General features: G+C 33.2%; 2 long non-coding RNA genes across 3 annotated transcripts; both read right to left on the bottom strand.

Moving 5' to 3' along the window:
• Positions 1–6,679: 6,679 nt before the first annotated feature.
• Positions 6,680–13,035, bottom strand: LOC133545199 (uncharacterized). Its single transcript, XR_009804754.1, has 3 exons — positions 12,891–13,035; positions 6,983–8,158; positions 6,680–6,940 (listed from the first exon to the last, which is right to left on the bottom strand). It is a non-coding gene; the product is annotated as an uncharacterized LOC133545199 (long non-coding RNA).
• An 18,173-nt stretch (positions 13,036–31,208) lies between these two features.
• Positions 31,209–39,541, bottom strand: LOC133545198 (uncharacterized). Of its 2 annotated transcripts, none has more exons than XR_009804753.1 (2): positions 39,382–39,541; positions 31,209–32,064 (listed from the first exon to the last, which is right to left on the bottom strand). It is a non-coding gene; the product is annotated as an uncharacterized LOC133545198 (long non-coding RNA). The 2 variants fall into 2 exon arrangements; XR_009804752.1 differs by having other exon boundaries at positions 31,209–31,894.
• Positions 39,542–66,552: the final 27,011 nt, after the last annotated feature.

The raw sequence follows: 66,552 nt of genomic DNA, 5'->3' as shown, positions 1-66,552 counted from the left end.
TTTAATAACACCACCCTAACATTTGACAACCAATCAATTACACACCCATTTAATAACACCACCGTAACATTTAACAACCAATCAATTAAACACCCATTTAATACCACCATAACATGTGACAACCAAATAATTACACACCCATTTAATAAGACCACCGGGACATTTGACAACCAAACATCTGATACCACCATAACATTTGACAACCAAACATCTAATACCACCATAACATTTGACAACCAAACATCTAAATACCACCATAACATTTGACAACCAAACATCTAAATACCACCATAACATTTGACAACCAAACATCTGATACCACCATAACATTTGACAACCAAACATCTAAATACCACCATAACATTTGACAACCAAACATCTAAATACCACCATAACATTTGACAACCAAACATCTAAATACCACCATAACATTTGACAACCAAACATCTGATACCACCATAACATTTGACAACCAAACATCTAATACCACCATAACATTTGACAACCAAACATCTAATACCACCATAACATTTGACAACCAAACATCTAATACCACCATAACATTTGACAACCAAACATCTGATACCACCATAACATTTGACAACCAAACATCTAATACCACCATAACATTTGACAACCAAACATTTGATACCACCATAACATTTGACAACCAAACATCTAATACCACCATAACATTTGACAACCAAACATCTAATACCACCATAACATTTGACAACCAAACATCTAATACCACCATAACATTTGACAACCAAACATCTAATACCACCATAACATTTGACAACCAAACATCTGATACCACCGTAACATTTGACAACCAAACATCTGATACCACCATAACATTTGACAACCAAACATCTGATACCACCATAACATTTGACAACCAAACATCTAATACCACCATAACATTTGACAACCAAACATCTAATACCACCATAACATTTGACAACCAAACATCTAATACCACCATAACATTTGACAACCAAACATCTAATACCACCATAACATTTGACAACCAAACATCTAATACCACCATAACATTTGACAACCAAACAACTGATACCACCATAACATTTGACAACCAAACATCTGATACCACCATAACATTTGACAACCAAACATCTGATACCACTATAACATTTGACAACCAAACATCTAATACCACCATAACATTTGACAACCAAACATCTGATACCACCATAACATTTGACAACCAAACATCTGATACCACTATAACATTTGACAACCAAACATCTAATACCACCATAACATTTGACAACCAAACATCTAATACCACCATAACATTTGACAACCAAACATCTAATACCACCATAACATTTGACAACCAAACATCTGATACCACCATAACATTTGACAACCAAACATCTAATACCACCATAACATTTGACAACCAAACATCTGATACCACCATAACATTTGACAACCAAACATCTGATACCACCATAACATTTGACAACCAAACATCTAATACCACCATAACATTTGACAACCAAACATCTGATACCACCATAACATTTGACAACCAAACATCTAATACCACCATAACATTTGACAACCAAACATCTGATACCACCATAACATTTGACAACCAAACATCTAATACCACCATAACATTTGACAACCAAACATCTGATACCACCATAACATTTGACAACCAAACATCTAATACCACCATTACATTTGACAACCAAACATCTAATACCACCATAACATTTGACAACCAAACATCTGATACCACCATAACATTTGACAACCAAACATCTGATACCACTATAACATTTGACAACCAAACATCTAATACCACCATAACATTTGACAACCAAACATCTAATACCACCATAACATTTGACAACCAAACATCTAATACCACCATAACATTTGACAACCATACAATTCCACACCCATTTAACACCACTGTAACTTTTGACAAACAATTCCACACCCATTTAATAACACCACCATAACAGATTGACAACCAATTACACAAAGCTACTAGATAAAAGAATCTGGATATTATCTTCAACACAACTCTTTCGTTTCAGTCACATTAGGAGTGCAAAACAGCCTTCTTTCACCTCCGTAATCTCGCTGAAATATGTCCCTATTTTGTCCACTAGAGACGCTGAGATCATTATTCATGCGTTATTTACATCTCTCTACATTACTGTTATCTATTTTTTTCAGGCCTCCTTTTGTCTAGCATTAAAATATTAGTTGGTACAAAATGCAGCTGCTATACTTTTAACAAGAAAGTTTGATCATATTACACCTATACTATAGTGTTGTTGCGGTGCATGGTGTAAGAATGATAACGTGGATGAACAAATGAATGACAAAATAAGTAAGATTGTGTGACAGAACAGCGGGAAAAGAAGACTGCAGAGAGACGATGATGTTAGCTGCCAGCGTGTTTATTGACAACTCAGTATGTGAGTGCAGTGTGTGATTACCTTAAAGAGATGGAGTGTGACTATGTGTAAGTATTATCTGAGCGTGGTCACCAGAGGGTGTTGAGTGTGCGTGTTGAGATAGAGGTGGAAGTCCAAAAGAAGAAAAAGGCTTGGACGTCAGAAGGCAGGAGCGAGGTCTTGGTCCAGGGAGGCAAGAGGGAATCCAAAGTGGGTCCAGGTAGACGAAGAGGAAGCTGGAGGACGACACAACACGAAAGACCGTCAACTCGACAGGAAGGGAACACAGGGAGCAAGAAAGCTGGAGATGTGTTGGCTTACTTTACTGGTAGGAGAAACTACGTTCTGGCACCGGATCTTAAGACGCGCTGGCTTATGAAGCCTGGTTGCTCATCACCGGCAGGTGTGTTGATTGCAGATCTCTTGCAGAGGCACACCCGCAGCGGAGAGGGAACACCTATTGATGTGCTCCGCCATGCACTCAGTCCGCACAGCAGGAGGAGAAGCAGGAACGTGACCCATAACACATTGTGTAAGACTTGTGTACTGTTGTAGCGCTGCAGGGTGTAAGAATGAGAAATGAGTCACATGAATGAATACATGGACAACATTAGGTAAGAGTTTTGCATTGCATAGCGGAATAAACCAATTTTGACCTTATCGATATCAAAAACTGAGGAAACAAACACCATGAGGACACAAATTAAATACATATTGACTTTGTATTGTAGATAACCAGACCCCAAAATTGACCTTGTAGATATCAAAAACCATGACACAAATTAAATACATATTTACCATGTATTGTCAATGACAAGACCCCTAAAATTGACCTTGTAGATATCAAAAACCATGACACAAAATACATATTTCCCATGTATTGTCAATGACAAGACCCCTAAAATTGACCTTGTAGATATCAAAAACCATGGTGACACAAATTAAATACATATTTACCATGTATTGTCAATGACAAGACCCCTAAAATTGACCTTGTAGATATCAAAAACCATGACACAAAATACATATTTCCCATGTATTGTCGATGAACAGACTCCTTAAAATTGACCTTGTAGATATCAAAAACCATGATGACACAAATTAAATACATATTTACCACGTATTGTCAATGACAAGACCCCTAAAATTGACCTTGTAGATATCAAAAACCATGACAAATTAAATACATATTTACCATGTATTGTCGATAAGACCCCTAAAATTGATCTTGTAGATATCAAAAACCATGATGACACAAATACATATTTACCATGTATTTTCGATGACAAGACCCCTAAAATTGACCTTGTAGATAAAAACCATGACACAAATTAAATACATATTTACCATGTATTGTCGATGACAAGACCCCCAAAATTGACCTTGTAGATATCAAAAACCACGAGGACACAAATTAAATACATATTTACCACGTATTGTCAATGACAAGACCCCTAAAATTGACCTTGTAGATAAAAACCATGACACAAATTAAATACATATTTACCATGTATTGTCGATGACAAGACCCCCAAAATTGATCTTGTAGATATCAAAAACCACGAGGACACAAATTAAATACATATTTACCATGTATTGTCAATGACAAGACCCCTAAAATTGACCTTGTAGGTATCAAAAACCACGAGGACACAAATACATATTTACCAGGTATTGTCGATGACGAAACCCTTAAAATTGACCTTGTAGATATCAAAAACCATAAAACAAATTAAATACATATTTACCATGCATTGTTGATGACAAGACCCTTAAAATTGACCTTGTAGATATCAAAAACCATGATGGCACAAATTAAATACATATTTACAATGTATTGTCGATGACGAGACCCATAAAATTGACCTTGTAGATATCAAAAACCATAATGACACAAATTAAATACATATTTACCATGTATTGTCTGACAAGACCCCTAAAATTGACCTTGTAGATATTAAAAACCATGAGGACACAAATTAAATATATATTTACCATGTATTGTCAATGACAAGACCCCTAAAATTGACCTTGTTGGTATCAAAAAACCATGAGGACACAAATACATATTTACCAGGTATTGATGACGAAACCCTTATAATTGACCTTGTAGATATCAAAAACCATGATGGCACAAAATACATATTTACCATGTATTGTTGATGAAGAAACCCTTATAATTGACCTTGTAGATATCAAAAACCATGACACAAATTAAATACATATTTACCATACATTGTTGATGACAAGACCCTTTAAATTGACCTTGTAGATATCAAAAACCATGATGGCACAAAATACATATTTACCATGTATTGTCGATGACGAGACTCCTAAAATTGACCTTGTAGATAACAAAAACCATGACACAAAATACATACTGACCTTGTATTGTAGATAACAAAAACCATTAACCAAAACAATAAAGACACAAATTACATACTAACCTGTATTGTAGATAACCAAACCCCCCAAAATTTCCCCTGTAGTTATTAAAAACCAGGACACAAATATACATATTTACCTTGTATTGTAGAAGACCAGAGTCCTTCAAATTGACCTTGTAGATAACAAAAACCATGACAAAAAGGAAATACATATTGACCTTGTATTGTAGATGATCAAACCCCCAAAATTAAATTGACCTTGAAGATTAAAAACAAATTAAAATACATATTGACCTTGTATTGTAGATGACCAGACCCGCAAAAGTGACCTTTAAGATAAAAAAAGGACACTATCTAAATACAAATCGAACTTTGATTGTAGATGATCAGACCCCCAAAATTGACCTTGTAGTTAAAAGAAACCATGACGACACAAAATACATAGACGTAGATATCAAAAACATGAGGAAACAAAAACAAATTAAATACATACTGACCTTTTATTGTATATGACCAAAACCCCCCAAATTGACCTTGTAGACAAAATCAATGGACACTAAAACAAATTTACCTTGTATTGTAGACGACCTGACTTCTTAAAATTGACCTAATAAATAACAAAAACCATGACAAATAAAATACATATTAACCTTGTATTGTAGATATCAAAAACCATGAGGAAACAAAACAAAAAAAAGGCCCAAAATACATACCGACCTTGTAACAAAAACCATGAGGACAAATAAAATACAAATTTTTACCTTGTATTGTAGATGACCTGACTTTTTAAACTTGATCTAATAGATAAAAACCATGACAAATGAAATACATATTAACCTTGGATTGTAGATATCAAAAACCATGAGGAAACAAAAAAAAGGCCCAAAATACATACCAACTTTGTAGTAACAAAAACCATGAGAACAAAAAATACAAATTTACCTTGTATTGTAGATGATCAGACTCTTTAAAATTGACCTTGTAGATAACAAAAAACATGACAAATTACATATTGACCTTGTATTGCAGATGACCAAACCCCACATAATTGACCTTGAAGTTAAAAACCATGACAAAAAAAAAAAAAATACTTATTGACCTTGTATTATAGATGACCAGACACCCCCCAAAATTGACGTTAATAGAAACCATGACACAAATAAAATATACATTGACCTTGTATTGTAGATATCAAAAACCATGAGGAAACAAAAACAATGACACAATATACAGACTGACCGTGTAGTTAAAATACAAATTTACCTTGTATTGTTGATGAGACTCCTTAAAATTGACCTTGTAGATAACAATAACCTTGACAAATGAAATACATATTGACCTTGTATTGTAGATATCACAAACCATGAGGAAACAAAAACAGTGACACAGGTTAAATACATACCGACCCTGTATTGTAGATGACTAGACCCCACAAATTCACTTTGAAGATAAAAACCATTACAAAAAAAATACATTTACCTTGTATTGTAGATATCAAAAACCATGAGGAAACAAAAACAATGACACAAAACCCCCACAAATTGACCTTGTAGTTAAAAACTTTGGTCATCTACAATACGAGGTAAATATGTATTTTATTCGTCAAAGTTTTTGTTGACAAGGTTAATTTGTGGGGGGTTTTGTGTCATTGTTTTTGATATCTACAATACAAGGTCAATATGTATTTTATTTGTGTCCTCATGGTTTTTGTTAACTACAAGGTCAATTTTGGGGGGGAAGGGGAGTCTGGTCATCTACAATACAAGGTAAATATGTATTTTATTCGTCAGACTCCCCTTCCCCCCCAAAATTGACCTTGTAGTTGACAAAAACCATGGACACAAAATACATATCGACCTTGTATTGTAGATATCAAAAACCATGAGGAAACAAAAACAGTGACACAAGTTAAATACATACTGACCTTGTAGTTAAAAACCATGACAAATAAAATACAAATTTACCTTGTATTGTAGATGAACAGACTCCTTAAAATTGACCTTGTAGATAACAAAAACCATGACAAATGAAATACATATTGACCTTGTATTGTAGATATCACAAACCATGAGGAAACACAGTGACACAGGTTAAATACATACTGACCTTGTAGTTAAAAACCATAACACAGGTTAAATACATACTGACCCTGTATTGTAGATGACTAGACCCCACAAAATTGACTTCTAAGATAAAAACCATTACAAAAAAATACATTTACCTTGTATTGTAGATATCAAAAACCATGAGGAAACAAAAACAGTGACACAAGTTGATTACATACTGACCTTGTAGTTAAAAACCATGACAAAATACAAATTTACCTTGCACTGTAGATGAACAGACTCCTTAAAATTGACCTTGTAGATAACAAAAAACATGACAAATGAAATACATTTTGACGTATTGTAGATGACTAGACCCCCAAAATTTACCTTGAAGATAAAAAAAAAGATAAAAAAAAAAGAAAATATACATAGACTTTGTATTGTAGACCAGACTCCACAAAATTGACCTTGAAGAAACAAAAAAAAGTTTAGTTATTTTCAATTATTGCACCCACACAAGGAACCATTACATCAGCCTGGGGTGCAGCCTGAGTGGAGAAACAAAAAAAAAAACAGGGACACAAAAGGAATTTAGAACAAACATTTAAGACACATGAACACAAATCAAGTCATTTGCGGCAAAGAGGTGAGTTTTAAGCTGTGCTCTAAAAGTGTCCAGAGTGGTGGCGGACTTGACTTTCAGGGGGAGCTTATTCCATAGGCCAGGTACCGTCATTGAAAATGCACAGTCTCTCTTTGTCACTAGGTTTGACTGTGAGACCTTCAAGGTCATCTGGTTGTCAGATCTGAGGCAACGACCAAGCCTGGAGCTGATAGGTTGGTCCAGGAGATGTTTGATGTAAGCTGGGGTAAGACCACGGAGCGCTTTGAAGACATACGTAAGGATCTTAAATTTCACTCTGTGCTTCACCAGGAGCCAGTGAAGGGAGGAGAGGATGGGAGAAATGTGTTCCCTCCTTTTTGTGCCTGTCACCAGCATTTTGTACCAACTGCATGCTATATATGGTCTTGTCAGTGACCCCAGCATAGAGGGCATTCCATTAGTCCAGTCTGCAGAAGATGAGCATGAACACGACCCTCTAAGTCACTGGGGGAGAGGACATACTTGATCTTGGCTATTGTGCACAGTTGGGGGGTTGGAGTTCCCGAACAGAAGAATTTCACTCTGTCATTGAGCTGCAGGAAATTTTGACATCCACTCTTTTATGTCCTGCAAGCAGTCCTTCAAATGGTCCAGTCCAGATGGATCGTCTGTCTTGAGTGGAAGATAGATTTAGTATCATCAGTGTAGAAATGAAAGGAAATTTTTAGGCGATGAATGACTTGGCTGAGGGAGAGCATGTAGATGGAGAACAGGATGGAACCCAGTATTGAGCCCTAGGGACCCCACAGGTGAGGTTGGCACAGCGGGAGGAATGTTTGGCTCTGTTCACAGAGAAGGTTCCGTTGTTGATGGAGGACGTAAACCAGCACAGGGCTATGTTAGTGATGCCAACCTCTTATTTCCCCAGATACCCAATACATCTAACATTGGCCGGCCACACACACACACACAAGCAGCAACTATCACCCCCCCCCCCGGTGAAGGTAATGTAACTATTGTAAACCAGACTTTCAAACCAAGGATGGCACAACATTTATTTAAACCCCAAAATGTCAAAAGATGAACAAGAAGAAAGCCAGCACCAACATCTCTGCAGATGTTTGGTGATGCATGGAGAGCTAAGAACCTTTTGTAAATACATCTTACATAAAGCATTACAAGTGCAAAAATATTCACAGCGTACTTTTCAGCTTGGAGATCACAACTTTGAAATGTCCCAACACCCAGCTTTTGACAACCATAGTAGGGCCAAATCAGTGAGGGCAGGTGTGTTCACCTGTAGCAAACACTCAGCCCCACCTTCATTCATCCATCCATTTCCTACCACTTATTTCCTTTGGGGTCACGGATACCTATCTCAGCTACAATCAGGCCGGAAGGCGGTGTACACCCTGGACAAGTCACCACCTCATCACAGGACCAACTTAACATCACAAAATGAGAATGCTACGCCCACCCTTCTTTCTTTCTCTAACCCTACTTTGGTCATGTGCATTACGTTTTCATAACATGGTCACTACTGCCTACTTTGTCTTGTTATATTCTTATTTTACTGTTATCTATATATATTTTTTCCCCCCCCATTGTTGCTTTTTATTTTCTATTCTTATTTTAATATTTCTCTATTGTGTTTCCATTTAAACCCCCATTATTTACTTTTATTTAAATTGATCTCAACTCTGTACACTGCTGCTGGAATTTTAATTTTCCTGAAGGAATCAATAAAGTACTATCTATCTATGTTGACATTCACAAGATGCCTTCATGAAATGTATCTTTATCTCAGCCTATGTATTGTTAATACTCATTGACATGCTCCACATGTATGTATTGTTAATACTCATTGACAGGCTCCACACGTATGTATTATAAATGCTCATTGACATGCACCACACATATGTATTATAAATGCTCATTGACATGCTCCACACGTATGTATTATAAATGCTCATTGACATGCACCACACATATGTATTATAAATGCTCATTGACAGGCTCCACACGTATGTATTATAAATGCTCATTGACATGCTCCACACGTATGCATGTATGTATTGTTAATGCTCATTGACAGACTCCACATGCATGTATGTGTTGTTAATGCTTATTGACATGCTTGACATGACATACAAACATGTCAAGCCTGTCAATGAGCATCAACAATACATGTCAAGCATGTAAATGAGCATAAACAATACACACATTCATACATGCCGGGGCCTGTAAATGACCATAAACAATACATACATGTCGGGCCTGTAAATGACCATGAATAATACATACATGCCGCGCCTATAAATGACCATGAATAATACATACAGGCCGCGCCTGTATACGAGCATAAACAATACATACATGCCGGGACTGTATACGAGCATAAATACATACATGTCAGGCCTGTAAAAGAGCATAAAACGCAACATACATAAACATTGGCGTCGCACACGACCAACGCCAAACCAATTAGTCCGCCCTGAGATGGGTAGGTTTTGAGTTCAAACCCCGCCTGAGTCATACCAAAGACTATAAAAATGGGAGCCATTACTCCCCTGCTTGGCACTCAGAATCAAGGCTTGTAATTGGGGGTTTAATCACCCAAATTTATTCCCGAGCTCAGCCACCACTGCTGCTCACTGCTCCCCTCACCTCCCAGGAAGTGATCCAGGGTGAGGAGTCAAATGCAGATAATTTTGCCACACCTAGTGTGTGACAATTATTGGTACTTGAACATTGGCCTCAGACTACCAACGCCAAACCAACATTAGCCTTGTCGACGACCGTCAGGAACAAGAGTGAAGCGTCTTGCTCAGGACACAACGTACATGACGAGGTCAATAGAAGGTGGGAATTGAACCAGGAATTAAAACTAGGGGAGACAGGACCTTCTCTGTGGTCGGCCCTAAGCTGTGGAACACTGTGGCCCTCCATACTCAAACTGCTCCCGATGTGGAGTGTTTTAAGTCTCGTCTTAAGACCCATTTTTATTCTTTGGCTTTTAACACTACGTGAGTTGTGTGGTCAAAAAATATAATCCTTTAAGTTTACAATTCAGAAAGTTTTATGAAGCATAATTGTAAGCACACTAGCACAAAACACAAATTGCTAGCCTCCGATGTTATGAACATTTTTTACAGTTGCATTGTATTGAAAATGAGGACATAGCAAAACATTTATTCCTTTAGTGGGAAAATATATACATAGAATAGAATGTACTTTATTGATCCTTGGGGGATATTCAACACCACAGTTCGCTCACAAACTATGATGATAATTATATATATATATATATATATATATATATATATATATATATATATATATTATATATATATATTATATATATATATCATTGTGAGCGAACTGTGGTGTTGAATTTCCCCCAAGGATCAATAAAGTACATTCTATTCTATGTATATATTTATTATTATTCATTTTTATTTAGTCATTGGTGGAGCTTAAGATAGTATTCGAATGTTGTTTGTAATATTGTTGTGCCGCACTTTGGAAACATTTTGTTTAAATGTGCTATATACGGTAAATAAAGTGGATTGGAGGTATCCACAGGTTGCTGGCACGGTCACTCTACCAACCACACAGTCCACAAAATAAACCAAAAGAACATTGACTTTGGGTGTCCCACGATTCAATATCGATTTAGGGTCGCAATTCGATTATAATTCAAATTTTTCTATTCAACGCGATTCTGAATTCACAACAATATTTTTCCAATTGAAAAGGATTGTGTATTCATTCAATACATAGATTTCAGCAGGATCTACCCCAGTCTGCTGACATGCTAGCAGAGTAGTAGATTTAAAAAAAAAGCTTTTATAATTGTAAAGGACAATGTTTTATCAACTGATTGCAATAATGTAAATTTGTTTGAACTGTTAAACGTACCAAAAATATGACTTATTTTATCTTTGTGCAAACATTGGACAACATTGGATTGTGTTGTCCAGCTTATGAGATGCCATGCAAGTGTAAGCCACTGTGACACTATTGTTCTTTTTTATTATTTTTATAAATGTCTAATGATAAAATCAATGAGGGATTTTTAATCACTGCTTTGCTGAAATCATAATATTTATACTGTTAATCATTTTTGTTTCACTACTTTTGTTTTGTTCTGTGTGGTGTTTGTGTCTCCTCTCAATTGTTCTGTTTATTGCAGTTCTGAGTGTTGCTGGCTCAGCTTTGCTTTTGGAATTGGATTGCATTGTTATGGTATTGCTGTGTAGTGGTTTGTTGGGTTGATTCATTTAAAAAATATATTTTTTTCTTCTTTTAGTAGATTTTTCTTAAAATGAGAATTGATTCTGAATTGCACAATATGAAAATCGTGATTCTAATTCGAATTGATTTTTTTTCCACACCCCTACTAATAAATATCGAAATCTATAAAGCCCACACACACACACACACACACACCAAAAAGCAGCAACTATCACACCCCGCCCTGGGTAAAGGTCATGTAAGCATTGTAAACTGGACTTTCAAACCAACGACGGCAAAACATGCAGTTTAACACTTTAACATTTATTTAAACCCCAAAATGTCAAAGGTGAACAACAACAACAAGAAGAAGAAAGCCAGCACCAACATCTCTGCAGATGTTTGGTGATGCATGGAGAGCTGACAACTTTATGTAAATACACCTTAAACAAAGCATCACAAGTGTAAAAGTATTCACAGCGTACTTTTGAGCTTGGAGATCCCAACTTTGAAATGTCCTTCTAAACACCCAGCTTTTGACAACCATAGTTGGACCAAATCAGTGAGGGCAGGTGTGTTCACCTGTAGCAAACACTAATCAGTGAGGGCAGGTGTGTTCACCTGTAGCAAACATTAATCAGTGAGGGCAGGTGTGTTCACCTGTAGCAAACATTAATCAGTGAGGGCAGGTGTGTTCACCTGTAGCAAACACTAATCAGTGAGGGCAGGTGTGTTCACCTGTAGCAAACACTCAGCCACACCTTGACTCTCTTAGCCAGCAGTTGAGAGCCATGGTGACTGACAGCTTGTCAGCAACTAAATGTGTCTTGTTTCTACATGTTGTGTTCCTAACATGTGCATGTTTGTCACTAAATGTGTGTTTCTACATGTTGTGTTCCTAACATGTGCATGTTTGTCACTAAATGTGTGTTTCTACATGTTGTGTTCCTAACACATGTGCATGTTTGTCACTAAACGTGTGTTTCTACATGTTGTGTTCCTAACATGTGCATGTTTGTCACTAAATGTGTGTTTCTACATGTTGTGTTCCTAACACATGTGCACGTGCAGTGCGAATCAAACAATTTTCAAGCAGCAATAAAGCACACAGTAGAAGCATCAAGACAAACAATAGAACGCCAGTGTAAAAGAGCAAAGTTTTACTCACTGCGAATAAAACCCGTCCGATCCACATCCGTCAAAAAAGAATAATGATGAAGCAGTGAAGGAGGGACTCAGGTGGAACTAAATACAACTAATTAAACGAGGAACAGGTGTGCAGACACGGAGCAGAGAGTAAAGGTGCCACAAAAGACAGAGAGCAAACAGGAAACAGTAAGAAAATAAGAGCAGCAGGACAGGAAGTGATTTGAAAGACAGGAAAAGCAAACATGATCAAAGTGTCAGTAGCACTTCTGACACATCTATATATATATTAGACCAGGGTCTCAGACACGTGAGATCTTATTTTGCGGCTCCCACGCTAATATGAAAGTTGAATGTTAGTGAGAGTTTGATATGAATGGTGCTTGACAGCGTTGTGGGCGGAGCTGAAGGAATCCACCAATCACGGTGTGCTATATGGCTCTCCAACAGTGACGTCACTTGTGTGACGCAGGCAGAGACAGGTTTGAAATAAAGTTAAAAACGATGATGCTGTGTTCCAAATTTAAGTTATTTGATTAATCTGAATGAGCCTATGGCTTTGTACTTTGTTTATTATGTATTCATTTCTTTGTATTCTATTTTTGTTATTTTGAATTTACAACGCCCTGGCGCTGTTTGGACTGTTTTTATAATGTTTTGTAATGTTTTACATTGTTGTTGGACTTACTGTTTGTAATTGTGGAAATTTATAAATAAACATAAAAAAAAAAGGTTTGAAATAAAGTTGAAAACGATGACACTGTGTTCCAAATTTAAGTTATTTAATGAATCTGAATGAGCCTATGGCTTAATTAATTTGCACTTGGTTATTATATATATATATATATTTTTGTATTCTAATTTTGTTACTTTGAATTTACAATCTCCTGGCGCTGTTTGGACTGTTTTTGTAATTTTTTTGTAATGTTTTATACTGTTTTTGAACTATTTTGATTATTGTTTCTCATCTGTTTGTTATTGTTGAAATTTGTAAATAAACATTTAAAAAACAAGTTTGAAATAAAGTGGTCCTCGTGTAAAACTAGAGCCCGCGTCTTTGTTATTGTAAGCGAGAGTTTATATATGTCGCCTATACTGTATAAAAGTACAAAATGGGAGGCTGCAGTTTTACACTTTATTTAGGACCACTTTATTTACTTTCTTTCAAAAACCTCCGCTCCACTCAACCTGTCACCACTTCCGCTCCTCGGGCCTTCAAAATAAGACTCCAAGGCATATACTGTAGAAGAGCTTCTAACAGGAACTTAACATCACAAAGAGGCAAGGCCATAAAAATAGGTTACATACCTCCCCTCCTACAAAAAGAAACGTCCTCGTTTCAACACAAATAACAGGATAAGTGCAAAAACAACACAGGCAGTTAAAACAAAAACATATTAACCTGTCCCCCCAAAAATACAGAGCCTCACAACACACAAAACAACAACAAAAAAATGTAACCGATGGTTTATATATGTCGCCTATACTGTATAAAACCACAAAATAATGCAACCTATTTTATGGGCTTGCCCCTTTGTGATGTTAAGTTCCTGTTATAAGCTGTAATACAGTATTTGCCTCGCGCTCTTATTTTGAAGTCACTGAGAGCGGAAGTGGTGAGAGGTTGAGTGGAGCGGAGGTTTTTGAAAGAAAGTAAATAAAGTGGTCCTCGTGTAAAACTGGAGCCTCCCTCGGTGTTTGTTATTTTGTACTTTTATACAGTATAGGCGACATATATAAACATCTCCGCTGCACTCACCGTGTCACCACTTCCGCTCTTAGGGCCTTCAAAGTAAGAGCTCAAGGCATATAATGTATAACAGCTTTGACCAGGAACTTCATTCATCCATCCATTTCCTACCGCTTATTCCCTTTGGGGTCGCGGGGGGCGCTGGTGCCTATCTCAGCTACAATCGGGCGGAAGGCGGGATACACCCTGGACAAGTGGCCATCTCATCACAGGGCCAACTTAACATCAGAAAATGAAAGAGGCTCCGCCCCCTTCCTTCTTTCTTCCTACTTTGGTCATGTTGACATTGATAAGGTGTCTTCATGAAGTTGATCTTCATCTCAGGACAAAAGTAAAGACTTCAAGTACTGCATCATCTCTTCCTTTACTAGTACTTGACAAAGTCACTTGGAAGTAGGAGTACATCAAAGTACAACACAAGTACCTTGCTGAAAATAACACTCATTATTAAATTGCACTACATTCACCTATTTGTTACGTAACTTTAAAGTACAACATGTAAATTAAACATACATTTAGTAATAACATTCTCTTTTTACTGCATAATATCAACATTTATTCACATTCAGATATTTAATGGTCACACATTCTGTTACTTATTACTTTTATTATTTATTCTCTGAAATGAAGCATTCATTCATGTATTATTCTCAACATGCATATATAAGTATTCCTTTGTTTTTATTGTACACAAACATGTATTTAATATTCATACACTGAACATGTTTTTAATATTCATACACTAAACATATATTTAATATTCATACACTGAACATGTATTTAATAATACTATACTAGACATTATTAAATTTAATAATCCTATACCAGACATGGGCTTCACGGTGGGAGAGGGGTTAGTGCGTCTGCCTCACAATACAAAGGTTCTGAGTAGTCCTGGGTTCAATCCCAGGCACGGGATATTTCTGTGTGGAGTTTGCATGTTCTCCCCGTGAATGTGTGGGTTCCCTCCTGGTACTCCGGCTTCCTCCCACCTCCAAAGACATGCACCTGGGGATAGGCCCCTCCCACCTCCAAAGACATGCACCTGGAGATAGGCCCCTCCCACCTCCAAAGACATGCACCTGGGGATAAGCCCCTCCCACCTCCAAAGACATGCACCTGGGGATAGGCCCCTCCCACCTCCAAAGACAAGCACCTGGGGATAGGCCCCTCCCACCTCCAAAGACATGCACCTGGGGATAGGCCCCTCCCACCTCCAAAGACATGCACCTGGGGATAGGTTGATTGGCAACACTAAATGGTCCCTAGTGTGTGAATGTTGTCTGTCTATCTGTGTTGGCCCTGCGATGAGATGGAGACTTGTCCAGGGTGTACCCCACCTTCCGCCCGATTGTAGCTGAGATAGGCGCCAGCGCCCCCCACGACCCCAAAAGGGAATAAGCGGTAGAAAATGGATGGATGTACTAAACATATATTTAATTATATACTAATCTTATATTTAATATTCATACACTAAACATGCATTTAATATTTATACACTAAACATATATTTAGAATTCATACACTGTACATGTATTTAATCATATACTAAAACATATTTAATATTCATATACTAATCATATTTTTTAATATTCATACAGTAAACATGTATTTATTATTTTCTAAATAAGGCGCTCTCGGAAATAATGTTATTGTGTGCAGTTTTGGCAGAAGTCCACTGGAGGGCGCACATTCCCTCTTCATAAATCTGGTCATTCATACACTAAACAGGAATTTGATATTCATCCACCAAACATGTATTAAATAATTATACACTAAACATATATTTAATTTATATGCCAAACATATATTTAATATTTATACACCAAAAACGTATTTAATAAATATTTATACATTAACATGTATTTAATATTTATACACTAAACATGTATTTAATATTTATACACTAAAAATGTATTTAATATTCATACACTAAACATGTATTTCATATTTATACACTAAACATGTATTTCATATTCATACACTAAACATGTATTTCATATTCATACACTAAACATGTATTTCATATTTATACACTAAACATGTATTTCATATTTATACACTAAACATGTATTTCATATTCATACACTAAACATGTATTTCATATTTATACACTAAACATGTATTTAATATTCATACACTAAACGTGTTTAATATTTATACACTAAACATGTGTTTAATATTTATACACTAAACATGTATTAAATATTAATACACTAAACATGTATTTAATATTCATACACTGAACATGTATTTAATAATCATATACTAAACACATTTAATATTCATTTACTAATCACATTTTTTAACATTCATACAGTAAACATGTATTTATTATTCTCTAAATAAGGCACACTTGGAAATAATACATTTGTTTATGTGTTCAATTGCTGCAGAAGTCCACAGGAGGGCGCACATTCCCTCTTCATAAATCTGGTCATTCATACACTAAACATGAATTGGATATTCATAAACCAAAAATGTTACAAATAATTATACATTAAACATACACTTAATTTATATGCCAAACATGTATTTAATATATATGCAGTAAACTGGTATTTAATATTTATGCACTAAACATGTATTTAATATTCATACACTGAACATATATTTAATAATAATATACTAAAAATATATTTAATAATATACTAAACATATATTTAATATTTATACACTAAACATGTATTTAATATTTATAGACTAAACAGGTATTTAATTAGTGCGTCTGCCTCACAATACGAAGGTCCTGCAGTCCTGGGTTCAATCCCAGGCCCGGGATCTTTCTGTGTGGAGTTTGCATGTTCTACCCGTGAATGCGTGGGTTCCCTCCGGGTACTCCGGCTTCCTCCCACTTCCAAAGACATGCACTTGGGGATAGGTTGATTGGCAACACTAAATTGGCCCTAGTGTGTGAATGTGAGTGTGAATGTTGTCTATCTGTGTTGGCCCTGCGATGAGGTGGCGACTTGTCCAGGGTGTACCCCGCCTTCCGCCCGATTGTAGCTGAGATAGGCGCCAGTGTCCCCCGCGACCCCGAAAGGGAATAAGCGGTAGAAAATGGATGGATGGATGGACAGGTATTTAATATTTATAAACTAAGCAAGTATTTATTATTATTATATTAAACAGTTGTTTAATAAATATTTATACACTAAATATGTAAAGGACCAATTGGAAGTCTGGGACACTAAATAATATTTTAATTAGGGACGGCGTGGCGCAGTGGAAGAGTGGCCGTGCGCAACCCGATGTCACTGGTTCAAATCCCACCTAATACCAACCTCGTCACGTCCGTTGTGTCCTGAGCAAGACACTTCACCCTTGCTCCTGATGGGTGCTGGTTGGCGCCTTGCATGGCAGCTCCCTCCATCAGTGTGTGAATGTGGAAGTAGTGTCAAAGCGCTTTGAGTACCTTGAAGGTAGAAAAGTGCTATACAAGTACAACCCATTTATCGTTTATATATTTATTATTCTCTAAATAAGGCACACTTGGAAATAGTGAATTTCTTTATGTGTGCAGTTGCGGCAGAAGTCCACTGTAAACATGTATTTAATATTCATACACTAAACATGTATTTAATATTCATACACTAAACATGTATTTAATATTCATACACCAAGCATGTATTTAATATTTATACACCAAGCATGTATTTAATATTTATACACTAAACATTTATTTAATATTTATACACTAAACATGTATTTAATATTCATACACTAAACATGTATTTAATATTTATACACCAAACATGCATTTAATATTTATACACCAAATATGTAAACAACGTCCTCCCACCCCCCATTTATACATACATATATATATATATATATATATATATACATATATATATATACATATACATATATATATACATATACATATACATTGACATTATCATTAGACATTTATAAAAATAATCAAAAAGAACAATAGTGTCACAGTGGCTTACACTTGCATGGCATCTCATAAGCTGGACAACACACTGTGTCCAATGTTTTCACAAAGATAAAATAAGTCATATTTTTGGTTCTTTTACTAGCTCAAACAAATTTACATTATTGCAAGTTGATAAAACATTGTCCTTTACAATTATAAAAGCTTTAAAAAAAATCTACTACTCTGCCAGCATGTGAGCAGACTGGGGTAGATCCTGCTGAAATCTATGTATTGAATGAATACACAATCCTTTTCAATTAGAAAAATATCGTTTTTGAATCGAGAATCGCATTGAATCGAAAAAAATCGATTTATTATCAAATTGTGACCCCAAGAATCGATATTGAAGACTCGTCAGACCACAGAACACTTTTCCACTTTGCATCAGTCCATCTTAGATGAGCGTGGGCCCAGCCAAGCCGGCGGCGTTTCAGGATATTGTTGATAAATGGGTTTTGCTTTGCATAGTAGAGCTTTAACTTGCACTTACAGATGTAGCGACCAACTGTAGTTACTGACAGTGGTTTTATGAAGTGTTCCTGAGCCCATGTGGTGATATCCTTTACACACTGAAGTCGATTTTTGGTGCATACCGCCTGAGGGAATCGAAAGTCCATAATATCATCACTTACATGCAGTGATTTTTCCAGATTCTCTGAACTTTTTGATGATTTTACGGACCGTAGATGGTAAAATCCCTAAATTCCTTGAAATAGCTCGTTGAGAATTGTTGTTCTAAAACTTTTCGACAATTTGCTTACAAAGTGGTGACCCTCACCCCGTCCTTGTTTGTGAATTGCTTAGCATTCCATGGAAGCTGCCTTTATACCCAATCATGGCACCCACCTGTTCCTAATTAGCCTGCACACCTGTGAGATGTTCCAAATAAGTGTTTGATGAGCACTCCTCAACTTTATCATTATTTATTGCCACCTTTCCCAACTTCTTTGTAACGTGTTGCTGGCATCAAATTCTAAAGTTAATGATTATTTGCAAAAAAAAAAAATGTTTATGAGTTTGAACATGAAATATGTTGTCTTTGTAGCATATTCAACTGAATATGGCTTGAAAAGGATTTGCAAATCATTGTATTCTGTTTATATTTACATCTAACACAATTTCACAACTCATATGGAAATGGGTTTGTATATGTGTATATATATATATATATATATATATATATATATATATATATCATCTTGTGGATATATTCGTGGCATCTCCCTTCTCTCAGTGTCCGGCAAGGTACTTACGAAAATTATGCTTTTTCGCCTTACATTTCCAACAGAAGGCATCCTCCAAGAGACACAGAAGCAGGGGTGTGTACTGGCCCCAGCAATCTTTAATATTTTCCTGGCGGCAGCCACACTCCTGCTCTGCCAGTCCATCACAAAGGAGAGTGGTGTCGCCATCGAGTTTCACCTGGTTTGGAGCCTATTCAACATCCGGCGCCTACAGGCAAAGACGAAGATGGCAGGCACCAACATCCAGAAGCTGCAATATGCAGACAGCTACGCACTCCTCGCCCACACTCCTGATGCCATGCAGCATGCACTAGACACCATGTCATCAGTCTACCGCTCACTAGGTCTGGTGATCAACACCCAGAAAACAGAGGTTCTCATCCAGGAGAGGACCCCATCCCTACACACTGTCTTTACCATCAGCGGCACACTCCTCAAGCTCGTTGAGTAGTTTTGCTACCTCGGCAGTACTCTGACACCAACATACCAGATCGATGATGACATCCAGGCTCATATCAACTCAGCCTCCTCTGCCTTTGGAAGACTGCGCTCTCGGGTGTTTGAAAACAACCACCTTCGAACTCAACGAAAGAGTCAGTCTACAGGGCGGTGTTTGTTTCAACTCTGCTGTATGGGTCAGAAGCCTGGACGATATACCGCAGACACATCCGCTGCCTTGATGCATTTAACATCAGATGTCTCCAACGCATTCTTGGCATCACATGGCAGGACCAAGTTCCTCATACGGACATCTTACAGCACACTGAGTCCATAAGCATAGAGGCTACCCTGGCACAGCGACAACTCCGGTGGGTTGGTCACACCATCCGGATGCCAGGACACCGATTGCCTCGTCAGTTGCTTTATGGTCAGCTCCTTTCAGCCAGCAGAAAGCCCGGAGGACAAAAGCTGCGGTACAAAGACCAACTGAAAGGGATATTGAAGAGCTGCAACATCAAACCCCTGCAACTTCAGACAGCTGCAGCTAATTGATCGCTCTGGCGTTCGCTGTTGCATGACGAGGTCATGTTCCTGGAGGAGTGTCGGAATCAACAACGGAGGGATCAGCGGAGGCGAAGACACCACCCTGCAATTCCAAAATCATCCCAGCCCCCTGATCCAGGCCTGACATGTCCCCATTGTGTCAGGACGTGTGGTTCCAGGATTGGACTTCATAGTCATATGGAGTGGCATCGTCGCCAGCAACGATAGCCACCCACCAGAGCAACAAAATGGAAGCTACGTCATCTTCGATACGATGGACCGCCTAAGAGAAGAGAGGATGTATGTATTTATATATTTATATGTATATATATTAGGGCTGAGAGTCTTTGGGTGTCCCACGATTCGATTCAATATCGATTCTTGGAGTCACGATTCGATAATATATCGATTTTTTTCGATTCAACGCGATTCTGTATTCATTCAATACAAAGGATTTTAGCAGGATGCACCACAGTCTGCTGACATGCAAGCAAAGTAGTAGATTTGAAAAAAAAAGCTTTTATAATTGTAAAGGACAATGTTTTATCAACGTGAATGACTGCTCGCTGACTGCTTTTGTTGCAAAAAAGCTAAGTATCGTTCTGTGTGCTTTTAACTGTTTTGCAGATTTATTTACAACTTCTCAAACATATTTAATAGTTCAATTTAACTTGCAAATCACCCGATCTCTGTCTCACCACTCCGCCCTCAGCTAGCTAGCGACTAAGCTAACGAAGCTAGCGGAGAAATGCAGCACCGGTCTGAAGGAAGCTACTCCCCCGCCACCGTGACCACCACTTCCCGAAGACAGCTGGCACTCCACTCGGCGACAGAAAGTTCTGTGAGTATGGCTTCCTGCACTTCGTGCACTTTACTCATGGATAGGTTGGCTATGCTAGAGAGCCGTGTCCGCCAGTTAGAGCAGTGTAATTTCGTAACTTTAGATGTTGCGGACACATCTGCTAGCGTTAGCTGTAGCGAGCTAACTAGCCCAGCTTGTAGCAGCCCTAAGCGGCCTACATGCTACGGTGTACCGGTTGAGACGCATAATAGATTTAGCCCTTTAGTTAGTCCTACACCCCAGTCTACCGGGCACCACACTTTAGTCATAGGGGACTACATCACCCGAAACATAAAGCTTAGCAAACCAGCCACAATTAAGTGTATTCCCGGGGTCAGAGCACCTGACATTGAAGCTAATCTTAAGGAGCTGAATCGCAACAGGCCTAGTAAACACGTACGACAGGCTAACCGCACCACTAGTTATGCGAACATAGATATACACGTTTGCTCCAATGACGTTAGGATGAGACAATCAGAGATTACAAAGAGAAACATAATCTCGCTAGAAAGATGTCCAGGCATCGAGTAATTGTTTCTGGCCCCCTGCCTGGGAGAGGCAATGATGAGAGATATAGCAGATTAGTCTCTCTTAACAAGTGGCTGGATAGCTTCTGTAGACAACAGGGACTTACGTTTATTGATAATTGGCCCTCTTTCTGGGGCAAACCTGGCTTGCTGAGGAAGGCGCTATCCTCTTGTCTTGGAACATAGATTTCGCATTGAGCCACATTTGACTAACTGCACTAGTGCAAGCCCGGTCACAAGCAATTGCAGAGCCTGCTAGCCTGGGTATGGAGTCAGTTAAATTAGAATTAGCCAGCGCCAGGCTGGATAAACCCTGTGCACATAGCAATTTTCTTAGAATAATAAACAACTCACATAATGGTTTTTCTGCTATGACTACGTCAGAGTTAGAAATGCGTTCTACTGAGGTGGCAAATTATGATGAGTTCAGTTTAACGCGGCACCAAGTAGACAATCTGAAAATTCCCGTCATATCAATTCCTAGATATGGTCGTAGCTATTTTAAGTACACTGCGCATAATAAACGCAACATTAATAATATTGCTACTACGGATAATTTTATCAACAACTCCTTAAAACAGCCCACTACCTATAATATGGGCTTTCTAGACATCAGATCATTGTCTCCCAAAACGTTATTAGTTAATGAGGTCATTAGAGACAACAATCTTAACGTCATCGGTCTTAGCGAAACCTGGCTTAAACCAGACAACGTTTTTGCAATAAATGAGGCATCTCCTCCTAACTATACGAATGCGCATATTGCCCGTCCCCTTAAAAGGAGGGGGGCGCACTAATATACAACGAAAACTTTAATTTTAGTCCTAACTTAAATAATAAATATAAATCGTTTGAGGTGCTTTCTATGAGGTCTGCCACACCACTGCCTCTGTGCCTGGCTGTTATCTACCGCCCCCGAGGGCCCTATTTGGACTTTATCAGTGAGTTCTCAGAGTTTGTTGCTGATCTAGTGACGCACGCCGATAATATAATCATAATGGGGGACTTTAATACCCATATGAATACCCCATCGGACCCAGCGTGCGTGGCGCTCCAGACTATAATCGATAGCTGTGGACTTACACAAATAATAAATGGACCGACGCATCACAGCGGTAATACGATATACCTAGTGCTTGTCAGAGGTATCACCGTTTCCAAAGTTATGATACTCCACTAAAGTAATGTCCGATCATTACCTTATAAAATTCGAGGTTCAGACTCATGTTCGGCAAGCTAATAATAATAATAACTGCTATAGCAGCCGCAACATTAATGCTGCTGCGACAACTCTTGCTGGCCCACTGCCCTCGGTAATGGCACCATTCCCAAAGTATGTGGGCTCTATTGATAACCTCACTAACAACTTTAACCACGCCCTGCGCGAAACCATTGATAGTATAGCACCGCTGAAGTTAAAAAAAGGCTCCAAAAAGGCGTACGCCATGGTTTACAGAAGAAATTAGAGCTCAGAAATTCTTATGTAGAAAGCTGGAACGCAAATGGCGCACGACTAAACTTGAGGTGCACCATCAAGCATGGAGTGATAGTTTAATAACTTATAAATGCATGCTTACCTTAGCTAAAACTAATTACTCCAATCTCATCCGCCTTAATAAAAACGATCCCAAATTTTTGTTTAGTACAGTAGCATCGCTAACCCAACAAGGGACTCCTTCCAGTAGCTCCACCCATTCGGCAGATGACTTTATGAAGTTCTTTAATAAGAAAATTGAACTTATTAGAAAGGAGATTAAAGACAATGCGTCCCAGCTACAACTAGGTTCTATTAACACAGATACGACTATATACGGCGGATACTGCAAATATCCAAAATAGTTTCTCTCGTTTTGATGAAATAACAGAAGAATTGTTACGTGTAAATGGAATAAAATAAACATGTTTATTTGACCCACTTCCTGGGAAACTTTTTAAGGACTTCTTTGTATTATTAGGTCCATCAGTGCTAAATATTATAAACTTATCACTTTCCTCGGGCACTGTTCCCCTAGCATTCAAAAAAGCGGTTATTCATCCTCTCCTTAAAAGACCTAACCTCGATCCTGACCTCATGGTAAACTACCGACCGGTGTCTCACCTTCCCTTTATTTCGAAAATCCTCGAAAAAATTGTTGCCAAGCAGTTAAATGAACACTTAGCGTCTAAAAATCTATGTGAAACCTTTCAATCCAGTTTCAGGGCAAATCACTCTACTAAGACAGCCCTCGCAAAAATGACTAATGATTTATTGCTAACGATAGATTCTGATGCGTCATCTATGTTGCTGCTCCTCGATCTTAGCGCTGCTTTCGATAGTCGATCACAATATTTTATTAGAGCGTATCAAAACACGAATTGGTATGTCAGACTTAGCCCTGTCTTGGTTTAACTCTTATCTTACTGACAGGGTGCAGTGCGTCTCCCACAACAGTGTGACCTCGGACTATGTTAAGGTAACGTGTGGAGTTCCCCAGGGTTCGGTCCTTGGCCCTGCACTCTTCAGCATCTACATGCTGCCGCTAGGTGACGTCATACGTGTTAGCTTTCACTGTTATGATCATGACACCCAACTCTATATGCCCCCAAAGCTGACCAACACGCCGGATTGTAGTCAGCTGGAGGCGTGTCTTAATGAAATTAAACAATGGATGTCCGCTAACGTATTGCAACTCATCGCTAAGGAAACGAAAATGCTGATTATCGGTCCTGCTGAACAAAGACACTCATTTAATAATACCACTTGTGACAACCAAACATTTATCCACGTATTTAATAAACCACCGTAACATTTGAGAACCAATCAATTACACACCCATTTAATAAACCACCGTAACATTTGACAACCAATCAATTACACACCCATTTAATAAACCACCGTAACATGTGACAACCAAACAATTACACACCCATTTAATACAACCATAACATGTGACAACTAGGGGTGTAACGCTACACAAAAATGTTGGTTCGGTACATACCTCGGTTCAGAGGTCAGAGTTCGGTTCATTTTCGGTACAGTAAGAAAACAACAAAATATAAATTTTTTGATTTAACACATTTGATAAATCTTCCACCAAAAATATTTTTCTTTGTGGAATATTTGATGTGAAGTAAATCGGAAACTTGGATAGGTCAATAATTCATAATATTAATTTTTATTCAATATTATGTTTTGAGCAATGACAGTTTGAAAGAAAAAAAAACAGCTTTGTTTTATTAGTCAACATTGCAACTTTTTCTAAATTACATTTAGCCTTTAAGCTTTTTTATTTCACTTTTGTTTATGTTTATTTTAATAGTATTTTTAGAATGTGCCATGGGCCTTTAAAACATTAGCTGTGTTCCGCAAATGGCCTCCGAGGCACACTTTTGACACCCCTGCTATAGATAACAAAAAGTGATAAATGTATGTGTAAAAAGCAGAGCCTGGCGACGCATGCGCGTTTATCATAACTCTCTCACTCTGTCTCTGGCCCGCCCTCACCAATGTTAACGCTGCATGCACCACTTTTTTGTTTTTAGCCCCTTTAACCCTGAACGTACATTGAAAATACACGCAACCATAACTTAAAATGCCGGACATTTGAGGCATTTAAGAAACTCCACCTGGACAGCTCCGCAAAGAGGACTTATCCCGTGAAAAGTGGAGGTGTGGTCAGTCTATCTACCAGTCGTTGCTAGCATGCTGTGTGTTGTTTTTTTGATCGATTGAAACTTTTATTAGTAGATTGCACAATACAGTACATATTCCATTCATCACCCGAATACGTTTCTCAACTTGTTTAAGTCGGGGTCCACGTAAATGAATTCATGGTGCCTCGGTGTGCATTGTTTACACAACGTGCGATGCGCTACTTATATGTCCGTGTCGTTCAGTTCACCTCCGAACCAAACCGAAATCCCGTACCGAAACAGTTCAATACAAATAGACGTACCGTTACACCCCAGTGACAACCAAATAATTCCACACCTATTTGATAAGACCACCGCGACATTTGACAACCAATTATCCATATATTTAATACCACCGTAAAATTTGAGAACCAAACAAGTCCACACCCACTTAACACCACTGTAACTTTTGACAAACAATTCCACACCCATTTAATAACACCACCGTAACATTTTGACAACCAAACAATTACACAAAGCTACTCGATAAAGAATCTGGATATTATCTTCAACCCAACTCTCTCGTTTGAGTCACAAATTAAGAGTGTAACCAACACAACTTTCTTTTCAGTCACATTAGGAGTGTAAAACAGCCTTCTTTCATCTCTGTAATCTCGCTGAAATATGTCCCTATTTTGTCCACTAGAGACGCTGAGATCATTATTCATGCGTTATTTACATCTCTCTACATTACTGTTATCTATTTTTTTCAGGCCTCCTTTTGTCTAGCATTAAAATATTAGTTGGTACAAAATGCAGCTGCTATACTTTTAACAAGAAAGTTTGATCATATTACACCTATACTATAGTGTTGTTGCGGTGCATGGCGTAAGAATGATAACGTGGATGAACAAATGAATGACAAAATAAGTAAGATTGTGTGACAGAACAGCGGGAAAAGAAGACTGCAGAGAGACGACGTTAGCTGCCAGCGTGTTTATTGACAACTCAGTATGTGAGTGCAGTGTGTGATTACCTTAAAGAGATGGAGTGTGACTATGTGTAAGTATTATCTGAGCGTGGTCACCAGAGGGTGTTGAGTGTGCGTGTTGAGATAGAGGTGGAAGTCCAAAAGGAGAAAAAGGCTTGGACGTCAGAGGGCAGGAGCGAGATCTTGGTCCAGGAAGGCAAGAAGGAATCCAAAGGGGGTCCAGGTAGACGAAGAGGAAGCTGGAGGACGACACAACACAAAAGACCGTAAACGCAACAGGAAGGGAACAAAGGGAGCAGGAAGGCTGGAGATGTGTTGGCTTACTGTACTGGTAGGAGAAACTACGTTCTGGCACCGGATCTCAAGACGCGCTGGATTATGAAGGCTGGTTGCTCATCACGGGCAGGTGTGTTGATTGCAGAGGCACACCCGCAGCGGAGAGAGAACACCTGTTGATGTGCTCCGCCATGCACTCAGTCCGCACAGCAGGAGGAGAAGCAGGAGCATATTCCATAACACATTGTGTAAGACTTGTGTACTGTTGTAGCGCTGCAGGGTGTAAGAATGAGACATTAGTCACATGAATGAATAAATGGATAACATTAGGTAAGAGTGTTGCATTGCATAGTGGAATAAACCAATTTTGACCTTGTAGATATCAAAAACTGAGGAAACAAAACACCATGAGGACACAAATTATATACATATTGAGTTTGTATTGTAGATAACCAGACTCCAAAATTGACCTTGTGGATATCAAAAACCATGATGACACAAATTAAAATACATATTTACCATGTATTGTCAATGACAAGACCCCTAAAATTGACCTTGTAGAAAACAAAAACCATGAGGACACAAATTAAATACATACTGACCTTGTATTGTAGAAGACCAGACTCCTTAAAATTGACCTTGTAGATAACAAAAACCATGACAAAGGAAATACATATTGACCTTGTATTGTAGATGACCAGACCCCCAAAATTGACCTTGTAGATAACAAAAACCACGAGACACAAATAAAATTCATATTGACCTTGTATTAGATAACCAGACCCCCAAAATTGACCTTGTAGATAAATACAATGGCAAAAAATACATATTTACTTTGTATTGTAGATAACCAGAGCCCCCCAAAATTGACCTTGTAATTAATAGAAACCATGACAAATGAAATACATAGTGACCTTGTATTGTAGATGACCATACGTGCAAAAGTGACCTTGAAGATAAAATGGACACAAATTAAATACAAATCGAACTTGGATTGTAGATGACCAGAACCCCAAAATTGACCTTGTAGTTAATAGAAACGATGACGACAAAATACATAAACTTATTGTAGATATCAAAAACATTAAAACAAAGGCCAAACCCTAACCCTAAAAAAAAAAAAAGTCCCGAAATACATACCAACCTTGTAGTAACAAAAACCATGACAAATAAAATACAAATTTACCTTGTATTGTAGATTACCAGACTCTTTAAAATTGACCTTGTAGATAACAAAAAACATGACAAATTACATATTGACTTTGTAGTTAAAAACCATGACAAAAAAATACATATTGACCTTGTATTATAGATGATCAGACACCCCCCAAAATTGACCTTGTTGTTAATAGAAACCATGACACAAATAAAATATACATTGACCTTGTATTAGAGGATATCAAAAACCATGAGGAAACAAAAACAATGACAATATACGTACTGACCGTGTAGTTTAAATACAAATTTACCTTGTATTTTTGATGCCCACACTCCTTAAAATTTACCTTGTAGATAACAAAAATCATGACAAATTAAATACATATTGACCTTGTATTGTAGATATCACAAACCATGAGGAAACAGTGACACAGGTTAAATACATACTGACCATGTAGTTAAAAACCATGACACAAATAAAATAAATTTACCTTGTATTGTAGGTGACCAGATTCTTTAAAATTGACCTTGTAGATAACAAAAAACATGACAAATTACATATTGACTTTGTAGTTAAAAACCATGACAAAAAAAATACATATTGACCTTGTATTATAGATGATCCCCCACCCCCCAAAATTGACCTTGTTAATAAAAACCATGACAAATGAAATACATATTAACCTTGGATTGTAGATATCAAAAACCATGAGGAAACAAAAACAGTGACACAAGTTAAATACATACTGACCTTGTAGTTAAAAACCATGACACAAATAAAATACAAATTTACCTTGTATTGTAGATGAACAGACTCCTTCAAATTGACCTTGTAGATAAGAAAAACCATGACAAATGAAATACATATTAACCTTGTATTGTAGATATCAAAAACCATGAGGAAAAAAAAAAAAAGGCCCAAATACATACAGACCTTGTAATAACAAAAACCATGACAAATAATTTACAAATTTAACTTGTATTGTAGAAGACAAGACTCCTTAAAATTGACCTTGTAAACAACTAAATCCATGGACACTAATTAAATACAAATTTACCTTGCATTGTACATGACCAGAGCCCCCCAAACATGTAATTAATAGAAACCATGACAAATGAAATACATATTGACCTTGTATTGTAGATGACCAGACCCGCAAAAATGACCTTGAGGACGAAAAGGACACAAATTAAATACAAATCGAACTTGGATTGAAAATGACCAGAACCCAAAATTGACCTTGTAGTTAATAGAAACCATGATGACACAAAATAGACGAATTGTAGATATCAAAAACATGAGGAAACAAAAAACACAAACTAAATACATACTGACCTTTTATTGTATATGACCAAAACCCCGCAAATTGACCTTGTAGTTAACAAAAACCATGACAAATAAAATATTTACCTTGTATTGTAGATTACCAGACTTCTTAAAATTGACCTGATAACAAAAACCATGACAAATGAAATACATATTAACCTTGTATTGTAGATATCAAAAACCATGAAGAAACAAAAAAAGGCCCAAAATACATACAGACCTTGTAGTAACAAAAACCATGAGGACAAATAAAATACAAATTTACCTTGTATTGTAGAAGACAAGACTCTTTAAAATTGACCTTGTAGACAACAAAATCCATGGACACTAATTAAATACAAAATTTACCTTGTATTATAGATGACCTGACATCTTAAACTTGACCTAATAGATATTAACCTTGGATTGTAGATATCAAAAACCACGAGGAAACAAAACCAAAAAAGCCCAAAATACATACCAACCTTGTAACAAAAACCATGACAAATAAAATACAAATTTACCTTGTATTGTAGATGACCAGATTCTTTAAAATTGACCTTGTAGATAACAAAAAACATGGCAAATTAAATATTGACTTTGTAGTTAAAAACCATGACAAAAAAAAAGACATATTGACCTTGTATTAGAGATGAGACACCCCCCAAAATAAACCTTGTTGTTAATAGAAACCATGACACAAATAAAATATACATTGACCTTGTATTGTAGATATAAAAAAACATGAGGAAACAAAAACAATGACACAATATACAGACTGACCTTGTAGTTAAAATACAAATTTACCTTGTATTTTTGATGCCCACACTCCTTAAAATTTACCTTGTAGATAACAAAAACCTTGACAAATGAAATACATATTGACCTTGTATTGTAGATATCACAAACCATGAGGAAACAAAAACAGTGACACAGGTTAAATACATACTGACCTTGTAGTTAAAAACCATGACACAAATACATACTGACCCTGTATTATAGATGACTAGACCCCACAAAATTGACCTTGAAGATAAAAAACAGAAAAAAAAAAACATTTACCTTGTATTGTAGATATCAAAAACCATGAGGAAACAAAAACAATGACAAAAAAAAAAAACCCCACAAATTGACCTTGTAGTTAACAAACTTTGGTCATCTACAATACAAGGTAAATGTGTATTTTATTTGTGTCCTCATGGTTTTTGTTAACTACAAGGTCAATTTGTGGGGGGGAAGGGGAGTCTGGTCATCTACAATACAAGGTCAATATGTATTTTATTCGTCAGACTCCCCTTCCCCCCCAAAATTGACCTTGTAGTTAACAAAAACCATGAGGACACAAGTTGAATACATACTGACCTTGTAGTTAAAAACCATGACAAATAAAATACAAATAGACCTTGCACTGTAGATGAACAGACTCCTTAAAATTGACCTTGTAGATAACAAAAACCATGACAAATGAAATACATTTTGACGTTGTATTGTAGATGACTAGACCCCCAAAATTGACCTTGAAGATAAAAAAAAAAGAAAATATACATAGACTTTGTATTGTAGACCAGACTCCACAAAATTGACCTTGAAGAAACAAAAAAAAGTTTAGTTATTTTCAATTATTGCACCCACACAAGGAACCATTACATCAGCCTGGGGTGCAGCCTGAGTGGAGAAACAAAAAAAAAAAACAGGGACACAAAAGGAATTTAGAACAAACATTTAAGACACATGAACACAAATCAAGTCATTTGCGGCAAAGAGGTGAGTTTTAAGCTGTGCTCTAAAAGTGTCCAGAGTGGTGGCGGACTTGACTTTCAGGGGGAGCTTATTCCATAGGCCAGGTACCATCATTGAAAATGCACAGTCTCTCTTTGTCACCAGGTTTGACTGTGGGACCTTCAAGGTCATCTGGTTGTCAGATCTGAGGCAACGACCAAGCCTGGAGCTGATAGGTTGGTCCAGGAGATGTTTGATGTAAGCTGGGGTAAGACCACGGAGCGCTTTGAAGACATACGTAAGGATCTTAAATTTCACTCTGTGCTACACCAGGAGCCAGTGAAGGGAGGAGAGGATGGGAGAAATGTGTTCCCTCCTTTTTGTGCCTGTCACCAGCATTTTGTACCAACTGCATGCTATATATGGTCTTGTCAGTGACCCCAGCATAGAGGGCATTCCATTAGTCCAGTCTGCAGAAGATGAGCATGAACACGACCCTCTAAGTCACTGGGGGAGAGGACATACTTGATCTTGGCTATTGTGCACAGTTGGGGGGTTGGAGTTCCCGAACAGAAGAATTTCACTCTGTCATTGAGCTGCAGGAAATTTTGACATCCACTCTTTTATGTCCTGCAAGCAGTCCTTCAAATGGTCCAGTCCAGAGGGATCGTCTGTCTTGAGTGGAAGATAGATTTAGTATCATCAGTGTAGAAATGAAAGGAAATTTTAAGGCGATGAATGACTTGGCTGAGGAAGAGCATGTAGATGGAGAACAGGATGGAACCCAGTATTGAGCCCTAGGGACCCCACAGGTGAGGTTGGCACAGCGGGAGGAATGTTTGGCTCTGTTCACAGAGAAGGTTCCGTTGTTGATGGAGGACGTAAACCAACACAGGGCTATGTTAGTGATGCCAACCTCTTATTTCCCCAGATACACAATACATCTAACATTGGCCGGCCACACACACACACACACACACACACACACACACACACACACACAAAGGCAGCAACTATCACCCCCCCCCCCCCCCGCCTCAGGTGAAGGTAATGTAACTATTGTAAACCAGACTTTCAAACCAAGGATGGCACAACATTTATTTAAACCCCAAAGTGTCAAAAGGTGAACAACAACAACAAGAAAGCCAGCACCAACATCTCTGCAGATGTGTTTGGTGATGCATGGAGAGCTAAGAACCTTTTGTAAATACATCTTACATAAAGCATCACAAGTGCAAAAATATTCACAGCGTACTTTTCAGCTTGGAGATCCCAACTTTGAAATGTCCCAACACCCAGCTTTTGACAACCATAGTAGGGCCAAATCAGTGAGGGCAGGTGTGTTCACCTGTAGCAAACACTCAGCCCCACCTTCATTCATCCATCCATTTCCTACCACTTATTTCCTTTGGGGTCACGGATACCTATCTCAGCTACAATCAGGCCGGAAGGCGGTGTACACCCTGGACAAGTCACCACCTCATCACAGGACCAACTTAACATCACAAAATGAAAATGCTACGCCCACCCTTCTTTCTTTCTCTAACCCTACTTTGGTCATGTGCATTACGTTTTCATAACATGGTCACTACTGCCTACTTTGTCTTGTTATATTCTTATTTTACTGTTTATATATATATATATATATATATATATATATATATTTTATTTTTTTTCCCCTTGTTGCTTTTTATTTTTTATTCTTATTGTAATTCTCTATTGTGTTTCCATTTAAACCCCCATTATTTACTTTTATTTAAATTGATCTCAACTCTGTAAACTGCTGCTGGAATTTTAATTTTCCCGAAGGAATCAATAAAGTACTATCTATCTATGTTGACATTCACAAGATGCCTTCATGAAATGTATCTTTATCTCAGGACAAAAATAAACACTCCAAAACATATACATATGGAGCCTATGTATTGTTAATGCTCATTGACATGCTCCACACGTATGTATTGTTAATGCTCATTGACATGCACCACACGTATGTATTATAAATGCTCATTGACATGCTCCACACGTATGTATTGTTAATGCTCGACATGCACCACACGTATGTATTATAAATGCTCATTGACATGCTCCACACGTATGTATTATAAATGCTCATTGACATGCTCCACACATATGTATTATAAATGCTCATTGACATGCTCCACACATATTATAAATGCTCATTGACATGCTCCACACGTATGTATTGTTAATGCTCGACATGCACCACACGTATGTATTATAAATGCTCATTGACATGCTCCACACGTATGTATTATAAATGCTCATTGACATGCTCCACACGTATGTATTATAAATGCTCATTGACATGCTCCACACATATGTATTATAAATGCTCATTGACATGCTCCACACGTATGTATTATAAATGCTCATTGACATGCTCCACACGTATGTATTATAAATGCTCATTGACATGCTCCACACGTATGTATTATAAATGCTCATTGACATGCTCCACACGTATGTATTATAAATGCTCATTGACATGCTCCACACATATTATAAATGCTCATTGACATGCTCCACACGTATGTATTATAAATGCTCATTGACATGCTCCAAACATATGTATTATAAATGCTCATTGACATGCACCACACATGTATTATAAATGCTCATTGACAAGCTCCACACGTATGAATGTATGTATTGTTAATGCTCATTGACAGACTCCACATGCATGTATGTGTTGTTAATGCTTATTGACATGCTTGACATGACATACAAACATGTCAAGCCTGTCAATGAGCATCAACAATACATGTCAAGCATGTAAATGAGCATAAATACACACATTCATTCATGCCGGGGCCTGTAAATGACCATAAACAATACATACATGCCGGGCATGTAAATGAACATGAATAATACATACATGCCGGGCCTGTATACGAGCAGAAACAATACATACATGTCAGGCCTGTAAAAGAGCATAAAACGCAACATACATAAACATTGGCGTCGCACACGACCAACGCCAAACCAATTAGTCCGCCCTGAGATGGGTAGGTTTTGAGTTCAAACCCCGCCTGAGTCATACCAAAGACTATAAAAATAGGAGCCATTACCTCCCTGCTTGGCACTCAGAATCAAGGCTTGTAATTGGGGGTTTAATCACCCAAATTTATTCCCGAGCTCAGCCACCACTGCTGCTCACTGCTCCCCTCACCTCCCAGGAAGTGATCCAGGGTGAGGAGTCAAATGCAGATAATTTTGCCACACCTAGTGTGTGACAATTATTGGTACTTGAACATTGGCCTCAGACTACCAACGCCAAACCAACATTAGCCTTGTCGACGACCGTCAGGAACAAGAGTGAAGCGTCTTGCTCAAGGACACAACGTACAAGACGAGGTCAATAGAAGGTGGGAATTGAACCAGGAATTAAAACTAGGGGAGACAGGACCTTCTCTGTGGTCGGCCCTAAGCTGTGGAACACTGTGGCCCTCCATACTCAAACTGCTCCCGATGTGGAGTGTTTTAAGTCTCGTCTTAAGACCCATTTTTATTCTTTGGCTTTTAACACTACGTGAGTTGTGTGGTCAAAAAATATAATCCTTTAAGTTTACAATTCAGAAAGTTTTATGAAGCATAATTGTAAGCACACTAGCACAAAACACAAATTGCTAGCCTCCGATGTTATGAACATTTTTTACAGTTGCATTGTATTGAAAATGAGGACATAGCAAAACATTTATTCCTTTAGTGGGAAAATATATACATAGAATAGAATGTACTTTATTGATCCTTGGGGGATATTCAACACCACAGTTCGCTCACAAACTATGATGATAATTATATATATATATATATATATATATATATATATATATATATATATATATATATATATATATATATATATATATATATATATATATATATATATATTATATATATATATTATATATATATATCATTGTGAGCGAACTGTGGTGTTGAATTTCCCCCAAGGATCAATAAAGTACATTCTATTCTATGTATATATTTATTATTATTCATTTTTATTTAGTCATTGGTGGAGCTTAAGATAGTATTCGAATGTTGTTTGTAATATTGTTGTGCCGCACTTTGGAAACATTTTGTTTAAATGTGCTATATACGGTAAATAAAGTGGATTGGAGGTATCCACAGGTTGCTGGCACGGTCACTCTACCAACCACGCAGTCCACAAAATAAACCAAAAGAACATTGACTTTGGGTGTCCCACGATTCAATATCGATTTAGGGTCGCAATTCGATTATAATTCAAATTTTTCTATTCAACGCGATTCTGAATTCACAACAATATTTTTCCAATTCAGAAGGATTGTGTATTCATTCAATACATAGATTTCAGCAGGATCTACCCCAGTCTGCTGACATGCTAGCAGAGTAGTAGATTCAAAAAAAAAAAAAAATAAATAAAAAAAAAAAAAAGCTTTTATAATTGTAAAGGACAATGTTTTATCAACTGATTGCAATAATGTAAATTTGTTTGAACTGTTTAACGTACCAAAAATATGACTTATTTAATCTTTGTGCAAACATTGGATTGTGTTGTCCAGCTTATGAGATGCCATGCAAGTGTAAGCCACTGTGACACTATTGTTCTTTTTTATTATTTTTATAAATGTCTAATGATAATGTCAATGAGGGATTTTTAATCACTATGCTGAAATCATAATATTGATACTGTTAATCATTTTTGTTTCACTACTTTTGGTTTGTTCTGTGTGGTGTTTGTGTCTCCTCTCAATTGTTCTGTTTATTGCAGTTCTGAGTGTTGCTGGCTCAGCTTTGGAATTAGATTGCATTGTTATGGTGTTGCTGTGCAGTGGTTTGTTAGATTGATTAATTTAAAATATATATTTTTCTTTTTTTAGTCGATTTTTCTAAAAATTAGAATTTATTCTAAATCGCACAATATGAGAATCGTGATTTTAATTCGAATTGATTTTTTTTCCACACCCCTACTAATAAATATCGAAATCTATAAAGCCCACACACACACACACACACCAAAAAGCAGCAACTATCACACCCCGCCTTGGGTGAAGGTCATGTAAGCATTGTAAACTGGACTTTCAAACCAAGGACGGCAAAACATGCAGTTTAACACTTTAACATTTATTTAAACCCCAAAATGTCAAAGGTGAACAACAACAACAAGAAGAAGAAAGCCAGCACCAACATCTCTGCAGATGTTTGGTGATGCATGGAGAGCTGACAACTTTATGTAAATACACCTTAAACAAAGCATCACAAGTGTAAAAGTATTCACAGCGGACTTTTGAGCTTGGAGATCCCAACTTTGAAATGTCCTTCTAAACACCCAGCTTTTGACAACCATAGTTGGACCAAATCAGTGAGGGCAGGTGTGTTCACCTGTAGCAAACACTAATCAGCGAGGGCAGGTGTGTTCACCTGTAGCAAACACTAATCAGTGAGGGCAGGTGTGTTCACCTGTAGCAAACAATCAGTGAGGGCAGGTGTGTTCACCTGTAGCAAACACTAATCAGTGAGGGCAGGTGTGTTCACCTGTAGCAAACACTAATCAGTGAGGGCAGGTGTGTTCACCTGTAGCAAACACTAATCAGTGAGGGCAGGTGTGTTCACCTGTAGCAAACACTCAGCCACACCTTGACTCTCTTAGCCAGCAGTTGAGAGCCATGGTGACTGACAGCTTGTCAGCAACTAAATGTGTCTTGTTTCTACATGTTGTGTTCCTAACATGTGCATGTTTGTCACTAAATGTGTGTTTCTACATGTTGTGTTCCTAACGTGCATGTTTGTCACTAAATGTGTCTTGTTTCTACATGTTGTGTTCCTAACACATGTGCATGTTTGTCACTAAATGTGTGTTTCTACATGTTGTGTTCCTAACACATGTGCATGTTTGTCACTAAATGTGTGTTTCTACATGTTGTGTTCCTAACATGTGCATGTTTGTCACTAAATGTGTGTTTCTACATGTTGTGTTCCTAACACATGTGCATGTTTGTCACTAAATGTGTGTTTCTACATGTTGTGTTCCTAACACATGTGCATGTTTGTCACTAAATGTGTGTTTCTACATGTTGTGTTCCTAACACATGTGCATGTTTGTCACTAAATGTGTGTTTCTACATGTTGTGTTCCTAACATGTGCATGTTTGTCACTAAATGTGTGTTTCTACATGTTGTGTTCCTAACACATGTGCATGTTTGTCACTAAATGTGTGTTTCTACATGTTGTGTTCCTAACACATGTGCATGTTTGTCACTAAATGTGTGTTTCTACATGTTGTGTTCCTAACACATGTGCATGTTTGTCACTAAATGTGTGTTTCTACATGTTGTGTTCCTAACACATGTGCATGTTTGTCACTAAATGTGTGTTTCTACATGTTGTGTTCCTAACACATGTGCATGTTTGTCACTAAATGTGTGTTTCTACATGTTGTGTTCCTAACATGTGCATGTTTGTCACTAAATGTGTGTTTCTACATGTTGTGTTCCTAACACATGTGCATGTTTGTCACTAAATGTGTGTTTCTACATGTTGTGTTCCTAACATGTGCATGTTTGTCACTAAATGTGTGTTTCTACATGTTGTGTTCCTAACATGTGCATGTTTGTCACTAAATGTGTGTTTCTACATGTTGTGTTCCTAACACATGTGCATGTTTGTCACTAAATGTGTGTTTCTACATGTTGTGTTCCTAACACATGTGCATGTTTGTCACTAAATGTGTGTTTCTACATGTTGTGTTCCTAACACATGTGCATGTTTGTCACTAAATGTGTGTTTCTACATGTTGTGTTCCTAACACATGTGCATGTTTGTCACTAAATGTGTGTTTCTACATGTTGTGTTCCTAACACATGTGCATGTTTGTCACTAAATGTGTGTTTCTACATGTTGTGTTCCTAACACATGTGCATGTTTGTCACTAAATGTGTGTTTCTACATGTTGTGTTCCTAACACATGTGCATGTTTGTCACTAAATGTGTGTTTCTACATGTTGTGTTCCTAACACATGTGCATGTTTGTCACTAAATGTGTGTTTCTACATGTTGTGTTCCTAACATGTGCATGTTTGTCACTAAATGTGTGTTTCTACATGTTGTGTTCCTAACACATGTGCATGTTTGTCACTAAATGTGTGTTTCTACATGTTGTGTTCCTAACACATGTGCATGTTTGTCACTAAATGTGTGTTTCTACATGTTGTGTTCCTAACACATGTGCATGTTTGTCACTAAATGTGTGTTTCTACATGTGTTCCTAACACGTGTGCATGTTTGTCACTAAATGTGTGTTTCTACATGTTGTGTTCCTAACACATGTGCATGTTTGTCACTAAATGTGTGTTTCTACATGTTGTGTTCCTAACACATGTGCATGTTTGTCACTAAATGTGTGTTTCTACATGTTGTGTTCCTAACACATGTGCATGTTTGTCACTAAATGTGTGTTTCTACATGTTGTGTTCCTAACATGTGCATGTTTGTCACTAAATGTGTGTTTCTACATGTTGTGTTCCTAACATGTGCATGTTTGTCACTGACTAATAAATGTGTGTTTCTACATGTTGTGTTCCTAACATGTGCATGTTTGTCACTAAATGTGTGTTTCTACATGTTGTGTTCCTAACACATGTGCATGTTTGTCACTAAATGTGAGTTTCTACATGTTGTGTTCCTAACACATGTGCATGTTTGTCACTAAATGTGTGTTTCTACATGTTGTGTTCCTAACACATGTGCATGTTTGTCACTAAATGTGTGTTTCTACATGTTGTGTTCCTAACACATGTGCATGTTTGTCACTAAATGTGTGTTTCTACATGTTGTGTTCCTAACATATGTGCATGTTTGTCACTAAATGTGTGTTTCTACATGTTGTGTTCCTAACATGTGCATGTTTGTCACTAAATGTGTGTTTCTACATGTTGTGTTCCTAACATATGTGCACGTGCAGTGCAAATCAAACAATTTTCAAGCAGCAATAAAGCACACAGTAGAAGCATCAAGACAAACAATAGAACGCCAGTGTAAAAGAGCAAACTGTCACAGCAACACAAACACAACTTTAAATCAGCAATAAAGCACACGGTAGAAGCATGAAGACAAACAATAGAACGCCAGTGTAAAAGAGCAAAGTATTACTCACTGCGAATAAAACCCGTCCGATCCACATCCGTCAAAAAAGAATAATGATGAAGCAGTGAAGGAGGGACTCAGGTGGAACTAAATACAACTAATTAAACGAGGAACAGGTGTGCAGACACGGAGCAGAGAGTAAAGGTGCCACAAAAGACAGAGAGCAAACAGGAAACAGTGAGAAAATAAGAGCAGCAGGACAGGAAGTGATTTCAAAGACAGGAAAAGCAAACATGATCAAAGTGTCAGTAGCCCTTCTGACACATCTATATATATATTAGACCAGGGTCTCAGACACGTGAGATCTTATTTTGCGGCTCCCACGCTAATATGAAAGTTGAATGTTAGTGAGAGTTTGATATGAATGGTGCTTGACAGCGTTGTGGGCGGAGCTGAAGGAATCCACCAATCACGGTGTGCTATATGGCTCTCCAACAGTGACGTCACTTGTGTGACGCAGGCAGAGACAGGTTTGAAATAAAGTTAAAAACGATGATGCTGTGTTCCAAATTTAAGTTATTTAATGAATCTGAATGAGCCTATGGCTTTGTACTTTGTTTATTATGTATTCATTTCTTTGTATTCTATTTTTGTTATTTTGAATTTACAACGCCCTGGCGCTGTTTGGACTGTTTTTATAATGTTTTGTAATGTTTTATATTGTTGTTGGACTTACTGTTTGTAATTGTGGAAATTTATAAATAAACATAAAAAAAAAAGGGTTTGAAATAAAGTTGAAAACGATGACACTGTGTTCCAAATTTAAGTTATTTAATGAATCTGAATGAGCCTATGGCTTAATTAATTTGCACTTGGTTATTATATATATATATATATTTTTGTATTCTATTTTTGTTACTTTGAATTTACAACCTCCTGGCGCTGTTTGGACTGTTTTTGTAATTTTTTGTAATGTTTTATACTGTTTTTGAACTATTTTGATTATTGTTTCTCATCTGTTTGTTGTTGTTGAAATTTGTAAATAAACATTTAAAAAACAAGTTTGAAATAAAGTGGTCCTCGTGTAAAACTAGAGCCTGCGTCTTTGTTATTGTAAGCGAGAGTTTATATATGTCGCCTATACTGTATAAAAGTACAAAATGGGAGGCTGCAGTTTTACACTTTATTTAGGACCACTTTATTTACTTTCTTTCAAAAACTTCCGCTCCACTCAACCTGTCACCACTTCCGCTCCTCGGGCCTTCAAAATAAGACTCCAAGGCATATACTGTAGAAGAGCTTCTAACAGGAACTTAACATCACAAAGAGGCAAGGCCATAAAAATAGGTTACATACCTCCCCTCCTACAAAAAGAAATGTCCTCGTTTCAACACAAATAACAGGATTAGTGCAAAAACAACACAGGCAGTTAAAACAAAAACATATTAACCTGTCCCCCCAAAAATACAGAGCCTCACAACACACAAAACAACAACAAAAAAATGTAACCGATGGTTTATATATGTCGCCTATACTGTATAAAACCACAAAATAATGCAACCTATTTTATGGACTTGCCTCTTTGTGATGTTAAGTTCCTGTTATAAGCTGTAATACAGTATTTGCCTCGCGCTCTTATTTTGAAGTCACTGAGAGCGGAAGTGGTGAGAGGTTGAGTGGAGCGGAGGTTTTTGAAAGAAAGTAAATAAAGTGGTCCTCGTGTAAAACTGGAGCCTCCCTCGGTGTTTGTTATTTTGTACTTTTATACAGTATAGGCGACATATATAAACATCTCCGCTGCACTCATCGTGTCACCACTTCCGCTCTTAGGGCCTTCAAAGTAAGAGCTCAAGGCATATAATGTATAACAGCTTTTACCAGGAACTTCATTCATCCATCCATTTCCTACCGCTTATTCCCTTTGGGGTCGCGGGGGGCGCTGGTGCCTATCTCAGCTACAATCGGGCGGAAGGCGGGATACACCCTGGACAAGTGGCCACCTCATCACAGGGCCAACTTAACATCAGAAAATGAAAGAGGCTCCGCCCCCTTCCTTCTTTCTTTGTGGCCACGCCCACTTTGGTCACGTTGACATTGATAAGGTGTCTTCATGAAGTTGATCTTCATCTCAGGACAAAAGTAAAGACTTCAAGTACTGCATCATCTCTTCCTTTACTAGTACTTGACAAAGTCACTTGGAAGTAGGAGTACATCAAAGTACAACACAAGTACCTTGCTGAAAATAACACTCATTATTAAATTGCACTACATTCACCTATTTGTTACGTAACTTTAAAGTACAACATGTAAATTAAACATACATTTAGTAATAACATTCTCTTTTCATTTCATAATATCAACATTTATTCACATTCAGATATTTAATGGTCACACATTCTGTTACTTATTACTTTTATTATTTATTCTTTAAAATGAAGCATTCATTCATGTATTATTCTCAACATGCATATATAAGTATTCCTTTCTTTTTATTGTACACAGTAGTCAGAGGTGGGTAGTAACGCGCTACATTTACTCCGTTACATTTACTTGAGTAACTTTTGGGATCAATTGTACTTCTAAGAGTAGTTTTTATGCAACATACTTTTACTTCTACTTGAGTATACTTATAGAGAAGAAACGCAACTTTTACTCCGCTCCATTTATGTACATTCAGCTCGCTACTTTTTTTTTAACGATTTATTAATGTTTGTTTTGGTTTTTCAAAGTAGGATCTACGCATGTCTGCGTTTCACCAATCACATGCAGTCACTGGTGACCTTGGACCAATCAAACAGAGCCAGGCGGTCACATGACCCGACTTAAACAAGTTGAAAAACTTATTGGGGTGTTACCATTTAGTGGTCAATTGTACGGAATATGTACTGTACTGTGCTATCTAATAATAAAAGTTTCAATCAATCAATCAAAAGTGTAAAGGAAAAAAGACACTTTTTATTTCAACCGTACTTCCCGTCAAAAGCCTAAAGACTGATCGCACAGTTCCTGTCTTCACAATAAAAGCGCCGCTCCATCGCGACTGCGCTAACAAAATAAGAGTCTCCGAAAGCCACAGCAAACAAGCTAGCAAACTACGGAGTTTGCCGCCAATGTATTTCTTGTAAAGTGTATAAAAACGAATATGGAAGCTGGACAAATAAGATGCCAAAAACCAATGACTTTCATGTGGTATTAGACAGAAAAGAGGACATTTTTTCTCCTCCATTTGAAAACGTGGACGTCTGATTCCAATCAATGCAAGTCATCAGAATCAGGTAATACACCAACTTATATTCTTGTCTTCATGAAAGATAGGAATCTATATCTTAAACATGCATGTATATTCATTAAAACACCTTTAACATGTCAACAAAAACGGCAAAATAAATAACTATAAATTATATACTGTATATATAAATGTATGTATATATATATATATATATATATATATATATATATATATATACACATTATATATATGATATGTGTGTGTATAAATGATTTGTGTGTATGGATATATGAGGTAGATCACCTCGACTTGGTCATTCATTAAGTAATTGATAAACGTTGAAAAACTTATTGGGGTGTTACCATTTAGTGGTCAGTTGTAGGGAATATGTACTGTACTGTAAAATCTACTAATAAAAGTTTTAATCAATCAATCAATCAATCAATCAATGCCTACTGAGCCTATGGTGCAGTTAAGTTATTGTGGCTCAATGTGCCATTTTTTTTTATTTTATTTTAATGTACTATTATTTAATATATAATATTGTTTTAGTTGCTTAAGAGATATTCCTGGCTGTCAATTTGCTCGTTGCTATTTTTATGTTTTTGTGCATTATTTGTTGCCGTCATCATTAAAGGAACAGGTTACTCATCAGTTACTCAGTACTTGAGTAGTTTTTTCACAACATATTTTTTACTTTTACTCAAGTAAACATTTGGGTGACTACTCCTTACTTTTACTTGAGTAATAAATCTCTAAAGTAACAGTACTCTTACTTGAGTACAGTTTCTGGCTACTCGACCCACCTCTGACAGTAGTCATTTTCTACCTTCAAGTACTGACTACTGTGATTACTGTTAATAAGTGAAGGGAAAGCAGGTGCCTTGCCCAAGGACACATTGGCACTGATTCGGATGGCAGAAGCGGGGATCGAACCTGGAACCCTTCCAGTTGCTCCACCACCTGAGCCACGCTGTGACTTTCCCCATTAGCGCAGTGTTACTATTATTACTAGTATTAATATTCAAATGTGTTTTTTCTTCAATCTTCATCTTGGGAGTTCTTGTCCTGCAATGAAAATACAAAGAAAAAGGAACAAAAAAAAAAATCCATCTTGTTTGTTGTTTGTCAACCAAAGCAAAAAAAAAAGTTATTTTTGTTGGTGTAAGAATAAAAAGAATATATATATATATATATATATATATATATATATATATATATATATATATATATATATATATATACACATACATATGTATATATATATATAAATATATATATATTTATACATACATATACACACATATATACTGTATATACATATATATACATATATATATATATATACATACATATATATATATATATATATATATATATATATATACAAGCCCCGTTTCCATATGAGTTGGGAAATTGTGTTAGATGTAAATATAAACAGAATACAATGATTTGCAAATCCTTTTCAAGCCATATTCAGTTGAATATGCTACAAAGACAACATATTTCATGTTCAAATTTCAAACTAATAAACACTTTTTTAATGCAAGTAATCTTTAACTTTACAATTTGATGCCAGCAACACGTGACAAAGAAGTTGGGAAAGGTGGCAATAAATACTGATAAAGTTGAGGAATGCTCATCAAACACTTGTTTGGAACATCCCACAGGTGTGCAGGCTAATTGGGAACAGGTGGGTGCCATGATTGGCTATAAAAGCAGCTTCCCAAAAAATGCTCAGTCTTTCACAAGAAAGGATGGGGCGAGGTACACCCCTTTGTCCACAACTGCGTGAGCAAATAGTCAAACAGTTTAAGAACAACCTTTCTCAAAGTGACATTGCAAGAAATTCAGGAATTTCAACATCTACGCTCCATAATATCATCAAAAGGTTCAGAGAATCTGGAGAAACCACTCCACGTAAGCGACATGGCCGGAAACCAACATTAAATGACCGTGACCTTCCATCCCTCAGACGGCACTGTATCAAAAACCGACATCAATCTCTAAAGGATATCACCACATGGGCTCAGGAACACTTCAGAAAACCACTGTCACTAAATACAGTTGGTCGCTACATCTGTAAGTGCAAGTTAAAGCTCTACTATGCAAAGCGAAAGCCATTTATCAACAAAATCCAGAAGCGCCGCCGGCTTCTCTGGGCCCGAGATCATCTAAGATGGACTGATGCAAAGTGGAAAAGTGTTCTGTGGTCTGACGAGTCCACATTTCAAATTGTTTTTGGAATTATTCGACATCGTGTCATCCGGACCAAAGGGGAAGCGAACCATCCAGACTGTTATCGACGAAAAGTTCAAAAGCTAGCATCTGTGATGGTATGGGGGTGCATTAGTGCCCAAGGCATGGGTAACTTACACATATGTGAAGGCACCATTAATGCTGAAAGGTACATACAGGTTTTGGAACAACATATGCTGCCATCTAAGTGCCGTCTTTTTCATGGACGCCCCTGCTTATTTCAGCAAGACAATGCCAAGCCACATTCAGCACGTGTTACAACAGCGTGGTTTCGTAGTAAAAGAGTGCGGGTACTTTCCTGGCCCGCCTGCAGTCCAGACCTGTCCCCCATGGAAAATGTGTGGCGCATTATGAAGCGTAAAATAGGACAGCGGAGACCCGGGACTGTTGAAGGACTGAAGCTTTACATAAAACAAGAATGGGAAAGAATTCCACTTTCAAAGCTTCAACAATTAGTTTCCTCAGTTCCCAAACGTTTATTGAGTGTTGTTAAAAGAAAAGGTGATGTAACACAGTGGTGAACATGCCCTTTCCCAACTACTTTGGCATAAGTTGCAGCCATGAAGTTCTAAGTTAATTATTATTTGCAAAAAAAAAGTTTATGAGTTTGAACATGAAATATGTTGTCTTTGTAGCATATTCAACTGAATATGGCTTGAAAAGGATTTGCAAATCATTGTATTCTGTTTATATTTACATCTAACACAATTTCCGAACTCATATGAAAACGGGGTTTGTATTGAATGTTTATATGTTCCAATATATTTTTTGCTCAACTAAAAATGTTGTGTATATTCTAAGTTGTGTATCACATTCAGATGTAAATACCTGGAAATTAAGGCTGAAATGTTGATCTCTTGTCTCATATTCATCTTTTGATGTCAAACCCAAATGTTTTCAGTCTACAACAAAATAAAGGAATTGGTCTAAATGTTCCAATACTTTTGGATGGCACTGTATATACATATACATATACATATATATACTATATATATACACACACATATAAACATCCAAATATATATACACACACATATATACATACAAATATATATACACACACACATGGTATATATATATATATATATATATATATATATATATATACCACATGTGTGTGTTTGTATATATATATATCATACACATTTATATACAGTATATACATATACAGTATATATACACTGTATACATATATATACATATACATAAATACATACATACAGATATATACATTAATATACTGTTTCATGAGGGGTTCCCTCAATCATCAGGAGATTTAAAAAAAAAAAAAAACAATCTCCTGATGATTGAGGGAACCCCTCATGAAACAGTTCTGTAGAGATGAAGTAGTCTTGTGATTTTTCCCACACCTACATATTGCGCTCTACCACGGTATCGAGCACTATTCTCTGGATAATCCAATCAAGACATATATATATATATATATATATATATATATATATATATATATATATATATATATATATATATATATATATATATATATATATATATATGTATATATATATATACATATATATACCACATGTGTGTGTTTGTTTATATATGTGTGTGTATATATATACACACACACATATATATGTGTGTATATATATATATATACTGTATATACACACACACACATATATACACATACATGTAAATATAACACACACACACACATATATATATATATATACACACACACATATATATATACATATAGATATCTATCTATATATATATACATATAGATATCTATCTATATATATATACATATAGATATCTATATATAAATATATATGTGTATATATATATATATATACACTGAACATGTATTTAATAATCATATACTAAACACATGATTAATATTCATACAGTAAACATGTGTATATATATATATATATATATATATATATACAAACACACACATATATTAAGCCGCAGTAACATTCCACACAGTTTGAAAAGTAACACTGTATTGACATATAAGGGGACAAAATGTACTTGGTGTGATTATTTGACGTACCACAATCAATTCAAATGCATTTACATAGCCACTAATCACAAACGTCTCAAAGGGCTGCACAAGCTACAACGACATCCAGGGCTCAGATCTCACATCAGGGCAATAAAAAAGTCAGCCCAATGGGAACAACCATAATCCTTGGAATGGACTGCAGATGTGGGGACTTTGAACAGCTAGCACCTCCTCTCTACATACATGAGGTGGGAGCAAAACAGAAAAGAAAGACTGGAGATCAACTGGCCTAAAAGGGCTCTTTTTAAAGTATACAATTGACTTTTAAAATTGGACTTAAATGCTTCTACTCAATGGAGCCCACGTACCACCAGTGGTACACAAACCACAGTGTATGTACACAAACCACAGTGTATGTACACAAACTACAGTGTATGTACACAAACCACAGTGTATGTACACAAACCACAGTGTATGTACACAAACCACAGTGTATGTACACAAACCACAGTGGTACAAAACATGTATTTAATATTAATACACTAAAAATTTATTTAATATTTATACATTACACATGTATTTAATAATCATATACTAAACATATATTTAATATTATAATAATTATATATTTAATACTCATACAGTAAACATGTATCTAATAATCATATGCTAAACATATATTTAGTGTTTATATAGTAATCATATATTTAACATTCATACAGTAAACATGTATTTATTATTCTCTAAATAAGGCACACTTGGAATTAATTAATGTCTTTGTGTGCAGTTGCGGCAAAATTCCACTGGAGGGCGCACGTTCCCTCTTCATAAGTCTGGTCATTCATACACTAAACAGGAATTTGATATTCATCCACCAAACATGTATTAAATAATTATACACTAAACATATATTTAATTTATACGCCAAACATGTATTTAATATTAATACACTGAACATGTATTTAATATCAATACACTAAATATGTATTTAATATTAATACACTAACCATGTATTTAATATTTATACACTAAACATCTATTTAACAATCATATACTAAACATATATTTAATTATATACAAATCATTTATTTAATATTCATACAGTTAACATGTATTTAATATTTATACACTAAACATGTATTTAATAATCATACACTAAACATGTATTTAATATTTATACACTAAACATGTATTTAATATTCATACACTAAACATGTATTTAATATTCATACACTAAATATGTATATAATAATCATATACTAAACATATTTATTTATATGCTAATTATATATTTAATATTCATACACTAAACATGTATTTAATATTCACACACTAAACATGTATTTAACATTTATACACTAAACATGTATTTAATATTCATACACTAAACATGTATTTGATATTAATACACTAAACATGTATTTAATATTTATACACTAAACATGTATTTAATATTCATACACTAAACATGTATTTAATATTCATACACTAAACATGTATTTAATATTAATACACAGAACATGTATTTAATAATCATATACTAAACGTATATGTAATCATACATTAATCATATATTTAATATTCATACAGTAAACATGTATTTATTATCCTCTAAATAAGGCACACTTGGAAATAATGAATTTCTTTATGTGTGCAGTTGCGGCAGAAGTCCACAGGAGGGCGCACGTTCCCTCTTAATAAGTCCGGTCCTCTCCGTCTCTCTCTCTCTCTTTTTCCTTTTTTTTGTTTCTTTTAATTTTTTTTTTACACAAGTTTGGTTTCTCATACACTTATATTTATACACTAAACATGTATTTAATATTAATACACTAAACAAGTATTTAATATTTATACACTAAACATGTATTTAATATTAATACACTAAACATGTATTTAATATTTATACACTAAACATGTATTTAATATTAATACACTAAACATGTATTTAATATTAATACACTAAACATGTATTTAATATTTATACACTAAACATGTATTTAATATTCATACACTAAACATGTATTTAATATTAATACACTAAACATGTATTTAATATTAATACACTAAACATGTATTTAATATTAATACAAAAATATGTATTTAATTTTAATAAACTAAACATATATTCAATATTAATACACTAAACATGTATTAAATATTAATACACTAAACATGTATTTAATATTAATACGCTAAACATGTATTTAATATTAATACAAAAACATGTATTTAATTTTAATAAACTAAACATATATTTAATATTAATACACTAAACATGTATTTAATATTTTTACACTAAACGTGTATTTAATATTTATACACTAAAAGTGTATTTAATATTAATACACTAAACATGTATTTAATATTTATACACTAAACATGTATTTAATATTTATACACTAAACATGTATTTAATATTAATACAAAAACATGTATTTGATTTTAATAAACTAAATATATATTTAATATTAATACACTAAACATGTATTTAACATTAATACACTAAACCTGTATTTACTATTTATACACTAAACATGTATTTAATATTTGTACACTAAACATGTATTTAATATTAATACAAAAACATGTATTTAATTTTAATAAACTAAAAATGTATTTAATATTCATACACTAAACATGTATTTAATATTAATACACTAAACATGTATTTAATATTAATACACTAAACATGTATTTAATATTTATACACTAAACATGTATTTAATATTTATACACTAAACATGTATTTCCTATTTATACACTAAACATGTATTTAATATTCATACACTAAACATGTATTTAATATTAATACACTAAACATGTATTTAATATTAATACACTAAACATGTATTTAATATTCATACACTAAACATGTATTTAATATTCATACACTAAACATGTATTTAATATTTATACACTAAACATGTATTTAATATTTATATAGTAAACATTAATTTAATATTCATACACTAAACATGTATTAAATATTCATTTACTAAACATGTATTTAATATTTATATACTAAACATGTATTTAATATTCATATACTAAACATGTATTTAATATTAATACAAAAAACATGTATTTAATATGTATACACTAAACATGTATTTAATATCCATACACTAAACATGTATTTAATATTTATACACTAAACGTGTATTTAATATTTATACACTAAACATGTATTTAATAATCATATACTAATTATATATTTAACATTCATACAGTAAACATGTATTTATTATTTATACACTAAACATGTATTTAATATTTATATACTAAACATGTATTTAATATTCATACACTAAACATGTATTTAATATTAATACACTAAACATGTATTTAATATTTATATACTAAACATGTATTTAATATTCATATACTAAAAATGTATTTAATATTTATATACTAAACATGTATTTAATATTTATACACTAAACATGTATTTAATATTCATACACTAAACATGTATTTAATATTTATTTACTAAACATGTATTTAATATTTATACACTAAACATGTCTTTAATATTCATACACTAAACATGTATTTAATATTTATATACTAAACATGTATTTAATAATCTTATACTAAACACGTATTTAATATTCATATACTAATCATATTTTTTAATATTATTACAGTAAACATGTATTTAATACTTATATACTAAACATGTATTTAATAATCATATACTAAACACATATTTAATATTCATATACTAATCATATTTTTTAATATTAATACAGTAAACATGTATTTATTATTCTCTAAATAAGACACACTCGGAAATAATTAATTTATTTTTGTGCAGTTGCAGCAGAAGTCCACAGGAGGGCGCACGTTCCCTCTTTATAAATCTGGTCCTCTCTCTCTCTCTTATTCCTTTTTTTTTTGTTACATTTATTTTATTTTTTTTACATAAGTTTGGTTTCTCAATCACTTATATTCATACACTAAACATGTATTTAATATTCATACACTAAACATGTATTTAATATTTATATACTAAACATGTATTTAATATTTATATACTAAACATGTATTTAATATTTATACACTAAACATGTATTTAATATTTATACACTAAACATGTATTTAATATTAATACACTAAAGATGTATTTGATATTCATACACTAAACATGTATTTAATATTTTTTATACTAAACATGTATCTAATATTCATACACTAAACTTGTATTTGATATTCATACACTAAACATGTATTTAATATTCATACACTCAACATGTATTTAATATTTTTTATACTAAACATGTATCTAATATTCATACACTAAACTTGTATTTGATATTCATACACTAAACATGTATTTAATATTCATACACTAAACATGTATTTAATATTTATACACTAAACATGTATTTCATATTTATACACTAAACATTAATTTAATATTTGTACACTAAACATGTATTTGATATTCATACACTAAACATGTATTTAATATTTATACACTAAACATGTATTTAATATTCATACACTAAACATGTATTTAATATTAATACACTATTGATGTATTTAATATTTAAACACTAAAATTGTATTTAATATTCATACACTAAACATGTATTTAATATTAATACACTAAACATGTATTTAATACTCATACACTAAACATGTATTTAATATTTATACACTAAACATGTATTTAATATTCATACACTAAACATGTATTTAATATTTATACACTAAACATGTATTTTATAATAATACAAAAACATGTATTTAATTTTAATAAACTAAACATATATTTAATATTAATACACTAAATATGTAGTTATTATGTATACACTAAACATGTATTTAATATTCATACAATAAACATGTAGTTATTATTCCTACACTTAATATGTATTTAATATTAATACAAAAACATGTATTTAATTTTAATAAACTAAACACATATTTACTATTAATACACTAAACATGTATTTAATATTCATACACTAAACATGTATTTAATATTAATACAAAAACATGTATTTAATTTTAATACACTAAACATGTATTTCATATTTATACACTAAACATGTATTTAATATTATTACAAAAACATGTATTTAATTTTAATAAACTAAACATATATTTAATATTAATACACTAAACATGTATTTAATATTCATACACTAAAGATGTATTTAATATTATTACAAAAACATGTATTTAATTTTAATAAACTAAACATATATTTAATATTAATACACTAAACATGTATTTAATATTCATACACTAAAGATGTATTTAATATTTTTACACTAAACATGTATTTAATTTTAATAAACTAAACATATATTTAATATTAATACACTAAACTTGTATTTAATATTTATACACTAGACATGTAGTTATTATTTATACACTAAACATGTATTTAATATTAATACAGTAAACATGTATTAAATATTCATACACTAAACATGTATTTAATATTAATACACTAAACATGTATTTAATATTAATACAAAAACATGTATTTAATTTTAATAAACTAAACATATATTTAATATTAATACACTAAACATGTATTAAATATTAATACACTAAACATGTATTAAATATTTATACACTAAACATGTATTTAATATTAATACAAAAACATGTATTTAATTTTAATAAACTAAACATGTATTTAATATTTATACACTAAACATGTATTTAATATTCATACACTAAACATGTATTTAATATTAATGCACTAAACATGTATTTAATATTTATACACTAAACATGTATTTAATATTAATACAAAAACATGTATTTAATTTCAATAAACTAAACATATATTTAATATTAATACACTAAACATGTATTTAATATTTATACACTAAACATGTATTTAATATTTATACACTAAACATTTATTTAATATTAATACACTGAACATATATTTAATATTCATATACTAAACGTGTATGTAATTATATACTAATCATGTATTTAATATTCATACAGTAAACATGTATTTAATATTAATACATTTAACATGTATTTAATAATCATATACTAAACGTATATGTAATTATACACTAATCATATATTTAATATTCATACAGTAAACATGTATTTAATATTAATACACAGAACATGTATTTAATAATCATATATTAAACATATATGTAATTATATACTAATCATATATTTAATATTCATACAGTAAACATGTATTTATTATTCTCTAAATAAGGCACACTTGGAAATAATGAATTTCTTTATGTGTGCAGTTGCGGCAGAAGTCCACAGGAGGGCGCACGTTCCCTCTTAATAAGTCCGGTCCTCTCCGTCTCTCTCTCTCTTTTTCCTTTTTCTTTCGTTTCTTTTATTTTTTTTTACATAAGTTTGGTTTCTCATACACTTATATTTATACACTAAACATGTATTTAATATTAATACACTAAACATGCATTTAATATTTATACACTAAACATGTATTTAATATTAATACCCTAAACATGTATTTAATATTAATACACTAAACATGTATTTAATATTTATACACTAAACATGTTTTTAATATTAATACACTAAACATGTATTTAATATTTATACACTAAACATGTATTTAATATTAATACACTAAACATGTATTTAATATTTATACACTAAACATGTATTTAATATTAATACACTAAACATGTATTTAATATTCATACAGTGAACATGTATTTAATATTCATACACTAAACATGTATTAAATATTCATACACTAAACATGTATTTAATATTTATACACTAAACATGTATTTAATATTAATACAAAAACATGTATTTAATTTTAATAAACTAAACATATATATATATTTAATATAAATACACTAAACATGTATTTAATATTAATACACTAAACATGTATTTAATATTCATACACTAAACATGTAGTTATTATTCTTACACTTAATATGTATTTAATATTAATACAAAAACATGTATTTAATTTTAATGAACTAAACATATATTTAATATTAATACACTAAACTTGTAATTAATATTTATACACTAAACATGTAGTAATTATTTATACACTAAACATGTATTTAATATTAATACAAAAACATGTATTTAATTTTAATAAACTAAACATGTATTTAATATTTATACACTAAACATGTATTTAATATTAATACACTTAACATGTATTTAATATTCATACACTAAACATGTATTTAATATTTATACACTAAACATGTATTTAATATTCATACACTAAACATGTATTTAATATTAATACACTGAACATGTATTTAATAATCATATATTAAACATATATGTAATTATATACTAATCATATATGTAATATTCATACAGTAAACATGTATTTATTATCCTCTAAATAAGGCACACTTGGAAATAATGAATTTCTTTATGTGTGCAGTTGCGGCAGAAGTCCACAGGAGGGTGCACGTTCCCTCTTAATAAGTCCGGTCCTCTCCGTCTCTCTCTCTCTCTTTTTCCTTTTTCTTTGTTTCTTTTATTTTTTTTACACAAGTTTGGTTTCTCATACACTTATATTTATACACTAAACATGTATTCAATATTAATACACTAAACATGTATTTAATATTTATACACTAAACATGTATTTAATATTAATACAAAAACATGTATTTCATTGTAATAAACTAAACATATTTAATATTAATACACTAAACATGTATTTAATATTCATACACTAAACATGTATTTAATATTAATACAAAAACATGTATTTAATTGTAATAAACTAAACATATTTAATATTAATACACTAAACATGTATTTAATATTTATACACTAAACATGTATTTAATTTTAATAAACTAAACATATATTTAATATTAATACACTAAACATGTATTTAATATTTATACACTAAACATGTATCTAACATTTATACACTAAACATGTATTTAATATTAATACACTAAACATGTATTTAATATTAATACACTAAACATGTATTTAATATTCATCCACTAAACATGTATTTAATATTCATACACTAAACATGTATTTAATATTCATACACTAAACATGTATTTGATATTTATACACTAAACATGTATTTAATATTAATACAAAAACATGTATTTAATATTTATACACTAAACATGCATTTAATATTAATACACTAAATATGAATGTATTATTTATCCACTAAACATGTATTTAATATTCATACACTAAACATGTATTTGATATTAATACACTAAACATGTATTTAATATTTATACACTAAACATGTATTTAATATTCATACACTAAACATGTATTTAATATTCATACACTAAACATGTATTTAATATTAATACACAGAACATGTATTTAATAATCATATACTAAACGTATATGTAATCATATACTAATCATATATGTAATATTCATACAGTAAACATGTATTTATTATCCTCTAAATAAGGCACACTTGGAAATAATGAATTTCTTTATGTGTGCAGTTGCGGCAGAAGTCCACAGGAGGGCGCACGTTCCCTCTTAATAAGTCCGGTCCTCTCCGTCTCTCTCTCTCTCTTTTTCCTTTTTTTTTGTTTCTTTTATTTTTTTTACATAAGTTTGGTTTCTCATACACTTATATTTATACACTAAACATGTATTTAATATTAATACACTAAACATGTATTTAATATTTATACACTTAACATATATTTAATATTCATACACTAAACATGTATTTAGTATTCATACACTAAACATGTATTTAATATTCATACACTAAACATATATTTAATATTCATACACTAAACATGTATTTAATATTAATACACTAAACATGTATTTAATATCCATACAGTAAACATGTATTTATTATTTATACACTAAACATGTATTTAATATTCATACACTAAACATGTATTAAATATTTATACACTAAACATGTATTTAATATTAATACAAAAACATGTATTTAATTTTAATAAACTAAACATATATATATTTAATATAAATACACTAAACATGTATTTAATATTAATACACTAAACATGTATTTAATATTTATAAACTAAACATGTTTTTAAAATTAATACACTAAACATGTATTTAATATTAATACAAAAACATGTATTTAATTTTAATACACTAAACATGTATTTAATATTCATACACAAAACATGTATTTAATATTTATACACTAAACATGTATTTAATATTCATACACTAAACACGTAGTTATTATTCATACACTAAACATGTATTTAATATTCATACACTAAACATGTATTTAATATTTATACACTAAACATGTATTTAATATTAATACACTAAACATGTATTTAATATTTATACACTAAACATGTATTTAATATTCGTACACTAAACATGTATTTAATATTTATACACTAAACATGTATTTAATTTTAATAAACTAAACATATATTTAATATCAATACACTAAACATGTAGTTATTATTTATACACTAAACATGTATTTAATATTAATACAGTAAACATGTATTAAATATTTATACACTAAACATGTATTTAATATTAATACAAAAACATGTATTTAATTTTAATACACTAAACATAAATTTAATATTTATACACTAAACATGTATTTAATATTAATGCACTAAACATGTGTTTCATATTAATACACTAAACATGTATTTAATATTAATACAAAAACATGTATTTAATTTTAATAAACTAAACATATATATATTTAATATTAATACACTAAACATGTATTTAACATCCATCCATCCATTTTCTACCGCTTATTCCCTTTCGGGGTGGCGGGGGGCGCTGGCGCCTATCTCAGCTACAATCGGGCGGAAGGCGGGGTACACCCTGGACAAGTCGCCACCTCATCGCAGGGCCAACACAGATAGACAGACAACATTCACACTCACATTCACACACTAGGGACCATTTAGTGTTGCCAATCAACCTAATGTATTTAACATTTATACACTAAACATGTTTTTAATATTAATACACTAAACATGTATTTAATATTTATACACTAAACATGTTTTTAATTTTAATAAACTAAACATATATTTAATATTAATACACTAAACTTGTATTTAATATTTATACACTAAACATGTAGTTATTATTTATACACTAAACATGTATTTAATATTAATACACTAAACATGTTTTTAATATTAATACACTAAACATGTATTTAATATTAATACAAAAACATGTATTTAATTTTAATAAACTAAACATGTATTTAATATTTATACACTAAACATGTATTTAATATTCATACACTAAACATGTTTTTAATATTATTCACTAAACATGTATTTAATATTAATACACTAAACATGTATTTAATATTTATACACTAAACATGTGTTTAATATTTATACACCAAAAATTTATTTAATATTAATACACTGAACATGTACTTAATTTTCATATACTAAACGTGTATGTAATTATACACTAATCATATATTTAATTTTCATACACTAAACATACATTTAATATTAATACACTTAACATGTATTTAATAATCATATACTAAACGTATATGTAATTATACACTAATCATATTTTTAATATTCATACAGTAAACATGTATTTAATATTAATACACAGAACATGTATTTAATAATCATATATTAAACATATATGTAATTATATACTAATCATATATGTAATATTCATACAGTAAACATGTATTTATTATCCTCTAAATAAGGCACACTTGGAAATAATTAATTTCTTTATGTGTGCAGTTGCGGCAGAAGTCCACAGGAGGGCGCACGTTCCCTCTTAATAAGTCCGGTCCTCTCCGTCTCTCTCTCTCTCTTTTTCCTTTTTTTTGTTTCTTTTATTTGTTTTTACATAAGTTTGGTTTCTCATACACTTATATTTATACACTAAACATGTATTTAATATTAATACACTAAACATGTATTTAATATTTATACAGTAAACATGTATTTAATATTTATACACAAAACATGTATTTAATATTCAGACACTAAACATTTATTTAATATTCATACACTAAACATGTGTTTAATATTTATACCCTAAACATGTATTTAATATTTATACACTAAATATGTATTTCATATTCGTACATTAAACATGTATTTAATATTTATTTACTAAACATGTATTTAATATTCATACACTAAACATGTATTTAATATTCATACACTGAATATGTATTTAATAATCATATACTAAACACATATTTAATATTCATATACTAATCATATTTTTTAATATTAATACAGTAAACATGTATTTATTATCCTCTAAATAAGGCACACTCGGAAATAATTAATTTATTTTTGTGTAGTTGCGGCAGAATTCCACAGGAGGGCGCACGTTCCCTGTTTATAAATCTGGTCCTCTCTCTCTCTCTTTTTCTTTTGTTTTTGTTACGTTTATTTTTTTTTTTTTTACATAAGTTTGGTTTCTCAATCACTTATATTTATACACTAAACATGTATTTAATATTTATACACTAAACATGTATTTAATATTCATACACTAAACTTGTATTTAATATTTACACACTAAACATGTATTTAATATTTTTATACTAGACATGTATTTAATATTTTTATACTAAACATGTATTTAATATTCATACACTAAACATGTATTTAATATTCATACACTAAACATGTATTTAATATTCATACACTAAACATGTATTTAATATTTATACACTAAACATGTATTTAATATTTATATCCTAAACATGTATTTAATATTCATATACTAAACATATATTTAATATTTATATACTAAACATGTATTTAATATTTATACACTAAACATGTATTTAATATTCATACACTAAATATGTATTTAATATTTACACACTAAACATGTATTTAATATTTATACACTAAACATGTATTTAATATTTATATACTAAACATGTATTTAATATTTATACACTAAACATTTATTTAATATTCATACACTAAACATGTATTTAATATTCATACACTAAATATGTATTTAATATTTATATACTAAACATGTATTTAATATTTATACACTAAACATGTATTTAATATTTATATACTAAACATGTATTTCCTATTTATACACTAAACATGTATTTGTGGGGCGGTTTAGCTTGGTTGGTAGAGTGGCCGTGCCAGCAACTTGAGGGTTGCAGGTTCGATTCCCGCTTCCGCCATCCTAGTCACTGCCGTTGTGTCCTTGGGCAAGACACTTTACCCACCTGCTCCCAGTGCCACCCACACTGGTTTGAATGTAACTTAGATATTGGGTTTCACTATGTAAAGCGCTTTGAGTCACTAGAGAAAAAGCGCTATATAAATATAATTCACTTCACTATTTAATATTTATATACCAAACATGTATTTAATATTTATACACTAAACATGTATTTAATATTTATACACTAAACATGTATTTCCTATTTATACACTAAACATGTATTTAATATTCATACACTAAACATGTATTTAATATTCATACACTAAACATGTATTTAATATTCATACACTAAACATGTATTTAATATTAATACACTAAACATATTTAATATTTCTACACTGAAATATTCGTACACTAAACATGTATTTCATATTCATACACCAAACATGTATTTAATATTTATACACTAAACATGTATTTAATATTTATACACTAAACATGTATTTAATATTCATACACTAAACATGTATTTGATATTCATACACTAAACATTAATTTAATATTTATACACTAAACATGTATTTAATATTCATACACTAAACATGTATTTAATATTTTTTATACTAAACATGTATCTAATATTCATACACTAAACATGTATTTGATATTCATACACTAAACATGTATTTCATATTTATACACTAAACATGTATTTCATATTTATACACTAAACATTAATTTAATATTCATACACTAAACGTGTATTTAATATTCATACACTAAACGTGTATTTAATATTTTTTATACTAAACATGTATTTAATATTTATACACTAAACATTTATTTCATATTTATACACTAAACATTAATTTAATATTCATACACTAAACATGTATTTAATATTCATACACTAAACGTGTATTTAATATTTTTTATACTAAACATGTATCTAATATTTATACACTAAACATGTATTTACTATTCATACACTAAACTTGTATTTAATATTTACACACTAAACATGTTTAAATACATGTTTAGTGTGTAAATATTAAATACATGTTTAGTATATAAATATTAAATACATGTTTAGTATATGAATATTAAATACATGTTTAGTATAAAATTATTAAATACATGTTTAGTGTTTCCACGTTAATCAATTCATGGTAAAAACGTAATGAGTGATCCATCGAGCTGGATTTGAACCAGTGCCCTAAAGAACTCAGCATAAGCTAATACAGCTTTCCACTTTATCAACTGAGCTATCGAAAGGATTAGCTGTTACTGCACACGCAGATGTCGATGCATCAGTGTTGTCGGGTCTCCCACTAATTATCATTCAGAATAACCAGGAATTGAGATATTGCACAGGCAGCCCATGCATACTGTGCCCTCTGGGCAACAGTAGCAATGAAATGCCCAGTCACCTGGGAGTCTGGCCGCATAGTCGTTATACCTGCTCAACCAACCTTTTTAAGTTACGGTTGGGTAGTTAACATGGGCGCCTATTGCATCGAACCTTGATAGCTGTTCAGCAAACCATTTTAAGTTACAGTTTTAACAAGAACCAATTGTTGAAACCGTGAGTCAGGATGGTGTGTGGAAAAGCTAAATGCCCTTGTCAGTCTCCCTGATAGTAAAATTGTGAAAGCAAACTTTTTGATGAATGCTCTATTAAAATGTGACATTCGATATTGGTTTTACCATCGACTGGTGATTTTGATGTGCTGCCCAAACAGTGAAGTAGACCGTCAATGTTTTATTAATAGCAAAACCCTTGGATTCTGAAAGTTTTAACATGTTGAAAACTGTGAAAAGAGTAATCGCTGCAAAGAAGGCTTTGTAGAAGCAAGAATTTTGGAAAATCCTGGACTTTCCAATATGGTGTAATAGGTTAAAAAATGTGGAACCATTGTATTGTTGTGTCTTTATTTATAGTTATTTTCCTTTTTTATTAAACATTTAAAAGTAAATGAGGCAATTCCTGAAGGAATTGTGTACGAATGCTCCAATGCTGGGAGACTGACACAGGCATTTTGCTTTTACACACACCATTCTGACCCACGGTTTCAACACTTGGTACTTCTTAAAACCGTAACTTAAAAGGGTTGGCTAAACAGGTACCAAGGTACGAGGCAATTGGCACCCATGTTAACTACCCAACCGTAACTTAAAAAGGTTGGTTGAACAGCTATAAGCACTACGCAGCCAGTCTGTGGTCGGGCAGACCTTCGCTGCTGTTGCCCGGGCTCCTTGTGTTTTCTTTCTACTTACTAAATATATAATTTCTGTTCCAAATAGCATCACTGATGTCAACGGCAACATTTGATGATCATTTGAAAAATTAAAAATCCTGCGGTATAGGTATCTTTGGCAGGAGGTGTCTTCTGCCAAGGCATTTACTCTCCTGAAGGAATAAATAAAGTAGTATCTAATCTAAATTTATTGATGTCTTGGACAATTTTTCAATCGGTGGAGAATTGTTGAAGTAATAACATGTTGAAATGACAAATGGTAATACGGAATTTCGGGAAAACAGAATTTTTCAACTTCCTATGCAGAAGAAAGCTTCGACGGTGGAAGAGTTAAAACGCGTTGAAAAATGTGGAAGGTGTAGTCGCCAGAAAAAGGGTGGAAATAGGGCTTCGGAAAAGCAGGAATTCTGGAAAATCCTCAACTTTTTTTGACAAGGAAAAGGGGAAGTTTGAATTTCCAGAATGGTGCAATGAGTCGAAGGTGGAATGGCTTGAATAGGTTAAAACTTCGAAATGTTGTATTGTTGTTTCTTTTTTTGTCGTTATTTTATTTTTTATTAAACATTAAAAACTAGATGAGGCAATTCCTGAAGGAATTGCGTGTGATTGCTCCAATGCTGATGATGAACTGAAATCCCGAAATTATTTTAGCATTGTTGAAATCAAGCACACAATTCCTGAAGAGTCTGAAAATTTTGAAGTTGTTACAGTTGGAATCAGATGGAATAAGTGGAACTTTGAAGGATGTCCCATTGATTTCAATAGGAATTTCCCCAAAACTTAGTCCATGAGTACTGTGCCTACCAGCAACATTAGCAATGACCTGCTAGTCCTTATAGTTTTTCAACCAACCCTTTTAAGTTACGGTTTGGTAGTTAACATGGACTACGATTGAAACCGTGATTCAGGATGGTGTGTGGAAAAGTTAAATTCCTGTGTCAAATGTCCAGACCACAAACAACAAGATTAAATAAATGTCTGTTGAAAAGTAATACTGAATTTGTCATTTGACTGGGGGCTCTGTTTGATTGATTTGTCAAAAAGTCTTTGACAGTAAAGAAGACTGCCTATGTCCAGTGTAGATTAAAGTCTTGACATTACCTGACCTGTGTGATTGTTAGTGATGGGTTGATGAGGCGTTGCACAGCCTTTTGACACATTTATAAACTGTATTGATCCTGTGTCACTAAATACTGACATCTGCTGGACATTAAAATTCCCTACAGGAAATCTATGGACCAACTCAACTGACACTGATTTTATGACCTAGTATATCCAATAATATAAACCAAGTCATTGAATTTCATTTAGGATTATTTCATAACAAAACTATAGTAGTTAACATAAAAACTATAGTAGTTAATAACATAAAATTGTTGTAGTTAACATAAAAACGATAGTAATTAACATAAGAAACGATAGTAGTTAACATAAAACTATAGTAAACATAAAAACTATAGGAGTTAACTTCAAATGTCTAGTAGTTAATAACAAAACTATAGTAGTTAACATAAAACTATATTATTTCACACAGAACTATAGTAGTTAACAAAAACTATAATCGTTAGCATAACTAATAGTTAATAACAAAACTATAGTAATTAATAACATACTGTCAAGCTATAGTAGTTAATAACATAAAATGTATAATAGTTAAGATAAAACTATAGTAGTTAAAAACAAAACTATACAATAGTAGTTGATATAAAAACGATAGTAGTTAACATAAAAAAATGTAATATTTAACATAAAATCTATAGGAGTTAACTTAAAAAGTCTAGTAGTTAATAACAAAACTCTAGTAGTTAACATAAAAACTATAGTAGTTAATAACATAAAATGTACAATAGTTAACATAAAACTATAGTAGTTAAAAACAAAACTATACAATATTAGTTGATATAAAAACGATAGTAGTTAACATAAAAAAATGTAATAGTTAACATAAAAACTATAGGAGTTAACTTAAAAAGTCTAGTAGTTAATAACAAACCTATAGTAGTTAACATAAAAACTATAGTAGTTAATAACATAAAATTGTTGTAGTTAACATAAAAACGATAGTAATTAACACAAAAAACGATAGTAGTTAACATAAAACTATATTATTTCACATAAAACTATAGTAGTTAACAAAAACTATAGTAGTTAACATAAAAACAATAGTAGTTGAAAACTAAATTTTAGTAGTTAAAACTATAGCAGTTAACATAAAAACTATAACAATTAATACAACTAGAGTAGTTAATAACAAAACTGTAGTAGTTAACATAAAACTATAGTAGTTAATAACATAAAAACTATAGTAGTTCACATAAAACTATAGTAGTTAATCACATAAAATTGTTGTAGTTAACATAAAAACGATAGTAATTAACACAAAAAACGATATTAGTTAACATAAAACTATAGTAAACATAAAAACTTGTAGGAGTTAACTCAAAAAGTCTTTTAGTTAATAACAAAACTATAGTAGTTAACATAAAACTATATTATTTCACATAAAACTATAGTAGTTGACAAAAACTATAGTAGTTAACATAAAAACAATAGTAGTTGAAAACAAAACTTTAGTAGTTAAAACTATAGCAGTTAACATAAAAACTATAACAATTAATACAACTAGAGTAGTTAATAACAAAACTGTAGTAGTTAACATAAAACTACAGTAGTTATTAACATAAAAACTATAGTAGTAAACATAAATCTATAGTAGTTAACATAAAAACTATAGTAGTTAATAACATAAAAACTATAGTAGTTAATCACATAAAAACTATAGTAGTTAACATAAAACTACAGTAGTTATTAACATAAAAACTATAGTAGTAAACATAAATCTATAGTAGTTAACATAAAAACTATAGTAGTTAATAACAAAAAAATATAGTAGTTAATAACAAAAAACTATAGTAGTTAATAACAAAAAACTATAGTAGTTAATAACATAAAAACTATAGTAGTTAATAACAAAAAACTATAGTAGTTAATAACAAAAAACTATAGTAGTTAACATAAAAGCTATTGCAATTAATAACATAAAGCTATAGTAGTTAATAACCAGAGGTGGGTAGAGGAGCCAGAAATTGTACTCAAGTAAGAGTACTGTTACTTTACAGATGTATTACTCAAGTAAAAGTAAGGAGTAGTCACCCAAATATTTACTTGAGTAAAAGTAAAAAGTATGTTGTGAAAAAACTACTCAAGTACTGAGTAACTGATGAGTAACCTGTTCCTTTAATGATGACGGCAACAAGTAATGCACAAAAACATCAAAATAGCAATAAGCAAATTCAGAGCCAGGAATATCTCTTAAGCAACTAAAACAATGATATATATTAAATAATAGTACATTAAAATAAGGCACAATAAATTAACATTGATTGAGACTTTTATTATTAGATAGCACAGTACAGTACATATTTTGTACAATTGAGCACTAAATGGTAACACCCCAATAAGTTTTTCAAGGTGTTTAAGTCGGGTCATGTGACCGCCTGGCTCTGTTTGATTGGTCCAAGGTCACCAGTGACTGCATGTGATTGGTGAAACGCTGGCATGTGTAGATTCTACTTGGAAAAACCAAAACAAACATTAACAGATCCATTCCAAAAAAGTAGCGAGTAGCGAGCTGAATGTAGATAAATGGATTGGAGTAAAAGTAGCCTTTCTTCTCTATAAATATACTCAAGTAAAAGTAAAAGTATGTTGGTAGAAGTACAATGGATCCCAAAAGTTACTCAAGTAGATGTAACGGAGTAAATGTAGCGCGTTACTACCCACCTCTGATTATATTAGACTACAATTATTTAACATCAGATATTCCACTCAGAAATATTTATGGAGGAACATTTTGTGTGTTTTCCCTTGAACAAAAAGTTGTTTTAATGACAAAAAATACAATCGAATGAAAATCTATAATTAACTAACTATAATTACATCTGAAGTTGATTTAGATGTGTGTATTTTATATATATATAAAATAGAATGGACTTTGTCATTTTATTTGCATATAAAGAGATGAAGGACTCCAACATAAGGTACAGTAGTTAGAACAAATATGGGCAGAAGAAGAGGTAATAAAGGAAGAACTAACAATTGAAATAAACAGACTACTATCCAATCAAAATAATGAGCAATCCTGTACAATATACAACATTTTATAGGAATACAAAATACTGTACAATACACAGAACAAGACAAGAGTACCCAAGTAATAAATAACAATCATTGTCGGACATATTGCACTGGAAAGGTAGTATTGTAGGATATTGGATAGGGCTGATTTATTATTATTATTATTATTATAAGTTAGAGTTCAACATGGTGACAGCTCTGGGAAAGAAGCTGTTTCTTCTGCCTCTGATGCACCTGCCCCATGGTAGCAGGTGGAAGCCATACATCCATATATATATACATACATATGTATATATGGATGCATATATGTATATACTGTATATGTATGCATATATATACACATGTATATATACACACATATATATATATACATATACATACATACATACACACATATATATATATATATGGATGTATATATGTATATACTGTATATGTATATGTATGTATGATGACACCCAACTCTACATGCCCCTAAAGCTGACCAACACGCCGGATTGTAGTCAGCTGGAGGCGTGTCTTAATGAAATTAAACAATGGATGTCCGCTAACTTTTTGCAACTCAACGCCAAAAAAACGGAAATGCTGATTATCGGTCCTGCTAGACACCGAACTCTATTTAATAATACAACTCTAACATTTGACAACCAAACAATTAAACAAGGCGACACGGTAAAGAATCTGGGTATTATCTTCGACCCAACTCTCTCCTTTGAGGCACACATTAAAAGCGTTACTAAAACGGCCTTCTTTCATCTCCGTAACATCGCTAAAATTCGCTCCATTCTGTCCACTAAAGACGCTGAGATCATTATCCATGCGTTTGTTACGTCTCGCCTCGACTACTGTAACGTATTATTTTCGGGTCTCCCCATGTCTAGCATTAAAAGATTACAGTTGGTACAAAATGCGGCTGCTAGACTTCTGACAAGAACAAGAAAGTTTGATCACATTACGCCTGTACTGTATATACCTTTATATACATATATACATACATATATACCTATACTGGCTCACCTGCACTGGCTTCCTGTGCACTTAAGATGTGACTTTAAGGTTTTACTACTTACGTATAAAATACTACACGGTCTAGCTCCATCCTATCTTGCCGATTGTATTGTACCATATGTCCCGGCAAGAAATCTGCGTTCAAAGGACTCCGGCTTGTTAGTGATTCCCAAAGCCCAAAAAAAGTCTGCGGGCTATAGAGCGTTTTCCGTTCGGGCTCCAGTACTCTGGAAT

Source organism: Nerophis ophidion, linkage group LG28 (assembly GCF_033978795.1).
Source record: "Nerophis ophidion isolate RoL-2023_Sa linkage group LG28, RoL_Noph_v1.0, whole genome shotgun sequence".
Classification (NCBI taxonomy): domain Eukaryota; kingdom Metazoa; phylum Chordata; class Actinopteri; order Syngnathiformes; family Syngnathidae; genus Nerophis; species Nerophis ophidion.
This window is presented reverse-complemented; position numbering and strand designations above follow the sequence as displayed.